Source organism: Copidosoma floridanum, unplaced genomic scaffold, assembly GCF_036245765.1.
Source record: "Copidosoma floridanum isolate Cflo_tuat_1 unplaced genomic scaffold, Cflo_Japanese_pri ptg000001l, whole genome shotgun sequence".
NCBI classification, from domain to species: domain Eukaryota; kingdom Metazoa; phylum Arthropoda; class Insecta; order Hymenoptera; family Encyrtidae; genus Copidosoma; species Copidosoma floridanum.
The window spans coordinates 18,964,384-19,036,472 of record NW_028321878.1 but is presented as its reverse complement, the minus strand read 5'-3'; the positions used below and the strand labels follow the sequence as shown (position 1 = coordinate 19,036,472).

General features: G+C 35.1%; 1 protein-coding gene across 2 annotated transcripts; it reads left to right on the top strand.

Annotated features, from left to right (window-relative positions):
• The first annotated feature begins 20,552 nt into the window (after positions 1-20,552).
• H (transcriptional corepressor hairless) lies at positions 20,553-33,422 on the top strand. Of its 2 annotated transcripts, none has more exons than XM_014361537.3 (5): positions 20,553-21,327; positions 22,497-22,982; positions 23,098-23,555; positions 23,689-24,298; positions 32,604-33,422. In XM_014361537.3, the coding sequence occupies exons 2-5, from the start codon at positions 22,535-22,537 to the stop codon at positions 32,636-32,638; spliced, it is 1,551 nt and encodes a 516-aa protein (XP_014217023.2). In that variant the 5' UTR covers positions 20,553-21,327; positions 22,497-22,534; the 3' UTR covers positions 32,639-33,422. The 2 variants fall into 2 exon arrangements, with proteins under 2 accessions (XP_014217023.2, XP_014217022.2); XM_014361536.3 differs by having other exon boundaries at positions 20,568-21,327; positions 23,092-23,555.
• Positions 33,423-72,089: the final 38,667 nt, after the last annotated feature.

The window sequence follows — 72,089 nt, the reverse complement described above, 5'->3', positions numbered from 1 at the left end:
TTACCTACGTTATAAAGTTTTTCGACTAACTCAAGTAATTATGATTCAAATGGGCTGAAATTTTGTTCGTAGCTTCGAGTTGAGAAAATTTTGATAGCATTTCTAGTGCAGCGCTCTGAGGCAAAAAAAAACATTTTTCTGCGCTAACTTTTTTCACGTACATTTTACTTGTCCACGTTCGAAGGCATAGTTGTGGATCTTGTTGAAATACAATTTTTTGTGTTATACGTTTTTCTCTTAATCGCAATGCTAATGCTCTACAAAGCCAAATGTAATAAAAAACACATTTTTTGCCTGTTGCGAAAATAATTTCAAATTCTACAATTAAGTGTTAAGTACAAAATTTGTGCAGCTCATTAAAATGAAACTTTGTGGTACAGTAAGTTTTTCTGTAAAGCGATTTCTTAATGTTTTAATCGGAAAAAATCGTAACATAATAGCAAAAAAATCGTTTTACACCATCTAATTTTTGTACATTACATTTTAGACAAAATGTTTAACACGAAAACTACAGATCTTCTGAAAATACACTTGCTTGTAAAAATAAATTTCATCTGTAATGTTGTTGTAGTACCGTTAACAACGAAGAATGTTTTTAAACAGCTAAAAAAGCGTTTGTTATTTAAAATTTTAAGTTAGCATATTGATCTTAAGACTCCGCTGGTTATGATAACGGAATAACATCAAAATTGAATCCTGTTGTTTAAATAACACTTGTGGCTTTAGCCTCTCGTAGATTGGTCGTGCCTCACATACAAGACGAAGTATTTTGTATGAATTTAGCCGAGTGTTTATAGAAACAAGAACTGAGAAAGATAGCGTGTATTAAAGTTTTTGAGTAAGGGATTGGACTAATGACTTCAGGTCATAGTAAATTCATTTTTCATCTTGGCAAAAGAAAAAAGTACGTACGTAATTTTTGGATACTTACTGTATCCAATAGATCCAACGATTGAACGAGTGTGTATCGACAGACTGACCGCGCAAGAATAAATCAAGCTACTTATACGTTTTTCGTCGCAGCGTCTCAACTCCTTCCTACTACGCATACACTGAAATTCAGTTACGAGCGCCAAATATATATATATATATATATCTCACAATATTATAAATAACCTGTTTTATTATAAAACTTTCGATTGCTGATGTGATGACCACGTTTTTATGATGATAATAATTTCTTTATTTTTTGTTCAGCATTTAGTTACAGCCAAAAGTGCATTTTCTTATACTTTTCAATGTTAAGTACGACAAATTACAGAGATAGAATTGTGTTGTGATAGTTTTACGAAATTAAATCCTCTAAATTGTGTATGTATATAAGTATGTAAGGCATAATTTAGCCTAAAAAGTTTGAAAAGAAAAAATGAAGTCAGTAATTATATAAATTTTCATTCTTAATAAGATTTTTTAATTTTTGATAAATGAATTCCTTTGATGAAAGAATACCTTAATTGCTTTTGTAACAATTGGTGAATTAAAAATTTTTATTAATAACTGTATTCATTAAGTTTAATAAAATGAAAAATAAAAAAAACTGTGTTTAAAATGATTTGAATGCGCGTATGCATTTGCAATTTTAATACAACAGTAATATAATTCTTTCCAAGATACTTACGTCTACTCTTATTGGATGAGGGTTCTATTCTCGGTAAAGTCAACTTCTCAAGAAAAGAATTTAACTGAGATTTGTTCTCACGTCTCGCAGTTAGCTCGCAACTTAAAAGAAACTGGGAGTAGGCTCCCAGCATATGCTGGACTTGTTGAAAACGCAGGTACCAGAGGAAACTGTTTTTGGTAAAGTATGTTACCAAAAAAAATCAGCTGATTTAATAGTCAAACCGTCAGCTGATTTTTTGACTGTGCAAAAAAATACAAGTACCAACAGTGCGAAAAATACAAGTCCCAAAGGAAAAAAATTGCATTTACACCAATAATTTTTGCAAAAATAAATAGATAAATGGGATCACTTTTTTGTTTGACACGACTCTCATATCAACCCAAGCCCAGGCAACACAATCACGTAACCAGTAGGAAATTGGTGGCAAATGTAAATATTAAAATTAAAAAAATAAATAGAAAGAGCAATCATTGAATACGCATGTAAGCGCGTACCAAGTGACCCACAAAAAGGTGTTTAAGAAGACTGAACGTGTGTATGTGTGTTGGCACCCTCGGGACTCATTTTGGTAAACGATATACTTAATCGATTTCGAGTTATTAGAATTATAATTCGGTTTAAAAAATAAGAATTAATGCTTTCTGGCTGATGGGTTCCCGAGCCTTTTATACATGACAAATGTATAGGGAAGATGTATACCACTGTAACCGGTGAAAAAAAAATATCAAACTCACATGTATTTACGAACCTTGTATTTTATAGTATACTTGTAATTTCTACATATACATACGAGAACTTTGTGCTTACCGGAGGACTCCGAGTCCCACACGATTTTTTTTTGCCATCATCAAAACTATACATTTTGGGACGTTCTCGAAACATTCACAGTAAAATTAGTGAGTTAAGAGGTTTGAAAAATTTTCGATTAAAAAAAATGTGCAAGTTAACTGCTTGAAAAAGAAGGCAAGTCCCGCTGGTGCGAAAAAATACAAGTCACACAGATGTGAATCAGTACGAGTCCTGACTATCGAAAATGTAATTTTCTTTGTGAAATGTATGCGTCTCGGGAAATTTGAAGTTGATTCGAAGGATGCAGAAATATATTTTATTTCATTCCTCCACCGAAAGTATGACTTTTTTTCCACTGATTTCAGAGAAAATACAACATTTCGTCACGGTTAAAAATCGCATTTACTGCCCATAGAAAAGTATTTTACCGTCCTCCACGTGGTTGGCACTCCCCCCTGTTTAGCTTGGGGGGCAATTTCTACGCGGATGACGTTAAAATACTTTCCTAAATAGCAGTAAATGTGATTTATCACAGTAAGATCAATAATAAGATAGTAAGTCACACTTTCTTCACTAGTGGCGAAATATACTTTTTTTTTTTACTTAAAAAAATATGACCTTCGTTAAAGCGAAAAAATATATGTTCCGACTGCAAAAAATATTAGTTTTTACTGCGAACTTCTTTGTAACTTAAAGAATTTTATGATTGAAATTTTTCAAAAGGGAATGCTTTTTTACATTTAATAATTACAAATATCGTTGGTTCGAAAAAAAACTACAGTCCTAACAGCGTGAAGAAAGTAACGAGTTTCGATATCCGAAAAAAAAGTTTTGAACGCGAAAGATCAAGATTTTCATAGTAAAATTTGTGCGTTTTGAGGAATTCGACGTTGAATAATACGGTCCATACGTTTTTTTTACGTCAGCTGATAAATTAACTGATTTGTCATGCCAAATTATCAGCAGATTATTTGCACATTTAATTTTCTTCTTTTTAAATTTTCTTTACTAACAATCATTATTTATTTGTATCAAACAATTCGAAGCAAATAAGTAAGTTAATAACAATACTATAAAATTATTTTTAAAAAAATCATAGTACCTAAATTCAAAAAGAACACAAGTCCCAATAAAAAAAAATCAAAACTTTGCATCATAAAAACATTGTGTTTTCAGCTACTTTGAGTTACTTGCGAATTTTTAAAAAGTGTAATTTAATGAAGGTTACACATGGTAAAAATTAAAAGTTCTGTGATTACGAAAAAAGATAAATCCCAGAGAGTGTAAAAAATGACAAGCCGTGATAAAAAAGTAACAACTTTCGGGAAACACAATATCCATTTGAGGCATTTAATGTATGTGCCAAAAAAAATGTATAATACATTTGAGCATATTAGGAGTGCACATGAATTTTTTCAGATTTTTCACCAGGAGAAATTTTCGAGAAAAAAATTATGAAATATTGACAGTTTAACACGGTCTCTTATAAGAGAGCAAGATTAGGTTTGTTTTTTAATTGAAATTAAGGTATGTTCTTAATGTGTTGAAATAAAAAAAAACGTTTTCATAGATACCTAGGTACAAAAAAAAGATGCTCGACAAACAAAATCAAGGCCTTGCCAGGCATTTTTCAAAAATATAAGCAGTTAAAGTCGTACAGTTTCAAGTTTGTAGAGTGCAAGAGGAGGTGCGCGGTAAAGGGGCCCCAGCTGCGCGGGCAGGAGGCGCTCCCAGTTCCTCACTATGGCATACATGTTAATGCCATGTAAAGAGATAAAAGATTACTAAGTGTTTCATCTCGGGAGCATGTCAGGACTCATCAGTAAGGCTGATGGCGTACTCCCTGCCTTAGACACCTATATCGGTAGGGATACCCGAGCTCATCTTAAACGCCCTTATATAATACTAACCAACATGAGATCCAGACACTTGCGAGAAGGTTAACTTTAATGGTTAGACTCCTAGCCGATGGTTGGGGAAGGACGGAGAGCAGAAGTGTACATGTGTGTATAGGTCCCCACATCGCTTCTCTGAATGATACTCCCAAACCTCCTTAAATTGAATCAATAAATGTACTTTGATTTGTCTAATTTAAATTGAGAGTTTAGTTATTCTGGAGCTATTCACATAGACATTTTTTGCTTATTTCATTGTGAACGTTCATATTGAAAAGGGGGTTCCACTTTTCCGCTAAACTCAAAGTGAGTGAACATACTGAACAGACCTATACTGTGTTCTCTGTCAAACGGCTCCTATGAAGAATCGTACTCCAGAGGTTCCTACAAAGAAACGTACACCCCGAGCCTTTCAACGAAGAATCGTATATGTCTGTATATTCCAGCGAAGAATCGTACGCGCAGATATATTCCAACGAAGAATCGTACGCGCAGATATATTCCGACGAAAATTCGTATGTGTCGCTATATTCCGACGAAGAATCGTAAGCGCCGATATATTCCGACGAAGAATCGTACGCAGAGATATATTCCGACGAAGAATCGTACACGCAGATATATTCCGACGAAGAATCGCACGCGCAGATATGTTCCGACGAAGAATCGTACGCGCAGATATATTCCGACGAAAATTCGTATGTGTCGCTACATTCCGACGAAGAATCGTACTTGCCGCTTCTTTCCGTCGAAGAATCGTACGCACACCGGTATACTGACGAATAATCGTACAGGCCGCTACAATAACATTTACATAAAAAATACAATAAGAATAACTTTACTATGGTGCCATTATCGTTATTTAGTCACATATTGGTAAAGTAATTCAAAGTGATCAGTGATCCGTTGGGGGCGAAATGTGAGAAAATAAATAAATACAAGTAAAGTGTATTTAAATTTTCTTGCGTTGATTTATTGATGCGCAACGTTTCGCTGACAATATGCGTCAGCCTCATCAGGCTACAAAATTAAAATTAAAAACACACAATGGGTGATCTTGAAGGCTCAAACACAAAAATACAATAAATTTTTATGTAAATTGTTACCGCAGGTACGCGAGAATTCATAAGTTTGGTTGACTTACTCGTCACCTGTCGTGCTGTCGACTGACAATAAATTACAACAACAAGCCAGCGCTTATATAGGTGGAGCCGCAAAGGTAGACGGTAAAGGGCGATGAACTCGATCGGGACATTTAAACTTTCATAGTAAAGGAAGGTATGCTCTATTAAAGCTTGTTGTTGTAATTTATTGTCAGTCGACAGCACGACAGGTGACGAGTAAGTCAACCAAACTTACGAATTCTCGCGTACCTGCGGTAACAATTTACATAAAAATGTATTGTATTTTTGTGTTTGAGCCTTCCAGATCACTCATTGTGTGTTTTTAATTTTAATTTTGTAGCCTGATGAGGCTGACGCATATTGTCAGCGAAACGTTGCGCATCAATAAATCAACGCAAGAAAATTTAAATACACTTTACTTGTATTTATTTATTTTCTCACATTTTACCCCCAACGGATCACTGATCACTTTGAATTTCCAAATTCACCGGAGGGCACTGATATATACTAACAAATTATTGGTAAAGTAGTTTAGTTATTAGGTAGGGTATTTAAGTTATATTTTTTAAGGTGTACTTTTTATAATAGGCATGCCATTTTTTTCCCTTCAATTGCCGTGCTGAATCAAAGTATCCAGTGTTAATGTTCGCTTGGTTCTTATACTTTATCAGAGCTCAAGTTTTTTGTTTTCGCTAGAAAATTTTAGGTCTTTTTTTAAATTTTGTGCTGTTTTGAAATATTCGATGCAGTAAAAGTGGAAGTACGGGTAATGAATGATATGATTAATCTGGTAAGTAGTAATGTATAATGAAAATGTTATTGTTTACAGTTTTTTGCAATAATGCAACACATTGTTTTTAGTCCTACATATACTTAGAAAAAATACAAGCTTAATAGTTATAAAATATTATTAAAATAGAGCTTGAAGAGTGGTTCCACTAAAATTCTATAGCTGAAAAGCGAGTCATAGACAATTGCGTGACATATTGCAGTCTTATGAGTTTCTTGTATATTACTTAACTTAATATTATTTTATTTAACATTTCTGCTACTACTTACATAATTATCTCTTATAATACAGATGCATCGTAAAAAAACGAGTATAATCGTAATCCTATTAAAAATTCTGTTATTGGGTGTTTCTTCGGGAAAATTATTGTTACGTCATTTTTTTTATATGCTTCAGGAATCTAAGAATTAAGAATGAATTTGAAAAAAACAATCTTGATACATTTAACGTTTTCATTGAAAATGAAGATATGTACAACGTAAAAATTGCTTACCCGAAAAACCCATATCACGAACGTTTTTGTTGTTTATCTATTTATAAGGTTGTTAATTATGTCATAAAAGCATATAAAAATTAATATTAAGAAAATTAGTCATCTATGTGAGATTTTCTATTGTTGCTTGTAAACTGACAATCATTTGTTTGGTATCAGAAAATGGGTCAAGATGCTCTTATAAATCTTGTAAGGACGCTTTTATACTAAAAACTTTTACCTACCATTGGAGCTGCTACAGAAAATTTAGGCTTGATGGCAAAAAAGTCAGTGCCTGCGCAAAATTGCTGTAATCATCCTATAATATTGATTGCTTTTAAAATAAGTAAATTTGTATACTTTACGGGATTAAATTTTGTTTGTAGTGATATTTAAATATTCCATCTAACTTACAGTTAATGTTTTTATATATTACTATCATGTTTAGTTAATTTTGTAGGTTTTAGGGCAGTTACGCAGCGAAATGTGGCTACTAGTTTTAATTCTAATTTTAAGTTAGTTAAATAGTTGTCGCACTGAATTTTCTAGATATTTTTGAAGGATACATTGATACCAAAACCCATGAACATGCTTAGAGAAGTGCTTGTGGCGCTTTTGATTATAATTTATTAATCGCCACATACTTTTCAGCTGCACAACTAGACACACTGTACGAAATTTTTAACGTCTCGCCCGAGACTCTGGAACGACACGATTTGACACACAATAGTAAAGTCGTATAATAAATAAAAATAAAAATGACTACAGGTATACAGTGGAATTACAATAAAAAGGAATACCATTTCGAAACAACAAAAAATAAATTTTCATTCAACTTACAGAAGTATAATACAATGTAAGTTACAGCTGTTAAACTTGTTTATCCTAAATGTGCATTTAATATGTTTCTCAAAAATATGGTCCACATGAATTCTTTAATCATGCATGGGACTAACTGATTTTTTAAATAAAATACAACTTATCGATAATCCGTAACAAATATCAATGTTTGCAAGTTTTACGTTATACATTAATGTAATATATGTACTTTCTGACAATATATATATAATATTTTTACACTTTTAAGTTCTTAACACAGGCTAAGGATTTTTTGTTAATTTAGTACATAATAGAAAATAATAAGTAATATCACAAAACTTTTCGAATCAACTGGGAGTCTTTAGTTTCCCATCGTATATCTGAGGAATATAGGCATAACAGTACTATTCTTATAAAATAAATAATTATTGAAACATACGACATTGTATACTAAATAAACCATGACTAAATTTTATGTCATGTTCAAAATCAATAGTAAAATAAAAAACTATATGGTTTGTAGTAAGAAATATGGCTTATTTATAAAAAATTAATTTTTTTAATAAACAAGTTACTACTAAGCCAACTTCTCTTTGTGTTAAATTTTTGTTGAAAAATATTCCTTAAAGTGTACCCTACTCAATCGTGCCAAAATCTATACGTGCCCTTGAATCCCAAAAAAAATGAATTCTCGAACATCTGTGTATATAAGCGCATGGCACCCTACAGGGCGACTGAAGCACAGCGTTGATTACACAAGCGCTCGTGCCTACTTACTCGATGAGGTTTTTATTAAAAAATATCATAAAAGATCTATGCATTGTTTAAATAACTATTCATGATTATTGACCTATTTATATTGATTATTAATTTGTTTCCTTACTATTTATAGAGCTGTCGATTCAGAGAAGCGTGAAGAAATTGTACATTTTAAATAATTAGAAACATGTTGATAATAGCAATAAAACTGGTGCATTTCGCATTCATAATTTTGGCTGTTTGAAAGCATTTCTCCAGCATTTTAACGTATATTTTGTATTTGGATAAGTTACAAAAGTCAAAATTAATTATTTTTTAAATAACTCCATGTCGCCTAAACCCTCCTCGAGAAGTATTGCGTGGTGAAAAAGCACATGTGAAAAATCACAGAGGTACTTGTCTGAAAAGTTGCACTGGCCGGGAATCGTACCATGTATAATTATACTACTATTGTTTGCGAATACCACGATGTATAGTTATATTGCTAGAGTGCGCGGTGGCTCGGTTGGCTAGGTCGTGAATCGGTAAGCGGGAGACCGTGGTTCGATTCCCAGCCAGTGCGACTTTTTCGGGCAAGTTCCTCTGTGACTTTCACATGTGCTTTTTCACCATGCAATGCTCCTCGAGGAGGGTTTAGGCGACCTTCTCGCAGCAAAAATTGCCTAATTTACGGAAGCTACTATCCGCCATCTATAGGCAAGCTGCTTGCTTTCCTCAAAATAGGCAATGCAACTACTTGCGTTGCCCAAAAAGCATAATCAAAACAAAGCGTCGTAACCTGTTTTCGGATCTTTCAGCAAATATTTTTAGTGTTTATTAATTTTGAAAGTACATACACAAATTTTAGTAAACGGGTAACTATTAGGATCATCCATTTATTATTGAAAAGTCAACTGTGGTTCTAACTACCAGCGCTCGGAGCTCGGAGACAAAAGATTTTTTCCGAGGATGCAAGGTTTAAGTTGGTAGCACCTTGCATCTCCGATTCTAGTTCCCAAGTCCAAACCGCTCCCGTTCTAAAGCGCGAGAATTTGAATTACAATTTAGACACTTGAAAAAAAAAAAAATGTATAATCATAGGAAAGCCAGTGCAAATTGCATTAGAGAGCAGTAATGTATAATTTATAAATATATTTGTATAATTACTAATACATAACCTAATATTCGATTTCAATGAGGCTCTTTTACCGTCAAGCTTGAATCAGATGGTGCCAGGGCACGTCACGGCTGTCATGGCCGTTGCACTTACACACCGTCAAATTTACAGTAGTGTATTGTGTCCGTGAGCCTATCTGTGTGATGAGCAAAGCATAAGACATAACCTTTGTAAATGATTGCTGTTGTTTGCAGACAATTTTTGTTTGCATTTACGTTTAAAGATAGTAGGAAAAATGAAGTGCAGTGTAATATCCTGCGATAAGAAAGTGCAATTTAAATTTCCTTCTGATAGTGTGATAAAAAAAAGTGGCTCGAAGCAATTGGGAGACCAATCATTAGTAAACAAATACATAAATAGCCTTGTAAATATAAACTAAAATGTACACTTACCTGTCCATGAGTTCTGCTTTTCTTCCACTGACTCTTGCTCCTTTCCCTTTTAAAAGCTTCTTCAATTCTGAAACTTTTAAGCTCCCATAATATTCTTTCTTGTCTTCCTTATTCATTTCAAAATTTCAAATATTGCGCTTTACCACTACACTTTAATTTCCCATGTACATACAATACTGAAAAGTAATGTTGTGTGAGTGAGACGGCCATGACAGCCGCGACGTACCCTGGCGCCATCTGATTCAAGCTTGACGGTAAAAGAGCCTCATAGATGTTAACCATAACTATTTTTGTTATTTATAAAGTTGCTATTATAATACAGCAATACTATATGATCTATAGTAATAATAATAATGATAATTATAACAATAAAATTATTATTATTACAATAATAATAATAATAATAATAATAATAATAATAATAATAAAACTTAATATGACTACTATTATTAATTACTGAAATGACAAAATATTGTAACTACTCGCATGGAATTCTCAATTTTTTAATTTTTGGTCTTGAAATAAGGATTTGTCATTATAATATTCCGAAAAATTCAATCCCAAAAACAATTAAACCAAAAAATTGTGTATAACAAGACTATTATTTTGTTAATTACGAAATGATACGCAAATTTGGCTCGACACCACTTAGTCAAAATTTTTGTTATTTACTTACGAGGCTTGATGAAGTTATTCTAAAACAATAATCTAGTTCTTTTGATCTTTAAGTATATTACTTCCTATACAAACAAATATATCAGTTTTTCTGCAGCATACCAGCGTTAGACATTTTCTGCTTGTACGGCAGTAATTATGTGAATACAAAATAAAAAGTTTACATTGTTTATGCTGTTGGCGGCAAGTTTACAATTTATCTTTTACCCGAAAGTATAAATATACAAGAGGTCGATATTCAGGTAAAAGATAAGTTATAAACCAGCCGCCACTTCTATCGTCGATATAAAATAAAAATTTAACGTTGTTTGTGATGTTTGCGGCAAGTTTTCAATACATCTTCTACCTAAATGTTGATCTTTGATATATTTGTACTTTCGGGTAAAAGATAAATGGTAAACTTGCCGCCAATAGTGCAAACGAAATCATCTTTTTATTTTACATCTATGAAAATTGTTGCGGCTGGTTTATAATTTATTGTTTGGCTCTAGGGCCAAAAATGCCTAAAACTCTCGTTGAGAATTTTAGGGCTACTTTTTAGTTCAAAAATCCGCAACGCTAGATAGCGCTGATCAAATAAATTGTTACTAATACTTATAAAAGAGCCATTTTATTAATTATAAACCAGCCGCAACTAATCTTGTAGATATAAAACAAAAAGATAACTTTGATTGTACTGTTTGCGGCAAGTTAACAATTTATCTTTTTTCCGAAAATCTAACTCCAAAAGTGTAAATATGTAGGAGGTCGATCACTCAAAAGTGCGCAGCACAATGGTATTTTTGAAAAATGTATACTTTCATAAATAGGTACTACTTGATGTGATAACTGTTTCTTGAAACACGGCTAAAATATAAAATAATAAATAGGCCTCACCACGTGATCTAGACATATTTTAAGAAAAAACGTTAAATTTGTTAATCCAAGTAAAAAAAAAGTTTTTGCGCCTAAGAAAATATATTTATATTGTTATCTACGAAGTTGTATCAAAGTTATTGTTGATTCTGTTAATTTCAAGTAATATTTTTATACTTAGGTGTAAAATATTTTGCCTTTACTCAAAAAAACCCAACTTGTAGCGATTAATTTAAAACTTATGTGTGTTTTATAACCACACTTGTTTTCTTGGATGACAAATGGATTGATTGTACGTTTGTATATTAAAGCATATATATTTTTGTTATCAGTACAACAGTCACTGTACCAAATTATACGAAAAATTAAATAGCACAGCATGAAATTTTTATCAGATGTGAAACGAAAACCAAATTCATAAGTAAAGTGGTGTAAAATTTATTTTAAAAAAATATATACATATATAAATATTAGACTGTTACAGGATACGTATTCATGACAAACTGTATCGATTGTAGAACTTAATTGGTTTTAAAATTTTGCAAAGACTACTTGTGTTACTAAAGATGTACATCATTTTGGAGCAAAAAACAAATTGCACCAAATCTTACATGTAACGACATACTTTTCAAAGAGTCTAACAATACAATTCAATTATATGACATAGAAAATCACGTATTCTGTTTTACAAAAAAAAATATATACATATATTAAGTACATCGATCTGTACCGATTTAGTTCTCTTATATTTACATACTATACAAGTCACGCACAACGGGTAAAACGTAAAATGTCCATTTTTGGCAACGTAGTCAACAACATTGGGAGACCACTGCCTTGAAAATATCAAAAAAAATCGGATGCTGGGTCGACATTAAATCTACAAAATCCGGCTTATTGATGATATTCTTCGCATTAGTCGCGATAAACCGAATAGCCCTGTGCCTCAACCTGTCGACGTCGTGTCTATCCGCGAGGACCATGTACTCGACAACGTTGTCGGCGCTCACTTTTTTCACGAGTTTGTCCACACACATCTTTTTCAGCTGCTCGATCTGGTACTTGTCCGCCGCGTACAAAAGGTCAACGGCCACGTCACCCAAACCCTTGACCTCCCCGGTGTACATGAACCGCAGCATTTCCCGCAGAGTTTTGTACTCAATGTCATCGACGTGGATGGTGCTCGTCTTCTGCTCCACCATCAAAGTGCGGAACATGCTGGCGAACACCGGACTCTTCACCGCCAGGACGCACCGGTGGGCGTACATCATTTTACCACCAGCCACGACAACCACGTCGCTGAACTGCTCGTTGTCCAGGAGCATCTTGTAGTCGTCGAACGCCTTGGCTTTTTGCCGCAACAGAGCGTACTTCTTCGGGTGTTCGTCCAACTCCTCCCAGTCGCTTCCCGAATCGTCGTCCTCCTCGACATCCGTCGTCAGATAAACGTCGACCTTGTGGAACCAAAACTCCACCATGAACACCTGTGGCCCGGCCCTCGTGTCGAAGCAATCGCACTCCAGCATCGTGGACTCGCTCGACCATTCGGTCCGTGAGAATTGGAAGCTCCGCGTGCCCGTGTTGTTGAGGAACCGCACTTCCACGTCGCCCTCGATTTTTTCCTCGTTTTTCAAATTACAATGCAATCGAATATCTTGTATTCACCAATATTTCAAACTTTTTGCAAGAATATTGAATCTGACGGCCTTTATTTGTCAATTGTTTTAGCAAAACTTGGTACAACTGATGGAGTAGTCGACAAAAGATTGGTCTGGTTACTTGTAGGAAACACTACAAAGTATTTATGGAAAAATATATTAATACAAACTAGAGTTTTACCAATGTGCAAGCTTATAAGGACCATAAAGGCTTTAGGCAGTTTAGCCCTAGAGCCATTTACTGAATGAAGTTTATAGAGCGGCTAGTATATGTTTCACATCGTGTTATTGAATTGCAATTTAAAAACTACTTCTTAAAGATAAAATATTAATTAATAATTCTTAATTACTCTGTTTATGTGCTTTCTTGACTGGTTAGGATGCATTTTTTGTTCTTCCAAATAAAATGAAGGAAAAAGAGTTTTGGTTCCACAAGGTCGACGTTTATCTGACGACGGATGTCGAGGAGGACGACGATTCGGGAAGCGACTGGGAGGAGTTGGACGAACACCCGAAGAAGTACGCTCTGTTGCGGCAAAAAGCCAAGGCGTTCGACGACTACAAGATGCTCCTGGACAACGAGCAGTTCAGCGACGTGGTTGTCGTGGCTGGTGGTAAAATGATGTACGCCCACCGGTGCGTCCTGGCGGTGAAGAGTCCGGTGTTCGCCAGCATGTTCCGCACTTTGATGGTGGAGCAGAAGACGAGCACCATCCACGTCGATGACATTGAGTACAAAACTCTGCGGGAAATGCTGCGGTTCATGTACACCGGGGAGGTCAAGGGTTTGGGTGACGTGGCCGTTGACCTTTTGTACGCGGCGGACAAGTACCAGATCGAGCAGCTGAAAAAGATGTGTGTGGACAAACTCGTGAAAAAAGTGAGCGCCGACAACGTTGTCGAGTACATGGTCCTCGCGGATAGACACGACGTCGACAGGTTGAGGCACAGGGCTATTCGGTTTATCGCGACTAATGCGAAGAATATCATCAATAAGCCGGATTTTGTAGATTTAATGTCGACCCAGCATCCGATTTTTTTTGATATTTTCAAGGCAGTGGTCTCCCAATGTTGTTGACTACGTTGCCAAAAATGGACATTTTACGTTTTACCCGTTGTGCGTGACTTGTATAGTATGTAAATATAAGAGAACTAAATCGGTACAGATCGATGTACTTAATATATGTATATATTTTTTTTTGTAAAACAGAATACGTGATTTTCTATGTCATATAATTGAATTGTATTGTTAGACTCTTTGAAAAGTATGTCGTTACATGTAAGATTTGGTGCAATTTGTTTTTTGCTCCAAAATGATGTACATCTTTAGTAACACAAGTAGTCTTTGCAAAATTTTAAAACCAATTAAGTTCTACAATCGATACAGTTTGTCATGAATACGTATCCTGTAACAGTCTAATATTTATATATGTATATATTTTTTTAAAATAAATTTTACACCACTTTACTTATGAATTTGGTTTTCGTTTCACATCTGATAAAAATTTCATGCTGTGCTATTTAATTTTTCGTATAATTTGGTACAGTGACTGTTGTACTGATAACAAAAATATATATGCTTTAATATACAAACGTACAATCAATCCATTTGTCATCCAAGAAAACAAGTGTGGTTATAAAACACACATAAGTTTTAAATTAATCGCTACAAGTTGGGTTTTTTTGAGTAAAGGCAAAATATTTTACACCTAAGTATAAAAATATTACTTGAAATTAACAGAATCAACAATAACTTTGATACAACTTCGTAGATAACAATATAAATATATTTTCTTAGGCGCAAAAACTTTTTTTTTACTTGGATTAACAAATTTAACGTTTTTTCTTAAAATATGTCTAGATCACGTGGTGAGGCCTATTTATTATTTTATATTTTAGCCGTGTTTCAAGAAACAGTTATCACATCAAGTAGTACCTATTTATGAAAGTATACATTTTTCAAAAATACCATTGTGCTGCGCACTTTTGAGTGATCGACCTCCTACATATTTACACTTTTGGAGTTAGATTTTCGGAAAAAAGATAAATTGTTAACTTGCCGCAAACAGTACAATCAAAGTTATCTTTTTGTTTTATATCTACAAGATTAGTTGCGGCTGGTTTATAATTAATAAAATGGCTCTTTTATAAGTATTAGTAACAATTTATTTGATCAGCGCTATCTAGCGTTGCGGATTTTTGAACTAAAAAGTAGCCCTAAAATTCTCAACGAGAGTTTTAGGCATTTTTGGCCCTAGAGCCAAACAATAAATTATAAACCAGCCGCAACAATTTTCATAGATGTAAAATAAAAAGATGATTTCGTTTGCACTATTGGCGGCAAGTTTACCATTTATCTTTTACCCGAAAGTACAAATATATCAAAGATCAACATTTAGGTAGAAGATGTATTGAAAACTTGCCGCAAACATCACAAACAACGTTAAATTTTTATTTTATATCGACGATAGAAGTGGCGGCTGGTTTATAACTTATCTTTTACCTGAATATCGACCTCTTGTATATTTATACTTTCGGGTAAAAGATAAATTGTAAACTTGCCGCCAACAGCATAAACAATGTAAACTTTTTATTTTGTATTCACATAATTACTGCCGTACAAGCAGAAAATGTCTAACGCTGGTATGCTGCAGAAAAACTGATATATTTGTTTGTATAGGAAGTAATATACTTAAAGATCAAAAGAACTAGATTATTGTTTTAGAATAACTTCATCAAGCCTCGTAAGTAAATAACAAAAATTTTGACTAAGTGGTGTCGAGCCAAATTTGCGTATCATTTCGTAATTAACAAAATAATAGTCTTGTTATACACAATTTTTTGGTTTAATTGTTTTTGGGATTGAATTTTTCGGAATATTATAATGACAAATCCTTATTTCAAGACCAAAAATTAAAAAATTGAGAATTCCATGCGAGTAGTTACAATATTTTGTCATTTCAGTAATTAATAATAGTAGTCATATTAAGTTTTATTATTATTATTATTATTATTATTATTATTATTATTATTGTAATAATAATAATTTTATTGTTATAATTATCATTATTATTATTACTATAGATCATATAGTATTGCTGTATTATAATAGCAACTTTATAAATAACAAAAATAGTTATGGTTAACATCTATGAGGCTCTTTTACCGTCAAGCTTGAATCAGATGGCGCCAGGGTACGTCGCGGCTGTCATGGCCGTCTCACTCACACAACATTACTTTTCAGTATTGTATGTACATGGGAAATTAAAGTGTAGTGGTAAAGCGCAATATTTGAAATTTTGAAATGAATAAGGAAGACAAGAAAGAATATTATGGGAGCTTAAAAGTTTCAGAATTGAAGAAGCTTTTAAAAGGGAAAGGAGCAAGAGTCAGTGGAAGAAAAGCAGAACTCATGGACAGGTAAGTGTACATTTTAGTTTATATTTACAAGGCTATTTATGTATTTGTTTACTAATGATTGGTCTCCCAATTGCTTCGAGCCACTTTTTTTTATCACACTATCAGAAGGAAATTTAAATTGCACTTTCTTATCGCAGGATATTACACTGCACTTCATTTTTCCTACTATCTTTAAACGTAAATGCAAACAAAAATTGTCTGCAAACAACAGCAATCATTTACAAAGGTTATGTCTTATGCTTTGCTCATCACACAGATAGGCTCACGGACACAATACACTACTGTAAATTTGACGGTGTGTAAGTGCAACGGCCATGACAGCCGTGACGTGCCCTGGCACCATCTGATTCAAGCTTGACGGTAAAAGAGCCTCATTGAAATCGAATATTAGGTTATGTATTAGTAATTATACAAATATATTTATAAATTATACATTACTGCTCTCTAATGCAATTTGCACTGGCTTTCCTATGATTATACATTTTTTTTTTTTTTCAAGTGTCTAAATTGTAATTCAAATTCTCGCGCTTTAGAACGCGAGCGGTTTGGACTTGGGAACTAGAATCGGAGATGCAAGGTGCTACTAACTTAAACCTTGCATCCTCGGAAAAAATATTTTGTCTTCGAGCGCTGCTGAGTAACTACGCAAGTAGTTGCATTGCCTATTTTGAGGAATGAAAGCAAGCAGCTTGCCTATAGATGGCGGATAGGAGCTTCCGTACTAATTTCTCCCTACCCCCCTCCCAGTAATAGGAGGCCTTCCATGCCTTTTCTTGTTCCTTTCCCAAGTGCTAAGTGCCCATAGTAGTGCCCTTATTAAAGGAGCCGGACGTAAAGCACTATAATAAAAAAAAAAAAAAGTTATATTGCTAGTGTTGGCAAACACCACCATACATGGGTTGCGTTCGAAATAAAGTGTATTCGTATCCCAATCGTATCCCAATTGTATTCTTGACTGAAACGCCATCTCTGCAAGTATCAGATATTTAATATCATTGTATATATATTGTATATCGGCGCATATATAATGTATGTACGTACCATAATTAAAATTACAAAGAGGAAAACGCTTAATCTGCACAGTGTTTTAATTATAAATTTTTTACATCAAAATAGCTCTTTAGTTCTTTGATCTTTCACACCATTTGTCAAGTGTGAAAGAGTAACGTATTCCTTATATTACATCATTAAATTCTCTGCTTAAAAGTGCACAATTTTATAAGAGAGGAGTTGAATACATGGACAGTCAATGTGAGTAATTTTTATTTCAGTAAAAAATAACGTGAACAAAACCAAAAACCAATCAGTTTATATTTTATCTACAATTTTGATTTAGATACATACACATTGTATGATTGTATACGTGCCGATAGATAAGATGATATGAAATATCTGATATTTGCAGAGATGGCGTTACAGTTGAGAATACAATTGGGATACGAATACGGTTTATTCGAACGGAACCATGGTTATACGAACGTTTGCTCGGTGTTCGTTTCCTATGTGACACCTGATGCGAGAAAGCGAAAGTGACACAAAATATTCACAAAAATTTACTGTAGGAATACAGGCAAAGGGACCACCTGTATATCTTACACCGTGCTCATGCTGCTCTTGTTACAGTGGAAGCCGTTTGATTCGTTGAGCGGGAAATTCAAACATTTAATTCCCATTGGCTGATTTGATCACATAACCTCTTTCATCGGTAAATTTTATTTTACCCGCTCAACGAATTAAACGGCTTCCACTGCACATAACATCAGCTGGTATATCTGTATCACTAAAAACGTTAAGCACTCATTTTTCTTGTGCGTTGTATGTATAGATATATTACTCGATGTTACCCTTGAGCGTTGTGCGTTACGGTAACTTGCTGTATTTGTCATGAGACGCAACTAATAGCACTGAAGAATCCTTACAAAAGTAAATGAGTGGCTAAAGTTAACAGTAAAATCTCTACCATTTTACGTGTCCAAAAAAGAAAACCGCGAGAATTTAACGCTATTCTACAATGTAAAAAAGTATCATGTGGCAGTAACTGAAACTAAAAGCTCTCCCACGCGTCTCATGACGAAAATAAGATGAATAGACCTGTAGAGTCGCGGTCACATCGACGCGTCCGACCGCGTCCCACGGTCCCACCCCAACGTCCATCAGAATCGTGCCTAGTTCTTCACTATAAACCTTAAATAGGTTAATTCTTAAACATATCTGATATTCACAATTTTTTTAGTTTATTTGAGATTTGCACGTTAGCCGGGGCCGTACCATGTAAGTTTTTTTCGCTTCGTGGGCTTATGTTATAACATAGATTTGCGAAGCGAAAAAAGGTTATATGGTACGGCCCTAGTAAAGAACTAGGCATGATTCTGGACTCGTTCCAAATGGTGTACACTACTGGGGCCGTACCATATAACTTTTTTTTGCTTCACAGGCCTATGTTATAACATAGGCCGATGTACAGAAAAATAGTTGTATGGTACGGACCCTGACGTATTGACGAGCGTATACTTGGGAACGCGCAACCAATTTTTCATTCGGAACGTTCCTCTCGGACAGCTCTGAGACCCGAGTCCTGAGTCCTGAGTGCCTTATGAGTTCTCTGACCATAGACATATAAGAAAAATAGACTGCTTGTTCTATACGGCGCTGAAGCACAAGTAGAAGGAGACAACACCGAACGTGGACATCTGTTTCTCTCGCACATTGCCAAAGGTGGGAACGGGCGAGAGAGATAGATACCCACGTTCGATGTTGCGTCTTCTTCTACTTGTGCTGCAGTGCCGTACGTAAGATCGAGCAGTCTATTTTTCTTATATGTCTGTGCCTCTGACGCGTTGATTGGGAGTGGGGATAATATAGTGTATTACTGTATTGGCGGTGTAGCTGAAGTGTTTGAAATTCACTGATTAGTTCCGCCATTTTCGGGACTAAATGAGAAAATGCAAGCCAAGCAAAGATGTGTATGTATATGCATGTGAATCTGCATGTTCCTCTCCTCCGCTTCTATCACTTATGCCGTCCCGAAAATGACGTATTCTGTATTTAGCCACACTTCCTTCATACCCACTCTATAGCGTCGATGTGGCCGCGCCTTGAGGCCCTAATTCCCCAACTGACATATTTGGCGTTTGGCAATTGGCATGTGTTAGGTACACATACATCACAAACACAGAGGTTAACAGCAACTGCTGCTGTGCTGCAGAGATATATTGTGTGTACTCCGGTGTACCCACAGTAGTTCAATACACTATTACAAAAAAATAAAATAAAATATACATTAATTACTACGAAGATAAGTACTTAGTTACTTTATTTACACGTTGAACCTTCCGCTGATGAGGTTATTGAGTTTTCTAACACATCAGCAGCGCAATAGAATCAAAGGTAGTGGTGTATATTTGTATACAAGTATATCTATAGTGCCAGATAGTACACAGTGTGCAATGCCATCAGGGCAAAAAGCAAAACAGAGAGGAGAGGAAGCACCAGCAAATACCTAAGTACCTATACCGCTCGTATGATATATTACTACAGTATATTCAAGACTTATACCTACAGGAGTGCATAGTGAATACACGATTGAGTTGGCAAGCTACTTTACGTGTAGTACTTACTTATTGTAGCCCTACTGCTATTTGTAACTGTTTAGCACTCAATAGGTACCGATCAGATTAGTTATACCAACCAAGTTGCTTGTTTCTAAACTTAAAACGAAGCTTCAAATGTCATACGGTAATGGGTAATAGTTATGCATACTATATATGGTTACCGCGGTGTAAACTTGTATGCATTTAATTAATAAGTGAGTACTGATGTAAATAGAGTCAAGAAACAACAGAGACGAGGACGAGGAGAAGTGAAGACTCGGCAAGTTAGCACTACATCACAACTCCCTAACAAGTACCGTGCACCATTACCCAAGAAGCAGCGCAAGGAGAGGAGTAGGAGGATGATGATGCTGCTACCACCACCGCCACCGCCACTGCTGCTCCTCTCTTCTCGTCGGGCGCATGAAGGTCACAGTAGTAGCAACACTAGCAACACCACGGGCCAGCAGCAGGAAGCAGAAAAAAAAGAAGAAACAGCAGCCGCCGCTGCCACGGAAGACGCGACCTGCAGCATGAGCACAGAGAGAGCCTCGTTGTCTTGAGACCGATGCTACTACTATACAGCATTCACCGTCATCGGACTATTGTCACTGTCTGATCTGAACTTTTGTCCAGTTGACAAGGAGAAAAGGGCAGAAACCCTCGAGAGTGCGAACCTAGGGAAAACTTTTGTACCGTCAGTGGCAGCGGTGGTCAGCACTCGTGAAGCACCAGTAGTTAATAGATAGAGCAACGGCAGTGGCGGCTGCGAGACAAGAGCCTGCTGCACGTGATACTCACAGGCACCTACGTAGGTACACACCCACCCCATCTCAAACGTCGACCGCACGAGAGGATTATTGCTTGCGGCTCAGCTTTTCTTGCGATCGAGCCGTCGTGCTTAAGGAGTGAACGAGAGGGATTGCGCTTCTATATTATAGCTAGAGCAGGAGAGAAGAGAGAGAGAAAGCAAGCGAGCAGAGCTCTCCGAGAGAGCTTCATGTCTGTGTCTGTGTGTGCAGCTGCTCCTTATTTCGAGAAAGGAAGAGTGCTGCGATGCGAGGCGTCTAGAGTTTGTGTATGTGTGTGTATTATGTGCGCGGGTGTTTGTGTATGTGCATGAGTTGCCAAGGTGGAAGAAGACGGTCCTGCTGGTGCTTGCCCTGGTGCAAAGTGTTTGTCGCAAGCACATGCCAAAACTCACAGCCACCCCTCGACAAGACTGCTGTGCTTTCTTTTCGAGCTCTGAGACCTGCTGGCCAAGGACTTGGACAATTGCAGCCTGCTGTACAAGAACCAAGCATGGGTGGCTAAGGTATTGTCGCCGTGTTTTTTTTTTTTTTTTTTTTTTTTTTTTTTCCCTTTTGCTTCACTCGTGTGCTGCTGATGCTTTGGTAAATTATCTAGTTGACCAGGATATTCATGAGCTTGTATACTTTTCTGTTTTATGGGATCCAAACTTAAATACTGGCAAAAATATGCTATGTAGTTGCAATTATGTGCAAATCAAACATCCAAGTAATTCACACAAGTTTTTTGCAAAAAAAAAAAAAAAAGAATTTAAAAAGTATCACCAAGTCATAGCTATGTTGAGAAACTTATTCTATGACTTTGTCTATTTATGTATGCTCAAAGGTGCTAAAAAGAAAGTGTTGGTAGTTTCAAATGGAAATAATAAATTTCAAGTGTTGAATGAATATTGTTACTTACAATATCTTGCAAACAAACTTTAAATATGAATGAATTTAAGGGCTGTTCATCAAAAAGTACGTACAGAGAAACAACAAATGATAGATTTTTGTGGACATACATAACTTTATTTAGCAACCAGTGAAATATGTATTAAGGATTAAGTCGTAAATATTGATTACATTTTCAAAACTGTCATCAAAATAAAAAAAAATAGCTATAAAATCGTCAGTTTGAACCATAATTTTTAATAAAAAGTACTTTGCTCTGTGTCAAGTATTTTAACAATTAATTTTTTTTAAATCCTCTTCAAACTTTCAATTGATTGTCTAGAACGAGACGGTACTTAATTTTTTATTAGTTAATAAGTAATTAGTCTATGAATATCAATACAGAAAGAATAACTTTTTTTTCGTGACAGTTTAAAAATATTTTTACAGATGACAATTCTGATTCTCTACACCATATTTATATTTGAAAAAAATCATAAAATGTACAAAATTTAAGAGTCGAGTACCAATACTGTCTATTTACTTTGCAATTATTATTTCATGGGTTATTATTGTTTCTAAGGAACTTCAAAAATAGATAGTCATTGTGTATGAAATCATGCTGTAGCAAAAGGCAAATAAAACTTTTTTTTTTTCTATGTCCAATACAAAAAATAAAAATGTCAGAGAAAAATTCTTGATACATACTATTTAATTGTGAAAATAAAAACCCTTTTTGTTCATAGCTAAAAAAAAATTGAATGACGAATAATTCCTCTACTTTTTGTTACCCTAATGATTGCAGACTGAAGGATAGAGCATGGCTCGCTCGAAGGCAACAGCATGCGCGAGAAGTCGTCGGAATGTCATGCCCAGGCGAGTCACCACTTGATAACGATGACCGAGATGTGTTCCCGGGAGTCGGGACCCGGCGTGCTTCAGCACCATTCAAGCATCGCCAAGGCCAATGGCAAAAACCCGTCCAGCCCTCAGCATCAGCCACAACACTCGCCCCAGCCCCACCAGATGGTGCACACCCAGTCACAGCAGCCGCGCGCTTCTGACGGCCGGCTACTTGGTGGCCAGGAGGACGAGGGCCACACTAGCAATGGGAACAATCTGCCCACCCCAGGAGGCCGGCTCAAGTTCTTCAAAGATGGCAAGTTCATCTTGGAGCTGTCGCATCGTAGAGACGGCGAAAGGACCACGTGGTTTCCTGTACCCAAAAAGACCTTCTGGCCGCCGGCCAGCGTCACTCCAAGCCGCCAGGAGAGCTCGGCCTCTCTCAGCGGTAAGTAAAATATGCTGTTCAGTTTAATTTCTGCTCGTGTTTTCTTACATTCTTGTAATAAAAATACATTTTTTAACAACACAATTAAACCCATTCATTGAAATGATAGTTTCAGACGATAACTCGTCGATCCAGTCAAGCCCGTGGCAGCGCGACCACTGCTGGAAGCAAACGAGTCCAAGGCGCAACATTTCGACTGAGTTTAATTTTTATTACCGACGCAATCCTAAGGCGCGATTAAGCGTCCATCCGAGACTGATAGCTCGCAAGAGACGGCAACCACTGGATACTAGTTCCTCGCTGGCGCTGCTGCAGGAGTCGGCCGCGAATCGCCAGAAATCCAAGCAGCAGTCACAGCTACCACAACCACCGCCTATTGTGCGCAAGCTCAATGGTGGCACCACACCTCCCAACAAAAGTCTGAACATCATCATTGAAAAGCTTGCTCGCCTACTGGAATCGAACGTCGTGTCACCTCGCAAGCGCATTCTACGTGAACTTGAAAGGGTCAGTCTCGAGGACCAGGCGTCCAAGCGTAGAGCCACACCACTACAGCCCGCAAACAGTACAATGGTGAGCGCTGCAGATTTATAAGATTTTCACTACCTCTCTCAAGTGAACCAAGCTTGCTGAATATTTTTTACATGGGTTTACATTTCAAATGGTTTCAAAATAACTTCACTAATCTTTGTGCATTTGAATTCAGGCAAACGAGACGGCACCCCCAGCATTAAAGCAACTATCGTCATACAGTATCACAAGCATCCTGGGTGAGGATAAGATCTCGCCAAGTGTCGAGAACGAGCCAGGTTTCTTGCGGAATCTCCTCAAGCCGCAGGATCATCATCATCATCACCACCGACATCACCATCAATCTCATTCGCCGCAACATCAGCCTCATCGCTCGCCGCAACATCAGGCCCATCGCTCACCACAACACCAGTCCCACCGCTCGCCCCAGCATCAGCCACATTGCTCGCCCCAGCACTCGCACTCACCTCAACACCACTTATCACCGCCACCGGTGTATCATCCGCGCTCGAATAGGCTTGAGTCGACGTTACCAACCACAGCTTACTTGAGCCCCAATGCTGCCCCGTCAATCCATCAGCCGCTCTACGGTCTGCCAATATTGCCGCCCACGGCCTACAGGACGCCACCCTTCTGCTGGATGCACTACACACAGCCAGTACATTATCCGCCCCCGATGCCCCTGTACGCAGCGCCGCCCCAGCCGCCCCCGCACACTCCGTCGCCCTCACCGCCTGCCCATCGTTACAAGGACTACAGGGAACAGACCCTTACGCCTCCTGCGGGTAAGTTAATTTCTTTCATTTTGACTTTACATTTGTCATCCTATAAAATGTTGTTCCATATCTCAGAATACAATTTCATACATTTCACACCACCATAGAAGTATACACTTCTTAAAAGTGAACCACTGACAAATTGTGGGTAATAACCTCATACCCATGATGTTAATCGATTACAATTAATCCTTTAAAGTTGACTGAATGTGTGTGTTTTTTTTTTATATGTTTCGAATACTTTTATTAATCTAGTTAAATCAAAAAGACATATGTTGACGAAATTGTAAATTACCCCGAATATGTAATGTTTACATTGCTTTAAAAACTAGGAATTGGTTCTGTAAATACTAGTTTTGTTGTTTTGTTGTAACAATAGTTGAATTGAGACAGTAAATTTCTCTATTATTTAACAAAATAATACTAAATTCTTCCATGAAACTTGTTCTATATTATCTGAGAATTTGAGAACGGAATAATTTATAAGAAACGTGTAATAAAAATTGCATCAAGGTTTGTCTAATTTTATTACTTATCTCTTCATTCAACTTTTATAAAAATTTGCTTATTTATTTGATCGATGTATAATGAAAAGTAGTGCAAAAATGATCCCCTAAAAAAATAAATTCTTTTTTTAATATAAAATGAAGTAATAAGATGTATATAGTTATCATAAGAGAAGAGTTCAAACTTGTAGGACTATAAAGGACTGCACATTAACTGAAAGATTCAATTTTTTAGTTACTATGCGTAATAATGCAGAAACATAATAAAGGTCCTAATAATTTCATGCTTCACAGTTTTATAGTTGAAAAATAAAAAAAATTTTAATCATGCAGTTGAAAACTGACAGTTACTGAAATAACACAAGTAATTCTCTAGTAAGTATCGGGTTGACATAAACTTGCAGCATGGTTGAAGGGATAACTACTCTTACAGGTGTGTTTTTTTCGACCAGAGATCAGCCAATCAGCGTTGAAAGAAGCATCCTTCCATATTGAATTTTCTGCCCATCATCATCAAGCGCGGGAGGAATACGAATAAAAATAATGTTCCTAAGAAACTACAAATATTGAAGTAAAATATTTTTTCCGCCTTCTAACCTCAAAATAGCACTTTCGCCGCTTGATTTTGGATTCTTAGGCGGAAAAATAGTATACTTACAAAACTCGTTCGAAAAGGCCGCCTTCGGCTCGAGCCGTAAACCTCTTGGTTCGTAAATCGAAGCCTTTGCAAACTCGTACGTAATATACTATTACTCAATTAACAACAAAAATAATGAACAGCACGTAATATGTATTGATAAACGAATTAATTAAGCGGATAGTGGTAACCTCAAAAAATGTTCAATAAGAATTTTTCTGCGACTACAACGAAAATTGTTGGAATCGCTTCGTAGTGTGATCAGAATACATGAAAAAATAGTTTTTGGGCACAATAGTGCCGGCTTTTTATGTTATTAAGTAAATAGTAAAAATCGACCAGATTTTTTCTTCGAATTTCGCTTATAACTGTTTTATGGGCTTCATATTGAAAAAGTCGAGGAAAAAGCAGCCAAAGATAATTTGTTCGTTATTTAATTATCTATCGATCAACGCTGGTTAGATTATCTGGAACCTTTTTTTCACGAAGTTATATAGCAAAAAAGTACGAAAATCGCTACTTGAAATTTTAATTTTGCAACATTATTAACTTGAACATGTTTAAATAAAAATTTCTCAATGAATTCTATACCCGTTATGGAGACCTTTAACCACGCGCAAGAATTTTTGTCTAGCATTATAAATGACGTCACAAAATGATTATTAGCTTAAAAATTTATTTGGCTATACACCCTGAATATTACAATATGGCGAGATCAAATGTTAAAATTTATTTTATTGGGAATAGTATAAGAACTTGAAATATGAAAAAAAAAATTGTTTTTTTAATTTTGACCCCTATTACTTATAAAATTTAATTTTTCAACATAAGTAAATCGATATAACTCGGAAATTTTATAATTAACCGTGTTGCAACCATTTTCATTTGATACAGTACATTTTTACATGAATAAAAAATTAAAAAATTGCGATAACGTTTTTTTATCAAAAGTTATCAACAATTCAGTAATATTTACGATTGTTCAAATTTGAACTGTTGTTTTAACTTATAAAAACAATTTTTTACTGCTACAGGATATTTTTTGTTTATTTTTATTAGTTAATCATTTTTTCATACATTATTAATAATAAAAAAATATATTATATCAAACGTATTGACGTTCTGAACGTTCAGGGTCTTATTTACTACCCTAAAAGGACTTTGCATGCAACCCATCGTTCGAAGAACAATACGGTAAATCATGAAATGTCAGAGTTATATATGTATATATATATATATATATATATATATATATATATATATATATATATATATATATATATATATATATATACACAACTCTGACATTTCATGATTATTTGAGTTTCTGAAGAACATTATTTTTATTCGTTTTCCTCCCGCGCTTGATGATGATGGGCAGAAAATTCAATATCGAAGGATGCTTGTTCCAACGCTGTGATTGGCTGATCATTTTGGTCGAAAAGAACACACACCTGTAGTTATCCCTTTTACCATGGTTTTATTATCGTATACACGCTGCGGAAATGTACGCAACGGTACTCTGGCATCGGCACATCAGAGCAAATCTCTTCTTACCAACGATTATTTCCGTTCCGAAAGGTCAAGGGACCCGTTTACATGGAGCGGAAAATTTTGCGACGGAAACTTCATAAACCAATCATCGCACAGCTTTTCCGATAGATCCTTTGAAGCTTCACGTTAAACGTATCATAAAGTTTCCGTCGTGGAATTTTCCGCTCCATGTAAACGGGGAGTCCCTTGACCTTTCGGAATTTTGCGCAGAAATTTCTTCGTCTGCATAGTAGCTATAGTATTGATTGTTCGTGTGGTCGAGGTGGCGCAACCGTATAGAGTTTCAGTTCCGTCGATCTCCGAGATTAAGCAGTATTTGGTGCGGTTAGTACTTGGATGGATGGGTGACCGATCAAGTCTCGCCGTTTCTATTGTGCTGTTGATTTTGCAGAGCGGAAAAATAATCGTTGGTAAGGGATTTACTCGAATTTACCAACGCCAGAGTTCCGTCACGTAAATTTTAAGCCGTAAAGGCGGTCTAGAAATGATTGAAGTTTCCTACTTTATTGATAACGTTACTTTAGTTGTATAGTTTTGTAACGTTATTTATTCAACAATCTGTTTTACTAAAAAAAAATTCTTGTCACTTAAAAGATAAAATCAAGTCCAAATTTGACAATATTAATTTAGAATTCAAGGAAATAAGTGAAAAATCAGATGTCGAACTGATAAGGTGTGATGTGGTTTTCTACTTTTCTTCTTAATATTTTGATAAATCTCGCTAAAATCAAGTTCTGTTTATTCCTTAAAAAGTCTCAATTGTGTATACTCTTTTTCTGGTATGTAAATGTTTCAAATCAATTGATTATTGTAAACTAAGCAATATAGCTGTTGATCAGTAAAGTAGAAAACTAAATCCATCATAGTAAAATCTTATATCTGATTCCGTTTAGTCCCCAAGGCCCACACGGACAAATTTTTTGGTGTTTTTCAGTTGCTATAAAGATGGGTAAAATGATCTGCAAAAATTTTTAGACAAGTCAATTTTGATCGAAAATTTTCTGAACTTTCGAAATACGCTATTGGTTTTTGATTAAAAACTGATGTTAATAGATAATGTTTGCTTTTTTAGTGGAAAATCGTGATTTTTGTAAAATATTGTTTCATAAAATCAATATTTTTACTCCGAAATCACTGTCGAATATGGTAGAAAAGTTCATAAAAAGTGTCCACGGGCAATTTCAAATAAAGTGTACATGGTGGCATTCATTAATTCTTAAAAGAAAATAATGCCTGGCTCTGCCGTGGAATACATACCGTGCTGTCAGAACAGCAAAAATCAACAATACCTCAAATCATTTGTAGTATATAAATTTAAAAACTTAAAACATCGATTTAATTTGGCATACTCCCTGGTAAAAACGTTACTACATAAACTGGCTAGAAACTCGTCAACATGTTATAAGCCCACTTAAGTATGTACATTGACGGGTTTCAACATGTTATAAGCCCATTTAAGTATGTACATTGACGGGTTTCTAGCCAGTTTATGTAGTAATTTTTTACCAGGGCTGTAGTCACTATCATAAGTGACATAAGGTCAACAAAAGACAATCAAACATAAAAAGTCTAATCACAGTGTAACTGTGGTGATGTTCAAATACAGTTGCACGTAGTTACTATGGATGTACGAAAAAGAAATTGTAATAAATAGTATTGATGAAAAGTCTTGTATACACGAACACGTACAAAAACATACGAAAACGTACAGTCGATTGCAAAAAGTAAATTCAGACGTTAACCGTTCTCACAGTTTAAAAAGGTAAAATTTGTTAGATAAAATTATGTCATTAATTGTATTCATTGTATATTTTATGAATGTTATATTTTTATGTAATTTTTTTTATATCTAACCGTACCCCTTTTTTATATCGATTTTTATTGGAGATTATACACTTTTTTTTCTAGTCCAGACAAAAACATGCCCTTTTTTTAGTCCTGGACGAAAAATATGCCTCGTTTTTCGAGTCCGGACGAAAGCTATGCCCTTTTTCTAGTCTGGACGAAAACATGCCCTTATTTTGGTCCTGGACGAAAACTATGCTATTTTTCCCGAGTCTGGGCTAAAACTACGCCCACGTCAGGACGAAAACTAAGTTAAAAAACATCCAAGTATTAAGTATTTACTGATCCGTCTTGTGTTGTACGTCCCCTAAAACAAAAAACTCCTCTAGATTTGCTGATTCATGCTTTTGGCGGCTAATAGCCACTATTACGCTGGAAGAAGCTTACGAACACAAAGCTTCTGAAAACGATTCAACATTGTATATTAAGGTTTCGCGATACTTGTGTCAAAGTATCTACGGATACCTTTGGAAAAAAAATAACACCTAATCGTTATTCTTAGCACGTCTAGTGGCTTCAGTATTTGGAGTTTAAGTAAGTGTTTACATAAAAAAAGAATGAGCTTTTTTAAAAGATTTCGTTAAGAGTATAACTGTTATAAAAACTGTAGACAAGAACTACTATATAAATATATTTGACTATACATCTTATTACAAACACATATGGGTGAGCTTGAATGAATTTCCCTCTATCCAGGCTCGAGAAAAGGTCAACATCTTCGTCCAGACTCGGAGAAAATTGAATAGTCTTCACCCAGACTAGAAAAAAAATGGCATAGTTCTCGTCCGGACTAAAAAAAGGGCATAGTCTTCGTCTGGACGCTAGAAAAAGGCATAGTCTTTCCGAGATCCCAAAAGGGCACAGTTTTCGTCCGGACTAAACAAAAATGCATAGTTTTCGTCCGAACTCCGAAAAAGAGCATACTCTTCGTTCGGAATCCCAAAAAGGCATAGTTTTCGTTCGGGCTTAGGAAAAGGCCATAGTTTTCGTACAGGCTTCGAAGCAAGGCATAGTCTTCATCCAGGGCGTCGATGTGTATTAAATAAGACTTTACATAAGCTAAAAACAAATAACAGTACAGACGGCAATTACTAGGCGAAAGTTAGGCCAAGCTGAGCCCTCGTCAGCGCCGTATTACAAATATACTCGAGGCTAAGCTTGGTTTCTTGGTTTCTTGAGTTAAGCCATGCGATTTAGCTAGGCAGCCCACTTTCATTTCTACTGGAGTGGACTCAAGTGAGTTTGTAATACGGCGCTGACCATAGACATATAAGAAACGTAGACTAATAATCATTAAGTATGGTACTGAAGCACTAGTAGAAAGAGACTGTGACGTTTTTTCCGCGAATTTGCAAAATGCTTCAAAACACATATATATGTATAAACATAGATCGCGTTTAAAAAATACGAATTTGAATGTTTGTAACAAAAGGATTGGGTCGCAAATTTTGTAATACCATGTGTCACGCTTTTCTACGGTATAATTCTCCATATATTCTGATACAAGTTCGTTCATACAAAATCGTGCTACAATACGTATGAGTAAGCTGTTTAACCTTCCCAGAAAAATACCCTCATTTGAAAACGATAAGGAAGGAACAGGAATTTGAGTATGGGGACTTGTCAACATCATAACAGGATGATGTATTAATCCTATCTGGAAAGGTTTTGGGAAAACTCCACCCCTCAACTTATCCCCACATCAATACTTACGGTGTACTTTATGATACATAAAAGATGATATCACACGTTATTGACAACGAAAAAATTACGAGTCAACCAAGGAAAATAACGAATATCTTTGAAAAAACATATATCCTTCCGCGACGGTTATTAATTTGAAATCATTGAACGTGAATAAACATAAATATAGAAGTCCGCGTAAAGATTGATATAACGGGCTAGTGCGCGAGCGTAGCGAGAGGCCAAGTCGTAGCACTTGTCAAGCAGAAAAATACTTAATGCTATTGAGAGAAGTATCGTAGTTAATTAAACTGATCTATTTATTATTTACTTTATCTCTCCTGTTTTCTTATTTACAGTATTTTTATTTCTATTTATTCTATTTATATAGCACTGAACGTGAGTATCTGTATGTGACTTAGGTGCAGCTTGTCCTGACTTGGCATTACTTTCGTCCAGTAATCGCCATCTTTTGAATGCAGATCAGAAAATGTAACAGATTACCGACAAGCTGTTTTCGTAAAAGTGTTTAGTTGTCGTGATAACATTTTTTATTCAGTCAGCTGAGTTGATGCATGCATTTAGAATATCATTATATGAGTACCAACACGATGTTACTGTAAATACCTTACCCATATGTATAAATATGAAATGCACGGCACTCGCTTAGCTAATCAATCAAAAAACGCATTCATGAGCACTAAAAGAAGTTGTCTACATTTGATGGAGGGTAAAAGAGAGAGAGAGAGAGAGAGAGAGATTGATTGATTGAAACACGTTTATTATGCCAAGGACCTATATGATCCGTATGGAAAAAGCAACATTTGTACATTTGTAACTTATAAATATAAAAGTAGAAAATGTATACATATGTAAATTCAGTGAAATATATAAGGTAACAAAACAGTAAAATTTAATAGAGAGAGAGAGAGAGAGAGAGAGAGAGAGAGAAACGCGAATTTTTGCCTCTTTAGATCAAGATTTAGGATTTTAATATTTCTTACATATAATGTTCTAGTTCAGCTTATTATAATTTTGTCAAAATCCAACTGCAAAATTTTATCGAAAAATTTCAATAAAAGATATTGATTTTATAATTTTTTACAAAACCCATGCAAAGGTGACAAAATTTTATTACTTTTTCAATTTAGATGGACCCTGAAACCTTGGTACGATGCATTAATATTTTTTTATACATTTCTAAAATTCTAAACAAGTTTTCTTACCATGAGCCCAAAGTGTAACTGCCGCTTTGCGCCCTTGTAATCACTTTGGGCCCACAAGCAGAAAAATTTTTTTTCGCCCTCCGGGCCCAAAGTGATTTACCGGGCGCAAAGTGTACCCACGGGCGCAAAATTGCACTTTGCGCCCTTGGTAAGAAAAACATACTACGCGACTCGAGCACCAACATACAACAATCGTGCCCTTCGGGCGCTCATATTTGTACTTTGTGCCCTAGTGACGTAATGTACCATTTCCGCCCTCGGGTGGTTTTGGGAGGCTGGTGCTTCCTCGGGCAAAAAAGCAGTTTTCCGATACTCGTTCGAAAAGTCTCCTTTACGAACCTCGTTACGGACCTCGCCTTCGGCTCCGGCCGCAAACCTCTCGGTTCGCAAACAAAGACTTTTCAAACTCGTAGGAAAACTACTAATTGTGTCCGCGGAATAAATGCTAGAAATAAAAATACATAAAGATTGATGGTTAGATAGTGGGTGCGCAAATAACATTCATCCACATAGGTGGTAAGTGAGTGGTCCCAATGACTAGGCTTTTGTGACTGTCACGGTAATCCGATAAATTAAAAGTTGAAAAGGTACTCAATGGTCGTAAAAAAATTATTTATCATTATTTTCATTTAGAGTAGTACTACAGAGGCCACTTTGAATTTTATTCACTTGACCTATATTATCGAGCCAATAAAGGGCAACGTCAGAAATCCAAATATGCTTGAAATATTAAAATGAGTCAAGCCGTTGTGAATTTGTATTTGAATGCTAGAAATGTAAGAACATATTCGTATAATAATCAAATAAAACTATACCCATGATAAACAAAATTTTCATTAATTTTTAATTTTTTTTTTTTTCAGATAAGCCACTGAACTTGTCCAAGCATGCAAGTTGAATCTCAAAATCCCAAACGTTGGTGCCTTATTGTTGGACAGATTATAAATGAAATTACATTAGATAATAGATAATATGCGCAAACACTGCCTGTGCAACGTCGACGAACACACATATGTTAGTATTTTTGTATCCCTAAAACAAAATAGAAAGTACATATACCTAGTAGGTAAATATTTGAAATAAAAGCGCTTAGCTGCTATTTTTTAAGAGTCGAGATTCTCACAGCTGTTTAAGACTTATTCTGCTTAGATGGGTATATTTACTCTAAAATTTCAGCCGATAGTTAAAAAAATTACTTTCAAGATAAAAATGTTCCTAAGAAACGAATTATGATATTCTTACAAATTATTAGACTTTCCACCTATTGAATCGTCCAACTATTACCGTTATCAGTTAACATTCATTTTTTCGCTCATAAACTCTAAAGTATTCCTAAGTATGAAAAAAAATTTTGTATCAAGGTTTCTTGTACAAAGTTTTTGAAAAACATTCGAGCAATTTTGTTGAAAATTTCATCTAAATTAGTCTTGATTTCTTAACCAAATGGTACTCTCCTGCGATTAAATGGCGAATCTGAAACTTATTTGTTCTTTGTACAATCACAATAATGCATATATTTTAATAACTTTAATCTTATTTAAGTAATTCTTAATAAAGTATCAAGCTTTAAAAAATCAGCATTTCTTACATTGCCTTCCCTAGCCTCTATTAATGCTTAGTAAGGGATGTTGTTTCTTCGAAAAAATCTAGATCCCAAAAATTAGTTCTAACCTTAAAAACCATTACTTCAATTAAAAAAAATATTGAAAATTTGTAGTCTTAAATTTATACATGCTTTGGTGTGAGGACAATGTTCTGTTGAATTTATAGTAAGTTTTAGAAATACGTTATCGTGCAGAATATTAATGTAGAGACTTAAATTATCATTCTGGAGTTTTTACCTACATCAATAATGTTTACTATGTTAAAACAGTAAAAGTCATTGAGCGCCTACCAAAATTTCTCATTACTCGAATTAACATGATCAAATAAACTGTGTTGTTCAACTTATCAGCACTTATAATAAAATAATTCAAAAAATTATGAGGTCCCTACGATCAGAAAACTCAGCGTAGATGGTGGACTGTAGCTAAGAGAAAAATGGCATCACTGACACACTGTTACTATAAGTGACGACAATATAAGGTAATGTGGACTTACTTTTGTGACATCAAATCCGTCAGGCTGACGTCAGGAGATAATGAATAGTACATTTTTTTAAATGACCGTAGGGACCTCATCGATGGTTAGTTACATATTCGATTACTTACAATCTTTGACCGAAATCACAAAATCCACCATATCATGAGAAAATTATTATAATCTATGAATGAGCAGAACATTAAGATTTACAAAGAGTGCGTCATAGGTAGGCGGGTGCATTGTCCTGGTGCGAAAATCACAATTTTTTTTTTATAACTCCGATCATTTTTTATAAAATTGCTCTCGCAGTGTTTCCAAAACACTCAAATGAAAATTTTGATTCGCATTTTAACCCTCTGGAACCTGTTCAAGCATCACAATGCCATTAACGTAAAAAAAAAAAAAAACAGACACGGGTATGACCTGTAACGTTGGTCATTATCGGTTCTCTCACTGGATCGTCAAAAAATCTTTTGAATCATTCCAAAACACGTGCATGGGATGAAATATTCTCACCATAAGTCTCTTCAAATAATTTGTAGCACTTAACAGGAGTTTTTTAATTTCACGAAAAATTTCACACTAATTCGTCGCTGGTGTTTTTCGTTACACATTTAATGGTTCAGGAAAAAACACGCTCGTTTCTAACCTATATAGTTAAACTACCACTACAGCAGCCATAAGGATGTATTTTTGTCATAGAAATAAGATGAATAGAGATTTTTATTGTTCTATCACGAAATCAATTATTAAGTTAGGTAACTAGTCTGGAAAAGACGCTTGTATCGCGATTACTATTCTGCATTATAATTTGTATCGTTACATTTGCTAAGAATCTCACAAAATATTTTCTTCTTACATATGTTACAATTTTCCAATTTAAGGCCTGAAAAATGTTCAAAAAAATTTTCATCCCATCGCGATATACGTTAAAAAGTAAAAATACTTTAAACTTTAAATATTTAAAAAATACTTCCAAACTAAAATTGATGCTTTGATGAAGATAAATGGTGGAATGATATATTGAAGCAAGCTTTGTAAAGTACGTTTAGACAGAAAATTCGTACTTATAAAATAAAATTTAATTTTTAAAATACCAAAAAATCTGAGTTAATAACCATGTGTATCTGCTGACATACGACCAGAATGTATGCCTTAATCAGCATTAGTTCACTTTACAGCTACTTAAAACAAAATAGCATTATCAGTTATCAATACTTATAGAAACATCAATGATATATCACTAATTTTACAACTAACCTCAGTCTTTCGTCCTATTCTATATCAAACATCAGTAGGTGATCAAATGTAAATTCAATCCTAACATTTATAGATTTAAATTATTTTTATTCTTTGGCATGGTGCAATCAACAATAAATTATTTTTAAAAGATAGCTGCACTTAAACTTCACGGAAGTACGTACTGAACAATTTTAAGTATTTTGAAACAGTAGTATAATTTAAATAACGTGTTTAGCAGTACTCATAACAAAATGCTCCTCAAAGTGCATAAAAATACTTATTTTTAAATGAAATCTGATTTGCTAAATTTTAAAAACTTATTGACAGTAACTATTTTTTTTTGTAAAATATAAAATATCTGAATTTTTTAAAAACTAGCCAACTAAAGGTAGTATTCCAGAGATTTTTTCTTATACTTATTATTTGAGCTTTGAAAATAGTCCAATTTTAGTATGGTCAAAATTACAGTTTAGTCTGCGGTCCAATAAATAAGATATTTACTTGCAAATTAACAATGAATAGTATGAGATGGATTGGTGGACGGGCAAAAACCTTGTATATTTTTGTCTCTTACAAAATAAGTTTTCTTGGAGTTGATTGAAAAAATGAATTTATGATTATTTAAAGTACTAAAAAAATGTAGTAAAATTTTGTGTAGCGCTTCTCATACTAAACGTCGCGAAATTTTAATGAAAAAAAACAATACTTGACATGAACAATGTATATTCTAAATCTCATATAAAATCAGATTTACATATTTTGATTCGTATCGACAGCACTGTTTCTGTAAAATAGTACGGTTTTTTAAACGACTTTTAATTTTGATAAGGATGTACGTACATATTTTGTATGGCTAAACTTTAAGCAAATATGCATAGTTGCCATACCTCGATACGCAACACAGAAAGATGAATTTAGCTCTTCTGTGCATGGAAGGTGAGTTTTAATAAACGAGTAGCTTTTAACCTCTACTCCATTAATAAAAATACATTGTTGCATTAAAAATTGTATTATTATTTGTGCACAATTGTTCCATTATACTACCTTAATTGGCTAGTGCGTAAGTATAACGCTTCTATATATCTACGTGATATCTTGTGAATTTCGGATAGTCACGTGCTTTACTTTTTTATTTACCAAGGAAGGTATTTTGAAAATTACAAAACTTTTAATGCTACTAAGAATTATTAGTATGTATTTTGTTCTTGAGCACGATCTCGAAACAGCGCCCCCATCTACCATCTAAAAACCATTAGTTTTAATTAAAAAAGTACAGTACTAAGTTTGTTCGGGTGTGTTGACATGAACTGTATGTACACATACATATTATACATAGTAATTTCTTTTTTTGTTGAAAGCCAATCGTTTTCAAGTTGCTCGATAAGGGTGCTGTTTCAGAATTACGCTCGAAGTCAATGTATAACAAACTTAATGAATTTTTATTTTCTTAAACCCTGATAGTCATAAAATTTTTTTGGACATGTTATATCTGTTTACCCAACACTAATTTTTAAGTATTTTTTTCATAGGAACTTTTGCTAAATTCGTCCATTAATATTGCTATTTTTAAATTAATTAAAGATGAAGATACTTGTTAGACCTTCATGTCACAGTACTCCATTGTTTGTATGATTATCAGTCTGTGGAATCTATGGATAATGTTATGATTATTGAACTGTTCATCACTTTATTATGATAAAAATAACGTAATTCTTAAAATTTTTAGAAATTTAACCATAATTTTTATACTCTTTGTTTTAACAACTTTAAGAGTAATCAAAACAAAAAGGATATCTATTGCTACTCGTATATTTTTGCACTAATTTATAAATAACTACATATTTCAGCTTAACAAATGCCAAATTCGCTTAATTATACATGCTCTTATTCACATAATAATAGTACTTGAATTCATTAAAAATTCAATAGCTGGTCATGGACTAAAAATTAAAAAAACTACGTAAAATATTTCATATTTTTATTAGTTTTTTCATGGTAAAAAATACATTAACATACATTCATGAATATGTTAAGCAAATATTAGTTTGTATTGAATAAATGAATATTCATTCTAAAAAAGACAAGGTAATTTTTGAATTAAGGAACAAAGTACAATGAAAACTTATATTTTTATTAGTTCTGTGGATGCATATTAAACTTTTTCGAAACATAAAAATCAAGAGAGAGAACCACTTGATAAGAAATTATACACATTCAATTTATTCTAATACTTGCTGCACAGCGATTGTAAAGTGTGATTTTATGATCAATCACAACCAGCCAATAACTATCTAAGCAGAAAAATCTAGTGTTCCTGTTTGCACAACGCATCTGTGAAATCTCGTCACTCCTCGTTAAGTGGAACGGTTCAATTACGAAAAAGATTTGTACATAATTCAATGAAAAAAATAAGTATCACGATTTCTTTCGTCATTACCGTTTTCAGCTTTCCAAATGTAACTAGCAATTACTTTCTCTACATCGAGAAAACGCAAAAAATTAATACTGTTTAAAAGATACATTGATCTAAAATGACATTGGCGTACTGTTTACAAGCTAGTAGTATTATACAATACAAGTATTACAGTACGAACTAGTTGGGGGGGGGGAGGTGGAGGAAAGTTGGAATGCAATATCAGTGTATATTTTTATTTATATTTGCAAGAACAAAATTATCTCGACACAAGATCTACGTACTACAGCTAGCCTTTATTAGTGGCGCAGGCTCCTTGTAAAGAGTCGTAACTTTATTTCCATTCCTTCCATTCCTTTTAGTGTAATTTTTTTGCTCATTGGTTTAGTATTTCCTCAATGCTTCCACATGTTTCTGATTTTCTTTAGCGTTTTTTACACGTACTCACCTTTTATTAAATGGATAATGTTCTTCTGATCCTCCTAACTTTACAGCTATATTATCTTTTCTCTCTATACTCCATCTAAAGATGAACAGCCTACTCAAATTTTTTTAACAGCGTATTTTAATTTTGTTATTGATTCTTATCAAAGTTATATAGACATGATTAATATTTTATTATTATGAATATTATTATTATTATTAATATTATTATTACTATTATTATTACTACTACTAGTACTCATTATTTCTGTAATGCAAAAAACTGTATGACTATCTTTTAAGGTAAACATAAGTATGTATAAGATTATGTACAGAGGAAAATATATATATGTTTTTAAGGACATCGACAAAACTATGAGTGATAAAAATTGGTTTTCTTTTCAGTTTAATTTTACTTTATTTTATTTTATCATTACTTTTGCTTAGAGGATATATATTTCTGCAAACTTGCGCCTGTTAGATTACATCAGCTCTCTCAGTGCCTCACGTTTCTTCAATTAATTTCTCTATTAAACTTGATCAAAGCTACCTAGAGCACTTAAAAATTAGCGCCCAGCGTATTTTTATAAAATGTTTCTGAAAGAACACATGAGAACTGAAATTATAAATTGTGCCTTAGCTTTATAAATAATAATATAAAAAGAGGGAAAACAAGAGACAGTTAGAGAGTAAAGTGAATGAGTGTGATTTGTGAGTGTGATGGGATCACAACTTAGAATATCTTTATAGAATCTTTTAATTTGTGTAATACGCGAAGTCGAAACTAAAAGAAGAAAATAAAGTTAGTAATTTAATAACATGCGTCAGCATATTCATATAATGGTTATTTGAACTTTAAAATGGTAACTAGTTTTGAAACTATAAGCAAGATATTTTCTTTTTACTATTTTTTATTAAATTACAATACTTTGAGGAGATAAAGGCTTGAAGCAAGATTCTCGTCCATATTGCTTCACAGGTAGAAGCACATACTGTATTTTGAATGAGGTCATAAATGCTGTTATTAAATTTATTTCATCTTACAAACCATAACTACGAATTGTTTACAAAGAGACACACTTATTAAAAGTAGAGAGTTAAAATAAAAAGTTTTTTTTAAATAACAACAAATTTTACCTACTTTGAATATCTATAAACATATTCTAAGTATTAGGTAGCGACCAGATGGAGTGCGGAATGCCTTATTTTGAAGCACTAAAGTAGGCGAGAGTTTGCATTTAAATTCTTTGATACTGAAAACCACCAATTTAATGTATTATGTAATTTACATATTTCGGTTACGATTATACATAAAATGCTAAGGGTTAGCTATGCCCTTTTTATCATTTATTTGTAGTTTCATTTATAATGTTGCAAATATTGAAACGAATAAAAATTTCCGCCGACCATGTAATCGCCATCTTTGTGAATCGTTAAAAATTTTGTAAATGCGAATGTGTAAGTCACTGCATGAATTGACATGCGACGAAGCCTACTGCAGCACCTGCTCAACGTATGTATGTACAAATCAAATACGCTGAGTAATAAAAATGTGTGAGAGTAACCGTTGTGTCGTAGTGCCACTCTATCACTCTACTTCACAATTTATGTGTTAATGTATAAAGTATACTCATTTCTTGGGAAGCAAGAGATTAAAAGAAGTATTGTAAGAGTGGGTGAGTAAATGAGAATCAGGATGCAGGAAGGAAATTGTATCGCGTATGTGGAACTTAAACCGCAAAAAATTCACATTATTATACATTCTTTATTTATTCTGTATAAATTAAACAAAAGGAAAATGGAACATTTTTTCGATACTATTACAATTACATAATATGTTAGTCAGCATTCCTTTCCTATATTATATAGTTATGTTATAGCGTAAAAGGAAAGGCTCGATCATATTGATATCGCCAAGCGATATTATTATTGATTTTTATCCTACGTATTCACATTTTAAATTTTACTTACTTTCTATCAGCACAAACGTGTCGACCAGACCATGTTGAAATAACAGAAAGTAATGATGAAGAAAATAAGCGTTAAGTTGGAAGCCAATGCAAATGCGAGAATTGTATAGAAAAATTAATTTCATATAAATATAAATATTTCGTATACTACTAACTGGGTATTATTTATATTATTCACTTTATTAGTTCCTTATCACTTTCCAGACACCTACTATGACACAAATAGATTCCAAATAAAATTTTTTAATAAAAATAAATGTTGGAAAATTTATTTAATAAAAGGAAACTGTGGTAGCTCAACAATTTAGCACTTTAGACAAATTTTCATGTTAGCTTTCAATTAACGATTGTAATACATCAATTTTATATTATTCGCTTGGCGATTGCATCGCTGCAATGAAGTGTCTTATTTAAACTCGTGTACGTTGTTAGCGCAGCCGTCGGTAAAATTTCCGAATACTATAAAAGTGATTTTTTTTCTTGTACAAAAAGCTGGAGATCATAAGTAAGTGTTTCTGATTAAAAAGTGTTGGTACTGTATCAACAACCAACTAACAAGTTTGTAAAAAGTTATCGAGCGGAAGTGCCACGCTTCATACAGTCAATCAAGATTTTAAATATTGAATTACAGGTACTTTTTAAAGTATGCATCCGATAATACCAGCTTTTCCAAAAAAGTTTGTTTTTTTAATATAGAGCTTTTTTCTGAGCTATTTTTTTAGATTTAAAAAATTTTGTTTCTTTCGTTTTATTACGATGGCAACGATAATGTTGAAATATGGAGATTCACTCCACCACTTCAGCCCCTTAACGATTGCAGCAAAATAACTTTTAGGGCCGTCCAAGAGAATTAAAGTGTACTACCTTATCCATAAAGTTACTTTGATTGTTTACCTTTGTAACATTATTTATTCAACAACTAGCTATTTTATCAAAAAAAAGAAAAAAACAGTAGACGCACATGAAGTAGTAGTAGTATCTATTTAATGGCAGGGGGTGCGCATGGACTCCGCTACGTCACAATGCAGGCTTGTATAGTGCAAATTTTGCACTGTAAAGTATGTAAATGAAGTTAAGGGGGCTCCTTCACGAAAGTCCCCAAACAGAGATATATTATTTCTTGTAAACAAAAGTCTACTGAATTTAATGGTGGTCTAAATTATATTTCGAATGGGTCAAAATTTTGAGAAATCCGAGCTCAAAGTTGTAACTATTAGCACGTGTTCCTATGGGGCAGCGTGAAAAACAATTTGTTTTCGTTTATAATAAACCTAAATTAAATTTCCCAGCAGACTGAATATATACGTTTTGTAGATGAAGTCTTCCTCTGTAATATGCTGTATTAAAAATTGTGGATAAAGGACCATTTTAGCGAGATATTTGTGATGAAAATAAATAAATAGTGTCCGGGAGGTCAGGAGGTCACGTGGGTAGCAGACGTACTTGTTCACCTAATCGCACGAGTTTTCAAAAAGTTGAGATTCGTATAGCTTGAAGTTTGTATGTACCTAGCATTATTTTTATCGAATAAGGAGTATGGAATTAAATTAATATAAACTTATTGTATATTTTAACGCTTCTAAATATTTTTATATATTATTTTAACAATCCTGGAAATTATATATTTGCAATGACTACCTGGTATGACCTCTTGAGTGCCTTTTTTTTCTCATATTTTGTTACAAACTTTTTTTTCATGAACTTGCCTTTCCTCCATCCTCTTGAGACTCTATGTACGTGGTATTCTTTTTTTTTTAGGTGGATTAGAAGGACCGTCATCCATTGTTTATCAATTAAATGATGTTAATGACTTACAGATACTAAACACTATAGAGGTAGAGTAATAGCAGAAAGGTATGCAAACACGACATATATATACCATATACCTATATATTACATCGCTATACTACACCAACACAGGTGGTGTACCACTGTACCCTCGTATGCACTAGACTGGTCAAAACAATAATTAATTTTTCGTACAAAGTTAAACTACACACATAAATATCATTTTTCCCACTTCATACGTTATTAAAAATATCATAATGATTTTCAGACACATTTGTTTATTGAAAAACAAAACTTTATTTTTCGTTTGTCTTTGACCTCAGCAGTAGTCGTAGGAGCCCCCTTAATGAGTTCTTATTTGCTGGTGATGTAGGCTGATGTTGAAAGTTTATGATGGGTGCTTGGTGGGTAGTTTTATTGAGTGTTGGTAAGAGGGGGATTTTCTTTAGGTAGTATTTGAATTGATGATTGAGAGTTGTGAATTTATTTGTGTTAAATGTATAGGTCACAGCTTTTTCAGAAATCGGTAAAAAATTTCACTACCGGAGAAGTAGGATGTTCTAAGTAGATGGATGAGTCTTTAGGTATGTTAGTGATATTTGTTTTTTGGAATTTAGATATCTTTAATAACAGAGTTTTGCGTTAGTTTATAAAATTGGGACAGTCCCATAGGATGTGATTGTGTGGGATTGCCACATTGGCAAGAGGGTGAAGTGACATAGTTATTTCGATGAAGACTTGCAGCTAGATGAAAGTGGTTAGATTTAAGTCTATTTATAGTGGTTATATGGAATCTTGGAAATTTCAGCCCAGAGAACCAAGGTTTTTTAGAAGAGTTGTTGAAATGAGCGAAGTAGTAGTTTCCTTTGTAGTGTGATTGGTCTGATAATAGTTGTGAGAGTTCTTTCTTATGTTTTTCTTTGATTTGTTCGAGAAAGTCCATGTAATGTAAAAGGGTAATTACGTTGGTGCCGTTGTTTATGGCCTCTTTTGCTTATTTATCAATTGTCTCATTGTGTAAAATGTTTAGGTGGGCTGGTACCCAAATTAGCGAGATTGTGGTACCTGTGTTGACTGCTTTAGCTAGGGAGGATTTGATTTCCAGAATTAGATGTGAATGCTGATTGCATGTCATAGGTGTGTCGTTTTTAATGGCCATTAGGACGCTGAGAGAGTCAGAAAATATTGAGGCTTTCTGTACATTGTTAGTCATTATGTGTTCGATGGCAAGGAGGATTGCAATGGCTTCTGATGTAAAGATTGATGAGAGCGAAGTAATTTTAAATTGACTTTTGAAGTTGGTTGTAAGGGAGTAGATTGCAGCTCCATTATGAGTTGTAGATTGGATTTTTGAAGCATCAGTAAACATGGTGTATTCGTTGCTCAGTAATTGGGAAAATTCATTATTGAATTCTTTTTTAGGGTCTTTAGAGTCTTTGATAAGTTTGCCAGAGCAGTAGTCAATAGAAGGGATGAATAGTAAGTATTTGTAGTTGTATCTGAAAGGAAGGGTGGTGTCGTGGAGTTGAATGTAGGTGTTTGTTATTTTTGTTACATTTTTTAGTGCTTTGATAATAGGGAAATCTGTGAGTGAGTTAGAGCCTTTGGAGTTAGAGAGTAGGTTGTTCAAAGTATGAAGTTTATTGAGAATTGTGGAGTTATGGTAGGGTATGATCTTCAGAATAAAATTTTCAGCTAATAATGAGTATCTAAATTTGAGATGGGGTATTTTGGCTTCAGCGTGTAAAACATTTATTGGGGTTGAGTTTCTATAACCCAGAGCGATGCGAATATCGTGGTTCTGTATGATTTGGAGTTTGTTTAGCTTGCTGTCTTTTATATATAACAAGATGAAACCATATTCTAAGACGCTTCTTGTTAGAGAGGTATATATTCTAAGAAGGATGGACGGGTGTCCTCCCCACCAGGTGCCTCTCAGTGTTTTAAGGATATTTAAGAGTTAGTAGGCTTTAGAGGTCAAGGATTTGGCGTATTCATACCCGTTTAACTGGAAGTTTAGAATTAGGCTAAGATACTTTACTTTTTGTAGCGGTTTGAAAGTGATGTTGTTGAATGTAATAGAGTGGTTCTCGATCATTGAGAAGTGGTCATTGGTAAAAATTATGAATTTTGTTTTGTCTGGTTCTATAAAAAGTTTTAATTTGTTAAAGTAGTTGTTGATAGGTTGTTTCAGATCAACTCGCTAATTAATAAAATAAGAGGAGACTTTGAAAGGTTATAATTATTTTTATTTCATGAGAAGTTTTCACATTGACTTTTTAAGAAAGAATACAAAAAAGAATCGCTTGAGGATCTATTTATAAAGTAAAAGTTGTCATAGCAACTATTAACCACAACATTCGAACTAACAAACAAATTGAGGCCTCCGTCCGTGAATGAGCAAAGCTCACTTCACCCCGTGATTTCCGAACTCTTCGAATTGCGCATCAACTGCTGATTCGAGGGAAAGAGTAGCGCCCGCGGACGATCCCTGTGATCACCGTGGCGTGGCCTAGCACACTTACTCTCCTTTACGTTCAGTGTGCTTAATTTGATTGTTAGCTTACTAAAAAAATATAAAAACCAAATAGATCGACAATAACAATGAAAAACAAAGTAAAAATAACGAGAACATTCTCCCACCCCCCTAATATGACAAAATAAACATTTAAGCTTTGGCGAAGCGAATCAATTTTCTTGTTGGACGTTCTAAAGTTTTGTTGGCTGTGCGAATTTCTGCTTGACGTACCTGACCATCTCTACTTTCGACTACTCGTATTATCACACCTTTCTTCCATTGATTTTGAGCCACATTATGATCCAAAATTAAAACTAAGTCCCCTACCTTTAAGGGATCATCTTTTACATGCCATTTTTTCCTTGGCAAAAGTGTCGGCAGATATTCGCGAAGCCAACGTTGCCAAAATGTATCTGCAAAATTTTGAGCTATTAGCCATTGCTTACGAGTACATTCTGATTAAATATCTAAGCGACCAAAACGAATTGCGCCCGAAGAAGAACCAATTAAAAAATGGTTAGGAGTTAGGGCTTCTTGATCTCTAGGATCGACAGATACATGTGTCAACGGCCTTGAATTAACTGAATGTTCAACTTCACAGAAAATAGTTTGCAGAACTTCTTCGCGTGGTGCATGTTCTCTTAGTATATAGGAAAGGGCTGTTTTTACGGTACGAACGAGGCGCTCCCAAGCACCCCCCATATGAGGAGCTGCTGGAGGGTTGAATTTGAATCGAATCTCATGATTTGCGGTAAACTCATTGACTTTATCTTTGTCGATTTCACTCATAGCTCGTCTTAATTCTGAACTCATCCCTCTGAAATTTGTACCATTATCGCAATAAATTTCTATCGGAGAGCCTCTACGCGATATGAATCGTTTTAATGACATGATGGCGGAATCGGTACTGAGGCTATGAGCTAATTCTAAGTGAATCGCTCGCGTTGTCAAGCACGTGAATAAAACACCCCATCGTTTTTCTCTTCTCCGACCTATTTTTACTTCGAGCGGACCAAAATAGTCCAGACCACAATAAGAAAACGGTCGGCAATGAAAAGCTATTCTAGCTGAAGGTAAAGCTCCCATACTAGGGTTAGCTGGTAGTGCACGTAAAAATTTACATATTGAGCATTTACTTATAAGATTTCGCAAATTCTGTCTCAAACGAAGAATCCAAAATTTTTGACGCATTTCATTTAAAACAGTTTCACTGCTTCCATGATAATACTTCTTATGATAATAATTTAACAACAGCTGAGACAAGATTTCTTTTGGGTCTAAAATTACACGATTCGGTAAATGATTTTCATGGAAAAAATTTGAAATGCGTCCCTCAGCACAGAGAATACCTCTTTGATCAATAAATGGTTTTAAAGTGAGTAAACGACTACATTTAGGTATTGGTTTCGAATTCTTTAGAGCATTTAGTTCCACCGAAAATGAAATTGATTGGCTGATTTTAATGCAGTATTCCTCTGCTTTCAGTTTCAGATCTAAAAAAGTAAAGTTCCTCTTTTTAAAAATTTCTACTGCTTGAAAAACTCTTACAACTGAAAGTAAAAGACGCTGCCAGCTTGAAAATCGCGAAAATTCTATAATACTAATATCATGAGATGAAATGAAGGCTATCACTTTCATTTTTTCTTTCTCACTTTCTCTATGTTCACTGTTGGATAAGGTAAGTATTTGATTCGGCCATTGCGATTTTTGATCACGTAAAAACGAAGGGCCTACGAGCCATCTACTTCCCTTTTCCATCGCTTCAGGAATAAACCGCGTACCATCGTCGGCAGGGTTAAATTTACTCGGGACCCAACGCCATTCCGAAATCGCTGTGATCTCACGGATTTCTTTCAAACGATTAGCTACATAGGTCTTATACTCTCGCGGATCCTTTTTAATCCAATATAGCACTGTTTTTGAATCAGACCAAAATATTTTATTAGAAATTCTAAATTCATGCTCCATCTCAATAAATTTCGCGAGCCTGCAAGCTAATACCGCAGCTTGTAATTCCAGTTTAGGAATCGAAATGGGTTTCATTGGAGTTACGCGACTTTTTGCAGCAATTATTGACGTATGAAATGAGTTATCGGATAATTCAAAACGCCAATAACTAACAGCCGCGCATGCTCGCGAGCTTGCATCACAAAAGGTATGCAATTCGGACATGACAATTTTTAAAGAGAGAGGACTGTAACAACGATTTACTCGACAAAGTTTTAATTTTTCAAACGCGTGTATCCAAATTTTCCATTTAGAAAGTTCGTTTTCTTGAAGAGCATCGTCCCACTTAATTTTACTGGCCCAAACTTCTTGCATTAGTTTTCGTGATTCGGTAGAAAATGGTATTGCAAAACCAAACGGGTCAAAAAGAGACATGATAGCGCTTAAAAACTCGCGTTTTGGAGGGATTTTGTTTATATCGAACAGAAAATTTTTGTTACTATTAATCTTAAAAATTAGTTCGTCGGAATCGCACTACCATTGTAAGCCTAAAACTTTTTCATTTACTTTTTCACTCGAATTTAACGATATTTGAGTTTTTAAGTTTGATGTTTTATTCTTTTCGAGAGGAAAATTGTTTGCCCAGCTGTGCATTTCCCAGTTAGCTGCGGAGTTAATCTCTATAACTTGACGCACGCGTTCAGAGGCTTCTTCGATCGAATCACAAGAATCAAGATAATCATCCATGTACGTGTTGTTTATAATACTGTTAGCTGCCGAGGTCATTACAAATTCTTGTGGTTCAATTGATCGATTTCTACCTCGCCATAAGAAGCGTTGAGCATCGCGATCCTCCGGTCTAATTTTGATTTTGAGAAACATGTCACGTAAATCGGCTTTGATCGCGAATGGTCGTTGTCTAAATCTCATTAATACGCCTAGTAAATTTTTAAGTAAATCTGGTCCCGTAAGGAGCAAGTCATTAAAGCTTGTTCCATTTGTTTTTGCAGCTACGTCAAAGACAAGGCGAACTTTACCGGGTTTATTAACATTTTGCACCCCAAAATGTGGTAAAAACCATAACTTTTCCGTGTGAAGGTTATCACTTGCTAATTCAGCAAAATCATTTTCAAATAAACGGTCCATTTCCTTGTAATATAAATCCGCGTTTGTTGCGTCGCGATCCAGTTTTCTTTCGAGAACTTTGAGACGATGAAAGGCAGTTGCGCGTCCGTCAGTGTTTAAAATTAGATCGGGTTTCCACGGTAGGCCAATTTGCCATTTGTTATCTTTACATTGACTCGTCGTAGAGAAAATTTCCAACGCACGTTCGTTATTAGAATTAATTACCGTGTCATTGGTATTTTTATTTAAAAAATCGCTTTCAAAGTACTCTTTAATTTGTTCATTTAGTTTGTCATTGCAATCACAAAGTTTATTCTGAGTTTTGACCTTTATTGCGTTAACGGTACCGACTTGATGAGCGAAATTTGAAGAAAATTGACCATGAATAGATCAACCTAATAGAGAACGTGAGACTATGAGTGTTTTTTCCTTTAATACAAAGAACTCTCGAGTTATAATAAGATCTATTTGATCTTGCCCGATCAATAATTCGGGGATCCCTGCAAAGGGTTGTAATTGAATTTTTGTTTTTGTAGCACAATATTCAACTAATTCAACACTTAACCGTTGCTTGGGAAGCGCAAGGTTGTCTATAACTAATACATTTTTTAATGTATAGTAAGAAGAAACAGATTTCAACTTAAGGTTTGTTTTTCTCTTCGAGACTGAAATAGTTTTGGATCCTATTCCTTTCAAGGCGACATTGACATTTTTACTTTCCAAACCAATTTCATTCACAACCTCTGAGCTAATTATTGTGGACGTGGAACCTTCATCGAGAAAGGCTAAAATATCTTTTGACGATTTTACGCCAATTATCGTTACAGGTACGATTTTTAAATATACACCCGAAGCTAGTCACAACGCGTCAGACTTTGATTGAGAATTTTCCGAGTAATCGTTAGTTTTAGCCTCTCTTTGAGTGTACTTACGATTTTTTAATTCCGCGTCAGAGAGGTGTAATAACGGGTGGTGTCTACGATTGCATTGTTGACATTTGTCATTCTTACAAGACATTTGATTATGGCCCCTAGACAAACAGACGAAACACAATTTATTTATTCGCGCTACTTTCCAACGTTGCATAACAGAAGCTTGTTTAAAATCTCTACATTCTGTAATTAAATGATTCCTACGTCCACAATAAGCACAAAAGGAGTCGTTAACGTTTTTTGATGAATTAAATTGAACGCTACTAACGTTAGGTCTGACAGTAGATTGCTCGTTGTGATTAGTTTCACTCTCTTTTACATTAGTATTCAGAGTCGTGCATACAAATTTTCTAGAGGTGTTTATATTTTTTTCATTTTTGTCAGATTTTCTACCAACTAACTCACTCGCAGGAAAAGAAATTACACCAGCGGAAAGCATCATTTGACCGTCTTGGTATAAAAATTCAGATAATTTTTCTAGATCTGATTTTTCTTGATCTTCGGAGGCCGCGAATCTAATATGATTGCTAATCATTGAGTGAGGAAGTTTTCTCATAATTTCTTTTGAAATTTCAGGACTGTGTGAATAGCCTATACTATTTAAAGATTTTATAGCTGTGACTGAATTTTTGAGGGAAGTAGCGAATTCTATCAAAGATACATTTTGTGATTCTAAACTCGGTAGATTTTTCATTTCTTTGACAATTTTTTCCAATATTAATTTGGAATTTCCATATCGCATCTCAAGCATATCCATTATATTTTGAGCACTGTTACCCACGGCAAAAAGAGTTTTTGATCCATCTAAAGCTTCTCCCCTCAAAGCATCATACAAACGCGAAATATTTTCACCGTCACTATATTCACCTAACCTAGTAGAAAGCTCGTAACTTTGTTTGAATCTCAACCAATCCAGAGGGTTTCCCGAAAAAGAAGGTAAATGTTTCGAAGATGACATTCTATTCAAAAGTCTGGAATTTTCGTTGTTTTGATTTGAACGATTAATTGCAGAAAAGGAAGTTTCTAAAGCTTTAAGTAATCGATCCATGGTATTATTGTTTAATTGATTGAGATTCACATTCGGGTTTTGATTGTGTGCTGTACTGTGCATTTGCGGGCAGATTATATGATCACTGAAATTATTACGGGTGTCGACAAATTCTGCATTTTTTTCAAGTGGATAGTGTGGTGTTGGATGAAAATTGACCGTAGGAAGTCTATACGAAAATGCAGGATTTAAAGTACGCAAATCTCGTTGATGAGGTCTTTGACTGGACACAGGATTGGCATAGTGCGACGAAGGAGGTTCTCCAAACCACCCATCTTCAAAGATGGGCAGTAGATCGTCTTCATCTTCTGAGGCCAACTCTAGGAGTTGGTCTGCGTGATGTTAAGGCAGCGCTCCAATGTGCGCTAATGATGGTGCCGGCGCAAGCCCGGGGGCGTCCGCAACGTCCGCAGGAGGTTGTCGAGGCGTCCGAGAGCACGTTGCTGACGGAGCCGCCGGAAGCTCAGGAGCGTCCACAGGAAATTGGACCAGAGGACGTCGAGGAGCCCGAGAGCGCGCAGCTGACAAAGCCGCCGGAGGCTCAGGAGAGTCCACAGGAGATTGGACCGGAGGACGTCGAGGAGCCCGAGAGCGCGCAGCTGACAAAGCCGCCGGAGGCTCAGGAGCGTCCACAGGAGATTGGACCGGAGGACGTCGAGGAGCCCGAGAGCGCGCAGTTGATTGAGCCGGTCGACGAGACGCCCGAGAGCGCGCAGTTGATTGAGCCGGCCGACGAGACGCCCGAGAGCGCGCAGTTGATTGGGCTGGAGCTCGTCGAGGTGCCCTAGAGTGCGTAGTTGACTGGGCCAGCTGAAGCACGGGGGCGTCCACAGGAGGTTGGACCAGGAGACGTCGAGACGCCCAAGAGCGCGCAGCTGACAAAGCTGCCGAAAGCTCAGGAGCGTCCACAGGAGGTTGGACCGGGAGACGTCGAGGCGCCCGAGAGCGCGCAGCTGACAAAGCCGCCGAAAGCTCAGGAGCGTCCACAGGAGGTTGGACCGGGAGACGTCGAGGCGCCCGAGAGCGCGCAGCTGACAAAGCCGCCGGAAGCTCAGGAGCGTCCACAACAGGTTGGACCGGAGGACGTCGAGGAGCCCGAGAGCGCGCAGCTGACAAAGCCGCCGGAAGCTCAGGAGCGTCCACAGGAGGTTGGACCAGGAGACGTCGAGGCGCCCGAGAGCGCGTGGCTGACAAAGCCGCCGGAAGCTCAGGAGCGTCCACATGAGGTTGAGCCGGAACAACTTTATAACCTTGAGAAAGGTCTCCAAGAAACGAAGACACAGGAGACGGTGGAGACGAAGGCACCATCTCGTCATGGCTTGACGTTTCGCTTGCAGCAGAGGAATCTTTTCCATCCAGCCTTCTAACCTTATCCAACAGTGGAGACAAAGATCTTAGAAGTCTCCTCTTCATTTTTATGACACTCGCGATTTTTGTAAAGGTCCCCGGTTCATTCCCGGGTTTCGGCACCAAAATGTTTCAGATCAACTCGCTAATTAATAAAATAAGAGGAGACTTTGAAAGGTTATAATTATTTTTATTTCATGAGAAGTTTTCACATTGACTTTTTAAGAAAGAATACAAAAAAGAATCGCTTGAGGATCTATTTATAAAGTAAAAGTTGTCATAGCAACTATTAACCACAACATTCGAACTAACAAACAAATTGAGGCCTCCGTCCGTGAATGAGCAAAGCTCACTTTACCCCGTGATTTCCGAACTCTTCGAATTGCGCATCAACTGCTGATTCGAGGGAAAGAGTAGCGCCCGCGGACGATCCCTGTGATCACCGTGGCGTGGCCTAGCACACTTACTCTCCTTTACGTTTAGTGTGCTTAATTTGATTGTTAGCTTACTAAAAAAATATAAAAACCAAATAGATCGACAATAACAATGAAAAACAAAGTAAAAATAACGAGAACATAGGTGTAGAGGCTAATTGTAGGGTCGAGATGGCTTTTGTAGTACTTGCTTCTGAGGTATAGAGGATTGTGTCATCTGCGTATTGTATTATGTTTATGTTTGGTGGGAGGATGTTGTTGGTTTTGTGTACGTATATGTTGTATAGTGTTGGACTGAGTATGCATCCTTGTGGGACACCTGTACTTTTGGTGTATAGACTAGTTAGACTGTTTGCAATCTTGAAGTATAGTTTTCTATCTTTAATTAAGTTGTATATAAATTTTCTAGTGTTAATGGAAAGTTCAGTTCTAGAAGAATATCGTTTAGTATATCTGGACATATGTTGTCGAAGGCTGATTTGATATCGATTAGTATCGCACAGGTGGTTTGATTTTTATTGAATGAAGTGTGGATATCTGTTAGAAGGTGTGTTAGAGCATGTTGATATGACTTTGCTTTACGGAATCCGTATTGGGTCTCGGGGATTGTGTGATTGTGCTCAATAAAGTGTTGTATTCTGGAGTTAAGCATTCTTTCAACAACTTTTAAAATGCATGAAGCAAGTGCTATCGGTCTGAATTTAGTATTAGATGTGTCTTTAGGTATAAGAGTTATGAGGAAGTTTTTCCAAGATGAGTGAAAGTTGTGTGTAGAGAAGAATTCGTTGATACAGTTGAGGAGGATTTCTAGAAAGGAGATTGGAAGATGTTTTAGCATTTGATTGTCGATTTGGTCTAGTCTTGGTGAGGAGTTCGAATTCGATGCTTTACTGGCCATGTTGAGTTCGTTCATAGAGAAGGGTTCGTCGAAGTAATTTGTTGCTGGAGAATCGAGGTTATTTGTATTTTGATTGTTTCCTGGGGATTGATGTTGTTGAGTCATGGTTGGGTTGGTAGTTTGTGCGGTAGGTGGACAGAAATCATTAATGAATTTGTAGGAGTTGTTAATGAGTGTGATGTCATTTTGCGAATGTTGTTGTTTTTTGTTGTTAGTATTTTTGAAGATATTTATTGTGTTCCAAACGGTTTTTATGTCTGTTTGGGGAGACGTTCTGTTCAATAAGGTGTTTAAATTTTTCTTTTTTGATATTTCTTAGTTTATTTTTAGTGTAATTTTGAATTTTAGTTAGGTTTTGTTAGTTTTTAAGAGTCAGGTTAGTTAGTAGATTTTTTGCTGCTTGTCTTCTTTTGTTTCATAATGTGGAGCATTCGTTATTCCACCAAGGTGCTTTGGAAAGTCAGGAGTTGAAATTCTTTTTGATCTCGTTATTGATTGGCTTGTCTTTTAATTGGTCGATGCTGACATTTTTGTAAGAGCATTCTCTAGTATTTATAACTGTGTTGTGGTTTTCTGGTTTGGATGAGTTAATTATTGATGGTATGAGGTTTATTAGTGTGTTGTATTTCTTTTCTGTGAGTTAATATATTGTTTATTAGTGTTTATAATATGCTCTATTTGTGAGTGGTATGTTCTCCAGTTTATTTCCTTACAGTTTAGCTTATGGGTGCTAGTAAAGGGAATTTTTTTAGGTTTTATTTGGAGGGTGCATATAATTGAGAAGTGGTTACTATACATGTTGTCTGAGTGTACCTTCCAGGAGTAATCAGTGAGGGTATTTGTTTTAAGTAAAGTAAGATCTGTTGCCGGGGTTTTGTGGGGGGAGTTTGGGTTGTTGATGATGTGAGTGAGAGTGCCATCATTTAGAACGGTACATGGGTAGTCGATCAAGCAGTTAATCAAGTTCTCTGCTGACGGGAAAGTTTTGTGTGATCCCCAAAGGTAATGGTGAGAGTTGAATTCACCACCGATCATTATCATCTTGTAGTTTTTGCATGAGTCTAAAAGGTTCTCCCATTCTCGTCGTGTTGTCGATAATGGAGGGACTCTGTATAGGGATACAACTAGGAAAGAATCATTTTTGTTATCGTTAGAGAAAGGAATAGAAATAGCGAGTGTTTCCAGTTTGCTTTCATTATGGTAGATAGTCTTTTCTATTTAAAATAGTATATTGTTCTTCACTATAATCGCTAGACCGCCGTGCTCTTTATTGATTCTTTCTTTGCGAATTATATTAAAATTAGGAAATTTTAGGTGTGATGTTTTGGTAAGCCAGGTTTCTGTTAGCAAGGTTACGTCAAAGTTATCTATGATGTTTTTAAGAGTATTTATTTTATTAGTTATGCTTTGGCAATTCCATTGCAGGATTTTTAGATTTTGATTAGTTTGAATTATAGTTTGTTACCTCATTATTGATATATATATATATATATATATATATATATATATATATATATAGCTTGAGAGAGGGAGTATTCTTGATAATCTTTGGCTGTTGCGTATACCTCTAATTGATTATTGTTTGCGGATATTTCGGTTATATTTAAATTTCGGATTAAGTAATCTATGAGAAATTCATTCGGTATAAGAAAGCCATTGGCTACAATGCCTTCTTTGTCTATGGTAATGTCATATTTTTCAGTCGTCCAAATGGGGTGATTTGAGTTTATTTCAGTAGGGATTGTTCTAGGGTGGGTGCTTTGGATTTTCGATTTATAGGTATTGGGAAAAGGGCGGGGAAGAAGAAGAAATGAGATTTATAGGTCTATATTGGTAGTGGCCGTTGGGAGCAATGAGGAGCTTCTGGTGTTCTTTTCTAAGGTTTAAGGAAGCTAGGGTGGTATGAGAACGTTTATTATTATTAGGTTTTTTGGGACTGTGGGTGGTAGGGGTTTGTAAGGGACTTTGGAAGGCAGTAGTGAACAGCTTTTTTGGTGGGTCGCTCTGGACTTCAAGGTCTTCTGGGGTGATATTGTTTGATAGCTCTGGAAATTCTGAGAAACAAAACCTCTTTTTGTTTGTGGTATAGTTTTTATATTCAAGTTTAACCTCTTGAGCCGTGATGGATTTTTTGACAGATAAGGTTAGGGCAGATTGTTCTATTTCTCTAGTTTGACAGTTTCTGTCAGTGGGGAGGTGTTTTTCTTTAAAGTTGATACACCTTGGTTCTTGTCCATTGTAGGGACGGATATCGGTGTTATCATCATTTGATCCACATTTAATCCATCTGGCTTTTCATTTGCAGGCTGATTTAACATGTCCATGGCGGAAGCAATTGGTACACAGTTTTACTCTCTGTAAATATATGGCGACAGGGTGTTTTACTCTGTAAATAAAAGCAGAGTCAGGGATACTTTGGCCAGGATATGTGATTAGGATTGTTGTGGATGGGACATATACAGTTTCATTTTGTTCGTTTTTAGTTCTGCGATTGAATCTTAAAATATTTTCTATTTTTAGTATGTAGTTCGAGAAGGGGAAGGAAAGTTCAAGGTTGTTACAGATTTCTGTTTCATTTAAAGTTGTAGAAACATTTTTTATTATTGCTTTTTAGTATATTAGAGAGTTTGCGATAAATACATTGTATTTATTGAGTATATCTAGTTTGAGGATGGCATTTACTGTTATTCTGCTATGTGTAATGATTGAGACTTTGTCTATACCTGAGGATTTAATTTCTTCTATTTCTCTGTTGGGGAAAAGAGGAGTTATTATTTTTATTTATTATTTATTTAAATCATACTTGGCCCCTTTCGGATTGGGAGGGGTTCTGTTACACATTTACATTCTTTTTACATAATAATTTAATAATTTTTATATTATCTTATATTATCTTCATTTTCATTTGCACTTATTTAAAATTCTACTTTACCTTTATATAATATACTCATTCATAAAAACAAACAAGATCAATTTATAACCTTCAAAAATTCTCAAATAAAAAAATTTAAAAAAACAATTATTTAAAAAATTCAAAAAAAGAAAAATTCAAAAATTCAAAAATTTAACTAATTATCTCCTTTCTTTAATTTGTCCTTTTAATTTCTTTCATTCTTCTTTCTTCACTGAACTCTCTATTTCTTCTCTTCTTCCTTGTCCTGCAATTCATCCATTTATCTTCTTTACTATAAACTTTCTTTATTCTTCTTGTCTTTTATTTATTTTCTGCTTTCTTTCTTTTTCGGATAACACGTCTTAGTGACTTTATCTCTTTTGCATCATGGCTAAGTAGTTTCTCTATTTCTTCCTCATTTCCCGTATCTCTACACTTCTTTAATATGTGTCTATAATATTCTTCTTCTTTGCATAATCTGCACTTCTTGTCCTCCTCTCCTTTCCAATACTCTCTACCCCTACATTCATTTCCGCACCTAAATCTTGCTACTAGTTTTCTATCCTTTAATGGCATATCCTTTTTCAAATATCCTGGTTCTTCCTCTGTTCTTATATCTTTATATACTTTGTTGTACCGAGAATTCTTTAACTTTTCCATTCTCTTCTCTTTTTCATTTCTTTCTTTGTTCGTTAATGCATATATATGTTTTCTCTTACTTCTTCTTTAAATTTTACCCCTTTTATAAATCTTGTTTCTTTTATATTTTCTTTACGTAACGTTTCCGCTCTTCAAATTTTAACGCTCTCCTAAGCCTTTGTACTCATCTTTTCTAATCTACACTCCTCGACTATATAATTTGGCGTATTGCTATTTACCCCTAATATCCATTTCATATATCTTCTTTGTACAGTTCCAGCCTGTCTTCTTCTTCCCAACCCCACACTTCCGCATCAAACAACGCTATACTTTCCACTAGTGCTGTAAATAATTTCCTTCTTCTATGGTAGCTATTCTTAAATATTCTTTCACCTACACTCCATGCATTTTTCATGGCTATCACTGCTTTCCTCTTTCTTTCTTCTATATGTCTATCATTCCTCCTGTTTTTCTATAGTATATATCCTACATACCTTATTTCATCTACTTCTTCCAATTTCTTATTTCCCCACTTCCATCTTCTATTTTTTCCCTTTCTTTTTTCAAATACTAATATTCATGTTTTTTCTCACTCAAAATCATTTTCTTTTTCCAGGTGTACCTCTTAAATTTTTTTAGCATCTCTTTTAATTGTTCATCTATATCTGCTATTAATACTATATCATCTGCGTGAGACACACTCCATAAATTTTTCATCACCAACTCTGCATCCTCCCATTTGCCCTCTCTTTAATTCCTCCTCCAAGTCCGCTAGATATATATTAAACAGCGTTGAGCTCAGTGGACATCCTTGCTTCACACCTTTCTCTGTCCAGAATTCCTTTGATTCCTCCTCACCTACTGTGATTACATTCCTAGTTTTTTTATAGATATCCATAATCCTATTTTTTAGCTTTTCGTTCACCTTCATCTCTATAAATCTTTCCTTTAAAACCTGTCTATCCACTCTATCAAATGCTTCCTTTGAGTCTATGAAACAGGCAAATATTTTTCCTCTTGCTTTGCTTAATTTTTCATCCGCAATGTGTTTCAGTGTGTATATCGCTTCTGTTACTCCTCTCTTTTCTTTAAATCCAAACTGACTTTCTGCTAATTTACCTTCAATTTCCTTCTTCAACATCTCATTCAACAAACTTTCATAAATTTTGTATGCTGTGCGCATTAATGTGACTCCTCTATAATTTTCTAACTTATCTTTATCACCTTTTTTGTAAATCAGGCATATCACTCCTCGTTTTCATTGCTCTGGTAATTCTCCTTCTTCCCATATTTTCTTAACCAGTTCCCAAAGGGCTGCGTTTACTTTACTAGGCATGTACTTCCGTACTTCGTTTTCTAGTTAATCTTCTCCCGGTGCTTTTCCTATTTTTAACCTTGCAATCTGTCTCTCGAATTCTTCCTTGCTCAACTCTTCCTGATCCTCTGTATTTTTCCTTCCTTCTTCTTTTTTGTATCTTTTCTCCCGATTTCTTCTTCATCCTCCCCATCTAACTTTTCCATATAATCCTTTTCCACTCTTCCTCTGTAATCTTTTTGTCTATTTCATTCCTTCGTTTTTTTCTGAACCTATTTATGTACTTCCACACTTCACCATCCGATGTTGTATTTTTTATCTTTTCTTCTTTTAATCTTTCAAACCTTTTCTTTTTTGCTTCGCACCAGTTTCTGTACTCTCTTTTTTTATCTATATAATAACTCCTTTCTATTTTCTTCTGTATTTACCACTATTTTTGGCCAGCGACCTTCTTTATCTACCTCTCAGCTTGCCCCTTTTTATAGACCTCTTTCTTAAGTTGCCGATTCCTTTTTCCTATACTTTATTAATCTCACTTTTCTCTTGCACCTCACTGCACTTTTTTACTTTTTCACAACTCACCACCACTACTTTAACACTGTTTTCCTGACTTCTTGTCACTCGTTTTTCCGTTCACTATCACCTTCTTTTATGATCTGTCTTCTTCTTTACTCGCTACTCTTTATCTTTACGTGTACCGTTTCCTTTCCACTGACACGACCTCACTTATCTCACTTCATCCTTTCAATTTCTTATATTCGTTCGCTTTACACTTTCTCCTCTGCTATTTTTCCACTTTCTCCACTTATTTGTACTTTTATTTTCTTTTATTTTTGCTTTAATACCTTCTTCATATTCTATTCTCCGGAGCGCTCACTCAACCCATCCGCTCTCTCTCGTATCCACAACGGAACTCAAAAGAGGAGTTAATAATTTCGCAATGGTTATTGAGTGGAGTTTGGTGGGCTGTGTCCCTGGAGAGGATTTTTCCTGGATAACGACTTTGTATGGACCATGAATAAAATTGGGGTATTGGTTTATTTTTGGGACTTGAGAGTTTGTTTATGTGTGTAAGTTCTGAGAGGGTTGTTCTTGAGAAGAAGCTGCTTGTATGGTTGTAGGTTGCTGGTTTTCAGAATGGGTTAGGGATTGGCATATGTTCTCCTCTATTGGGCCTGTGTATGCCGGTTTTTTTTTCTTTGTTGGAAAGTTTGGTGGAGAAGATTGTCTTTTGTTGTTGAGTGGTTCTACATGCATATTCTCCATCAGAAGGTTTTGGCCAGTATCTCCTGGTTCCAGGGCCATGTGAAAGGGCATATTCAGTATAGGTTGTGGAGAGCAGTCTTGAAGGCTAGCTCTACCACGTATTTTAGGTTATGCGTTATGAGTTTTAGTGAAAAGTGTGCGGATTGAATGAAATTTAGTGGGTTTGGTGGTGAAAAATATTTGGATAAAAAGCTAGAGTTAAGTAGATACCATCAGCAAATGAGATTATAAATAATTCATACCTTTTCAGTGGGTAGTATATGTTGTTCAAGAGAAGAAAAAAAAACACGACCATGCGCACCGGCCTTGCGACTCGCTCTCCGACGCACATAAAGGATATTTTGCCATGTGGCAGCGCTCGTGTAAAAAGTAAAAAGCGCCAAAGTCAAACTAAACTAAATTTCTTAATTTTTAATCTATAAGAGACAGATTAAAAGTATGAAAAAAGACTACTGCATACGAAAATAATTTAAAAAAAAAAGTTATAATCGTGCTCAACACTATATGTAGCAAGAGTCGGCATATGTAAATATAACGAACTCATTAGATGAAGTGCTAGTAATTTGTTGAATATTTAACACTCAAATCAAAAATTGAATGCTTTTCAAGTGCAAGTATCAGACGGATTACTTTCTGTTACCAAAATTGGAGCTGAATTTTCGGTGTCTTCCTCCCCTGTTTTATCTATAATAAGTGCATGACTAACATTTAAATATTCTACTCTTACTTGTAGCAATAAAATAAAAATCATCAGAACTAAAATGAGAGCTGCAATTTTTACTCCATTTGCCTGGCGTCCAATGCGAAAGTTTAAGCTACTTCATCCAAACTTTCAGTTTATTTTCATTTTTATGAAACAAATGCCCTCCAATATTCACTTAATTTTCGCATTTATTCACACAACATTTTCCTCATATTTTCACTTAATCAAACTTGGGATTTTTTCAAGACAATAACTATTCATAGATACAAAGCGTAAACCATACGAACAAATGTGATTTCACATAAAAAGAGTATATTATATTTACATATGCCAACTCTTGCTAAATATAAGTGCTCAGCATAATAATAACTTATATTTATTTATTCTTTTTTCTCGTGCTCTATCTGTCACTTGTAAAAGTTAAAAAATTTAGTTTAGTTTGACTTTAGCGCTTTTTGTTCCCATGAACTCACGAGCGCAGCCACACGGCAGAATATCCCTCATTCTTGACACTTTCATAAATAAATGAAGCCAAAATTTGGCAAGATTGATTAAGAATTCAAGGCGAAAAGTTAAAAATCAGCTGTCGGACTGATTAGGTATGATCTGATTTCTCACTTTTCTTTTTTATTTTACAATGAATTTGACATGTCACTGTTTCAAATCACGTGATTATTGTAAACCAAGCAAAATATCTTTTGATCGCTTGAGTATGAAACTCATTTTCTCAGAGTTAAAATATTGCTTAATTCTGTTGGGGTGATTTGTGTCAGTAACTTTTTTCTACGTAATTTTTCAAAAAAAAAGAGTACGTAACGTTTAAAATAATTTTTATTATATTTTAAGTAATTTTTATTATGCAGTAGCCCTACAAAAATTATTCCACGGCACAATAAAAATTACTATGTCTAACATTTTCTAACATTGTACTATCACAATTTTTCCACACAACATAGTAAATTTTATTGTAATCTTTTTAATACGTACCACATTCTAAGATAGAATTTGATATGTGACATAGTAAAATTTCTCATTCCACTGCATTGCTATTCAGTATAGTAAAAATTACTATGTTCTAAAGTAATTTCGTACGATGTTTAAAGGTAAATACGCCTATTGAATATCTAATTTGAGGTTATACGAATAAAGAGAAACATATTATTTGATATATCAGGGTTCAAAATTGATACGTGCTGACAATTAATTTTGAATCGACTTATTATCCGTTGTTAACACCTTGGTCTACAGGAAACCCTTTGATTTTTTAACTTTATTGTGTGTGTATGATAAACAGTACACGTTCTCACATGTACTTTATTCACACTCGCGTAGTCATCACGTCCCGTGGTCTAGTGGTTGCGGAGTCTGACTCGGAAGCTCAAGCATGGAGGTTCAAATCCCAGTCGCTGCAGATCTTTTTTAAAATAAAAACATTTTAAAAATACATCAATATCTATGTTCACAAAGAAAAACACAACTATGTACATTTAAATCTATGTACATTAATCTTCTAATAAACATATATTCGCTCCGAACAAACTTCGATATTTTTTGCTGTTTTCACTTTCATGATACATCGATATTCCGGAGTTTTTTGACATGCGGAACCCACCGACAGTTAGTACAGGTTGACAGTAGCGCCGCCCGACCATGCGGCGTTACCACAACCTACGTAACTTAACTGCTGGTAGCGTTTGCGGAATACAGCCTAGGGTAGACCGGGGAATGACAAGCTTACTAGGTAACTCTAGCACCTTATTTTCTCCCAAATGATAAAATATTTTCAATTCAAACCTTGTAAATAACGATTCCTAATGCGATTACTTATTCCCTCTCCAAAAGTTACAATTTCAATGTAATTTTAAATATTTGTAATATGTATATATGTATACATGCTCTCGTCATTTTTTAATTTCAATTTTATCTGTACTCAATACAAAAAAACTTCTTTTTCATAATTCATTTTACGAGTTACCCTAACAAATCATCGTGATTTATCAAGCTAGTGGTACCCCACCCCCTGCTAGAAGTACCTCACTATGGGGTACTACTAGCAGTTTGCAGAGGTTTGGTTTGTGCCGTTCTTAAACAAAAAGTTTTATTATTTTTATAAAATTTGCTTGTGGTGTGATAACTACATTCTCTTTTCTTTATAAATCGATTTTTTTGGTTAATCTTACTTTAAAACTAAAGCTGTAATTAGCTGTCGGAGAAACGGTGTCTGTCATTCCCCGGTCTCCCCTATGTATGTCACCTTTCGCTACTTATAACATAAATTTTTTTTTTAATTGACTAGTTTTTTATTGGCTTCAAACATGGAGTTACATCGCCATTTTCAACGAAATATAACATGTGCGAGGTACTCTATTCAGAGCTATCTGCTGTGGCTCTGTAAAAACCTCGACGTACATAGACACTCGCACGAGCACAGGCTTAGAGCATATATACCTGGAGGGAGCATACAATGATTCGGCCGCGAGACTAGCAAAGAGAGAGAGGGTCCGTGATACAGGATATGCTTTCTCTCTCTTACACTCCGATGATTGGCTAGCCTCCTTCCGTGTATATAGTTATAGTCGTCTTTAAGAGTGGAGCTGGTAGGAGAAGAAAGCATATATATAGCTATACTGTACTACAATACTACTATACCAGTACAAATACTACTATAACAGTACTACAACAAATACCAAAATATAAAGGAAGAAATAGGGCATGTACAGGATACTTTGCGGTGTTTGAAATATACCAATTACATATTCACAGAAACTAAATGTATAAATAAGATTTAAAGACAGCTATCGTTAATTTCCTTCTCATGGAACGTTATCGATTGCGAAATAATATAACTTTGGTGTAAATTCTTCGAATTTTTTTAGCAGCAATATTTTTTTGTTTTTCGTACTGATGAATCCTGATGCGTAGGTACGTAGTAATAATTTGTTTAAGTAATTATAGTCCATGTTTCAATGGATCATCTGTATGATTGATCGGAAAAATATCGTCAGGGACATTCTTCTCTACAATTTTAACGATTTCTGTGAATATATTTATTTTCCTTTGTAAAACATTCTAAATACTTTTTCAACAATTTTGCAAACTGTTATAACATTCAGTGATGGCAAAATCAGACGACCTCTATTTTTTATTTCTGTCGAAGCTAAATAACTAGGTTCTGAAGTGAGTGTCAAAGAACATTGGTAACATTTTGTTTTATTTTAATATTGATCAAATAACGAAACCAGCAGAGTGACCCACATTGTCTATGTATTTTTTTCTCGTTCCTTTACCATAGAATAGTGGAATCATAACATCATTGTTCAACGTCGTTAGTATTTTTTACCAGCATTTAAAAAAAAATGATGGATTTTTACTGAAGTAGAAACTGTCGCAAGACCATCTGGAAAATGTATATATCAAAGTATCCTGTACATACCCTATTTCTTCCTTTATATTGTGGTATTTGTTGTAGTACTGTTCAGTATTAATTATTTGTATTGTAGTAATTAAAGTATCACATCTGTACTTATACATTTTCCTCACTTGGAATTTTATTTTATTTTATAATGTTCCAATTGTATCTGTATACATTTACAATGAAATTTTCACTGTAACATAAAAAAAAAAAAAAAATTTCCCAGTCGGGACTCGATCCATGTCTACAGCTGCAAAAAAAACACCATTCGGCGAATGCAGCCCACTCAGCTATCATCATTGACCTCTAGAACTGCAATACATGTAATATATATAAATTGTATGTCACCAGAGCTTGAGTTGTACATATATTGGCTGAAGAGGTAGAGGGGTATCGATGTATAGCTATATATATGCTCTCTTCTCCTACCAGCTCTACTCTTAGAGACGACTGTAACTATATACACGGAAGGAGGCTAGCCACTCATCGGAGTGTAAGAGAGAGAAAGCATATCCTGCATCACGGGCCCTCTCTCTCTTTGCTAGTCTCGCGGCCGAAGCATTGTATGCTCCCTCCAGGTATACATGCACAATTGATACTAAAACACGTAATACAATCTCCGAATATTTAGTTTAGATTCTTATGATTCAAATAGTATGTGTATGTATAATAAAATGAAATTATGATATGAATTGAAAAATCGTTAATATTGCATTATCGATGATTTTTGAACATTTTGTTGTAAAACAATCGTTGGTTACTACAGGTACTACCCTTTGACAACATATATTTCCAGAAAATTCAAATTTTATTCTTTTTAAGATTAACGTGGCACAGAATGATATCATTCCAGTAGAAAAAATTTTTGTTTGTTTCGTATGTTAGAAAAAAATGAAGAAAATATCATTTGGAATAAGTTCAAAAAATGTTTTATAGAAGATTTTAGAGAAAATCATTAAAATAAAGCTTTCATTCTATAAGGAAATTCTTTGATGATTGCATGTGTCATGCATAGATTTTGGATTACCCAAGTCTATAATATTAGGTGAAAATGTTATCAAAAATGATGATAAAATAAAAAGTTTCTTTAACAAGAAAGTATTTAAAAATTTATTTTGTTAAATAAATCAGGATGAAAATTCTTTTTTTTTTTTTTAAGTTATCAGTTTTAATAAAAAAATATCTTTCTTGCGTGATTTACAAAAAGTATGCTGCGCTAAAACAACCTTACCTGACTTCCCTTTTTTGTTACTAAATTTTAATTCAATACATCAAACATACCTGACTTACTTTTGACTTACTTTAAGTTTCATGGAAATTACTTTATAAGTACGTGTTATCAAACTGTAAGTTGCTCTATTCCGTAAAATCAAATGTTACCGTAAAGAAAAAACGTAAGCGTTCAGAATTTCAACATCATGAAATTTTCTTGATTCTTAATTAAATTTTGAGTGTTATCTTGTAGAAAAATTCTGTGTCGAAATTGTATCTAAACCTTATAGGTATGTTCGGGGACCGAGATTGGGCGCACGCCGTCAACCCGCACTCGCCTGCGCTCGCCCGAACTTGACGAAAGAAAGAGCGTTCTTTCGTCAAGTTCGGGCAACCCCCGTTAACTATCAGCTGTTCTGTGTTTACTATTAACTGAACGTTGTAAAGGTTAACTGAAGTTACAATGTAAAGTATGGAAGCAATGGAAGTAGACGGTTGTTTCATATTTTTGTCTTCTTCTTCATCTTCGACCATTGTTTGATGTTTTTGTCTTCTTCTTTATAATTCAAAATTTTTAATTCAAGTCCTTTCTTTTTTTCCTTCAGCCGCTTCATACTGATCATGTTCGAAAAGGTCGTCGAATTCATCAAGATCTAGTGATGACAGAACTTATACTGTCCCCTACTGAAAAATATTTTGTAATTATATTTGTAGTTACATTTGTAATTACACTTGTCAAGCCATTTGTAGTGCTACTTGGAATTCCACTTGGAATTACACATAGGGTTTTAGAATGGAAATTTCAAGTGGAATGTCAAGTGTTATTCCAAGTAGAATTACAAATAACAATTAGAGATAAATTTTTTTTCCTTTTAAAATAGTTTAAAATAGAATCGTACGCAGTGTAATGGTCATAATTGGTGTGACCATCAGTATAGTAACACCAAAACAGGGGGATTCAGTTCATTTTGAGAAAACTTGAAAAAAAAATAGAAAATTCTATTTTCTCTAAGTTCGTGAAAAAATACTTTAATCGCCCTGTTTTGGTGTTACTATGAGGATGATAATACCTGCAATGGCCATTACGCTGTGCACGATTCTATTATAAACTATTTAAAAAAGAAAAAAAATTAATCTCCAATCGTTATTTGTAATTCCACTTGGAATTATACTTGGCATTCCACTTGGAATTTCCATTCTAAAACCCCATGTGTAATTCCAAGTGGAATTACAAATGGCTTGACAAGTGTAATTACAAATGTAATTACAAATGTAACTACAAAATGCTTTTCAGTAGGGTTATCATCGGATGAACTAGAAGACGAAGATGAAGAAGAAGACAAAAATATGAAACAATCGTCTACTTCCATTGCTTCCATACTTTACATTGTAACTTCAGTTAACCTTTACAACGTTCAGTTAATAGTAAACACAGAACAGCTGATAGTTAACGGGGGTCGCCCGAACTTGACGAAAGAACGCTCGTTCTTTGGTCGAGTTCGGGCGAGCGCAGGCGAGCGCGGGTTGACGGCGTGCGCCCAATCTCGGTCCCCGATCATACCTTATGTCTTACAGAATTTTTACAAAAAAAATTTTTTTTTCGAATGAAACGTAAAATAAATTTCTTTACGTCCTTAAACCTTTTTCCAGATGACGCAAAATTGACATTTGGATACCTTTTTATAGTTGGTGGGAAATAATTATTTATCCGTGCAAGTTGTGCAAAGTGGCTTCGTGAGTAACATTTCAGATCTAGATACGATAAAATACTTAAGCCAATACCCAGTACTTAAGCACACAAAAAACGATGAAAATCACTATAATTCAACAATAATATTTTAAACCAGCCGTTAAAATTTCGATGAAACTCGAAAAATCGTAATTAACACAAATTTTTCGATTTTAATGTGCAATATATGATTGAAATGGAAATAAGTAAAAGGTAGCTAAATTCAGCTCTTTCCCATTTAATTAATATCGGATGTTTGAGTGCTGGTACAAAAAAAAGCGTATTGGTACCAATACCTGGGGCTGTATCACGGCTTTCGATATCTCGCAAAAGTCAGTATTTTTTTCGATAATTTAAGTAAATTATGCGAGATATCGAAAGCCGTGATAGAGCCCCTGAACAAACCATTCATCTACTGAGTCATTGATGGTAAACTTTGAGATTGATTTATTAGTTGTACTACACAATATAGAAACTCTTTTTTTTTTATCACTCATAAAAATGATCTTACATAAAAGCTAGCCGAGTCGTAGGCCAGAAATTAAACTGGCCTATTTGCATAACAATCCATCTTATGCCAAAGTTCAGTGCTTTACAGACTATTTGGATACTATGGCCACTGAAAGATAAATATTAAATATCTGAAAAAGAAATTTTGAGTAATTAAATTTCAGTTGCTTATTAAAAATTTCAATTATTTATTTGTGCCAAATACAAAATTCATTTCTTGTTATACTATGATTTTTACAATTGTAATAATTTTATTTCATATACAGGTTTACAATATTTTTAAGACTATGATACTATCCTTACGCGACATACCACAAGAGAAAATTTTCGCTTTTAAATTAAAATATGCTAATTTTTATGATGTAAATTTATGTGTTTACAAAGTGTTTTTTTTCACGCAATCTCACAATTACAATCACTATTACCTTATTTTATTATATGCAGTATGTTATATTAAGTACGTATAGTATACAATGTTATGAGAAAATTAAATGATGCTTGTGAACTTAAACTTATACTTAAATTTAAGGTTACTCCAAGGTTAAAAGCATTTTTCAAACAGAAACCCTAATTTTTTATTATAGATTGTAGAAAATCATAATATGTTAATTTAGGCAGCACACATTAATGAAAAAAAATTATTTTAAGGTTAATTCAAGGGCAAAGTAACGAAAAAATGAGATGCAGTTTTTCTTTTTTAGTTTGAACATAACGATAAAGCTGAAAATTTTTTTAACTTTATGTGACTTTTGATCTTTAGCATAACACAGTGTGGCTGAACGTAGAATTCTAAGCTGTTCTAGAGTCTGGAGTATAAACTAGGATTTCTAGTTAAAAAAAACTTGTGCCTCATGTTTTATATTGAGATCAAAATCAATATTATTTAATTTCTCTCTACACGTTTGGACATTTCGGAAAAAAAAAATTTGGCTTTACAATATAATAAAATCCAATCAAGATATTTAATTTTTTAATGATTAAAGATTTAAATAAATACTGTATTAATACTAAAACAGAAAAATTCACCAAGTATAATACCTACAGTTAATAAGAACTAAAATGTTTCTAACAATTTTATTTGTTAATAGTAGAGCAATACGTATCTGACTTTTATTCATCCACTGCGATATCTTAAAAAGTCGTACAATTGCATATCCAAATGTACTAACGCGCCAAGAATACCACATACAAGTAATATATCATTGCAGAGCTAATTTGCTATCTGCTGTAATTATTTATTAACATAGTCAAAGTGTTACAAGTTCATCAAAAAATGAAATTGTGTAGTAAATGAAAAAATCAATCGAAAATTGGAAGATAGTTACAAGTCAGATGAAAGATCGCTAATCACTAACTTAGGAAATCCATGTACAAGAGTGTCTAGAGTCACTTTCAATTTGTCCAATATTTTCTAAGAATCGTCGTTATTTAAAGTAAACGAGTGTTTAAGTTAAGCTCTTCACAATAATTCCTTATAAAATTTAACCTCAATTTTTTATCCCGCAAAAAAAATTTGTAAAAATACAGAGATTAAAAAAAATGTATCTACTGGTTAGTTGTAGTTTCTAAATTCAGTCAGCAAAATCTCGTAGCACATTATAGTGTATTTCAATAAAAATCAATGTAAAACATAAACAAAATATCGAGTTTGTAGGCTATATTAGTAAGTGCGCGGTAAGAGAATTACAGCTGCGCGAGGTCGAAGCAGCTTCAGGAGCTCTTTTCTTCGTCCCTTTATTACATAACTCTTGACTATCCTAAACACGTTGTAAAGGATGAAAAAGTTATTGAACATAGCAGATCGAGCGATTGAAAACGAAATTTTGTTCGCGCGGCGGTTTAGCCAGTAGGGCGTAGCTCAGAGAGAACGATACTTAAAGTTAATTAAGGAGGTTGACTACTTTTGGAGGGGGTGTGAGAGAGAGGTCCGACTTTGTGCTTTTTCTAGGTTAGAAATGCGTGCGCATGTCCCGTAATTTAACATTGAGTTGTATTAACACTCCAGATTATTTTTTAATAACTATTTTTACGAAGACCTAATCGACGTGATTGTTTTACATAATAAAAAGGCAGATGTTAATTTACAGTTGGCTACAGTTTTATCCAAATCTAACTGTTAATTATATTACAATATTTCATTATAAGAGTGGCTTTCGCGATCTCTTATTAGAACGTATGTAAAATTTACAAAATTTGTTTCATTAATTTCTCGTTTCATAAGCACCCATAGTTGTTGAAACTTAGCATAAATGTTTTTTACAAATTTTTGAAGCTTTGCACAAATTTTAATTAAAACTGACTGTCATTTACTCAAGGTAGTCAACCTTCTTGAGTTTGCCACCACTTATTAAATATAGATAGTTAATAGTTTTTGGTGTTACACAGTAAGTGTTAATAATCTACAAATAAAAGTTAAAAAATTGTTTTAACTAGAAGTTAAACTATATAACTCGCTCATAATTGTATGATAAATAAGAAGAAAGTATAGGTGTATTATGTATTTATATGCAATATAAAATAAATATTTAACAGTAGCTTACTTTATCTTTATCGCCCGTAAGGAAGCGTGAAATCTAGTCTACAACTTTTTAACCTTTATGTTTAAAATTCAGGATCTTTATCGGGTTTTGTTGGGCGCATTAAACGAAATATAGACCGCCTTAGCTAACTGCATTGTATTTAGGAGTCTCTAGCGTGTGACTATAGGACTAGATGTATGCGTGAATGTGTATGCATGGGTGAGAGTGTAGCGCTGCGCAACGTGTACACTGATACACGCGATGTGCGGGTCAGTCTCCTTCGTACATAGCTAGCGGACAGACGTGTTTCATCGTCTTTGCTCCTGCAGCTCCTTTTCACGTGTTGCGCTGCCCACGCGTATACCAGCATAACTCTGCCATCTTTTTTTTTTCGGTTATTTAAACACCACTGTAAATTCAGTTTTATTTCTTACCTCTCTGTTCACAACTAGTTTAATAGTTCTCATCTACTGCGATTGTTTTCTAATTCTATTTTCAAGTGATTCAACCCAATACGCTCTATAGTGACTTCTAGGTCATATAATACCTTTTATTATTTGCTTGAATAAAGTAATTTAGTTGTGTTTAATGTTATTCAAAATAAGTGCAGTGTTGTGTGTCATTTTATTTTAACACTTTTTACGGCGCCCCTTCATTGCCTAACGTCCTTTCCCCAACCTGGTGTGCTCCCGGTCCCGGCAAAAAATCAACCAAAGACCAGGAGCTTTACTGGCCTTTGACCATTTCATACACTTTAGTTGAAAATAAAAGAAAGTTAAATGATCGACAATGATTGACCATTTAACAAAAAAAATTGGTAGCAGAACGTGGTTCTAATCTCTAGCTACTTTGTTGGAAAAAAAACTACTAAAAAACACATTTTTAACTGAGTTGTGCGATATTCTAATTATATTCTAAAATTTATAGTAAAACTTTTGATAATAGAACTATAGGTTCAATTTGATGCACTAACAGGGAATCTTTCACAATCTTAGAAATAGAGGGAGTAGGAGATATAAAAAGGATTAACATTAACAAATTCGTCAAACTTGAAAATGTCGTGTGTTCAAGAGATCTAGCCGCAAACTTGCTTTCATTCCGAAAATTCGTCGATAACGGTTTTCAATTTACGTTGACAATAAAAGAATAAATATTAATGACCCAATTCCAAATAACATAATTATTTCTGATATATAAACAGCCTTATTAGTTAGTTAAAATTGACAGCTATGCTCAACATTTTAATTCAAATGGAAATATAAGTGTCTAAACAATTGGTGGCTTGTGAAAACATGAAAACAGAATTCGAGTAAATAAAGTAATTAGAAAATTATACCTGATAAATTATAATGTAAAAACGAAAACTGAAGTATGAGTTCCGTTACAATCGATGATGAATAAGACACCGGAGCGATTATGCTCTACAATTGTGATATCGTGGGAAGCAGAAAATTTGAAAAAATTTCAACTTTTAGCGACTGAAGGATTTGGCAAATCATGTAAAAACAAATAAGAAATACAAAGATGTGGCCAATAATTTTACTGATACATTCTTTAGTTGTTATTTGTAATGAATTTGTAACAGGCCAGTACTGCATTTGAAATGCGACTCTAACAATTTGTTATGACCGGAATTGTTTAGAGTATGGTCTTGACTGTTTTATTTAAGTGTCATTCGTGGGTCTTTTAGGATTCAGCTCGTGAGCTTTATTTGTTCTTTTTGTATTGAATAATAATCTTTATTTAAATAATATGGGTAATTTTAATTGTTGAAGTGCACGACTATATCGATAGGCTGTAAGCATGCGCATCTGCGCGAGCGTATGTGTGTTTGTGTTAGAGGAGAGGCACGTACAGCGCCAGTCAGGTGTGCGTCCAGTTCTGATTTGACCGTAGTCAAGTGCACACGTAACATTTAGCTCTCCTTTGCATTTTATAAGCCTGTGCATTTAGAAAGTCAGTTATAGTCGGTCGTCAGTTAGTCTTTGTAAAGTCAGTTAAATAAATCAAGTTATAAATTAAAATCTGTTTATTCGTCTCCTCATTTCCTCACCCAAAACCCTTCATTAATTAATGTATTTATTTATTGAAGCAATTTAAAAATCATTTGTTCTTTTAAATACAATTTAATCGGGTCACTTTAACAAGGTTCAGCGTTAATTTTATTACTGATAAATAACTTACATCTATCACTGATTGTTGTTACCGCTGCTTCGGAGTTTCCTAGTGCTTCGTGCGGTAACCTTCAGTGTTTCCTTAAACTTGTAACGTATTGTTTTCCGTAGAGGAGCTCCACGGCCCGGAAACAGTCGACTAAGTTTCTTTTCTCTCTTTCTCACTCTCTCTCTACTATACCTCTGTCACTTACCAACAGGGAGGTTCGCGCCGAGCTCCCCCGGCTCCGAGAGGAAAGGGGAAAATATAATAAGAAAATATTAACACAGAATTTTGAGTTTGACTAAGGCACTATATTCTATAACACCGTTTACATAACGCACACAAATCGAAGGTGTCGGCGATTCAGCGGCCATGGCGCCGACGTCGATCGCGATCGCGCGAGCACGTACACCTTATTTGTCGGATTGATACCCGCGTCCTATATCGAAAGGCCCCACACCTTTAGCCCCTTTACTGCTACTCTCTCTACTCTCCAGCCCACTCTTCCTCTCTCTTGGCCACACTCTCTCACCACCCTCGCGTCTCGGCTCTCCACGCATACACCAGGTCCCTGCCCTCCACAGCTCGCCCTTCCCTAACACTTTTTCTCTCTCTTTTCCTCTATACCACTCTCTCTCTCGAAACGCGCGAAACAAGGGCGACACTCCCGGGCATGCACCTCAATCACGCATACACGTTACTCTGACCAGCTCCTCAAGCCCCCAGCTCTACTCACTCTCACTCTCCTGCACGACTCTTGACCGGTTCCGGCCCTGGCACACTCAATCCCCTATTTCTCACCTGCTCCCAAATACCCAAAACACCCTACCTCGTCCCGACGTGGTCATGGCTTCTAGAGTGGCTCCTCGACCCTTGGCTTCTGGATGGATCTCTCCTCTCTCTCTCACAGGTCAGCCCTCGTCTACCTTCCGGCTCTCTCTCTCGACTTCCTTAGCTGGCTCGCTCGACCTCCCTTAGCTGACTCCTCTCGATGCTGACCCTGGCCTCTGTCCTCGACTCACGCTCTTCCCCACGTTCCAACTCTCGCACCTCGATTCTCCAACGCTTTCGTACTCTCTTTCTCTCAACTCAATGATATCGAATGCGCTCTCTACTCTCTCCAAGAATGCAAAAAAAAAAAGAACTCGCGATACGCTCTCGCTTCGACTGCTACGCTGCAAGGCTCGAGAAAGACTGCGTCCCCTCCCAAGCTCTCGGGACAGCCCTCTGTCTGACTTCCACTGCACTACGCTGACTTTTCGCGCCTTTCTCTACTTCTTCCGCTGCAGCCGCTGTCGTTGCCACCAATCCGGCTTGGCGTCTTCGTCGTCACATCCGGCTTGCACGGGCCCCCAAAACAACAATTACATGAAATAATTAGACAAAGACAACTAAGCATGCCTGAATTTGAGCAGAGCAAGGAGGCGTTTCAGGGTCGTAGGGAAAATTAGCAGCACTAATTTTACCTCGTCACAAACTACACGAATGAGTTCGTGGCCAGTAGGATGTTGCAATTTCTGCTTTCTCTGCTATCGCCGGAGCCACTTTCGGTGGGCCTCTTTTGCTGTACCTCGCTCCTTAGCGTTGTCCGATATTATTGATGTTCTCGATACGCACTCGAGTTGCCTCAGCCAACACGTTATGCGTTACGTGTATATGGTACTCACGAGTCGCAAGTGTCGAGAGTTGAATAAAATTTTAGAGGACAGGTGACATACGTAAAGAGAGCGATTTTTCCTCTTGATGGTGCGTTTTTATAGCATCAGAGCGAGTAAAAAAGGCCTTTGGTTGAATTAGGTCAACCAATGAGCGATGTTCTTGCAGACT

Coding starts and splice junctions, on each gene's coding strand:
- H (XM_014361536.3), top strand. CDS start 22,535: ATGCGCGAGAAGTCGTCGGAATGTCATGCCCAGGCGAGTCACCACTTG. Junction 22,983..23,091: donor GAGCTCGGCCTCTCTCAGCG/GTAAGTAAAATA, acceptor TTGAAATGATAG/TTTCAGACGATAACTCGTCG. Junction 23,556..23,688: donor AGCCCGCAAACAGTACAATG/GTGAGCGCTGCA, acceptor ATTTGAATTCAG/GCAAACGAGACGGCACCCCC.